At 30.6% G+C, this 72,089-nt stretch overlaps 1 protein-coding gene, 2 long non-coding RNA genes and 4 other non-coding genes across 15 annotated transcripts; 4 read left to right on the plus strand and 3 right to left on the minus strand.

Moving 5' to 3' along the window:
* Nucleotides 1-5,071: 5,071 nt before the first annotated feature.
* Nucleotides 5,072-13,069, plus strand: LOC114167090 (pentatricopeptide repeat-containing protein At2g03880, mitochondrial). 9 transcript variants are annotated; one of them, XM_028052445.1, is made up of 7 exons: nucleotides 5,106-5,723; nucleotides 5,967-6,015; nucleotides 6,127-6,154; nucleotides 6,281-7,134; nucleotides 7,289-7,540; nucleotides 7,777-7,934; nucleotides 8,420-13,069. In XM_028052445.1, the coding sequence occupies exon 7, from the start codon at nucleotides 8,456-8,458 to the stop codon at nucleotides 10,895-10,897; it is 2,442 nt and encodes an 813-aa protein (XP_027908246.1). In that variant the 5' UTR covers nucleotides 5,106-5,723; nucleotides 5,967-6,015; nucleotides 6,127-6,154; nucleotides 6,281-7,134; nucleotides 7,289-7,540; nucleotides 7,777-7,934; nucleotides 8,420-8,455; the 3' UTR covers nucleotides 10,898-13,069. The 9 variants fall into 9 exon arrangements, 8 of the variants coding, with proteins under 8 accessions (XP_027908309.1, XP_027908246.1, XP_027907870.1 ...); XM_028052069.1 differs by lacking the exon at nucleotides 5,967-6,015 and having other exon boundaries at nucleotides 7,289-7,341; nucleotides 7,485-7,540; XM_028052145.1 differs by lacking the exon at nucleotides 5,967-6,015 and having other exon boundaries at nucleotides 6,281-6,379; nucleotides 6,832-7,134.
* Nucleotides 13,070-35,413: 22,344 nt separating this feature from the next.
* On the plus strand, nucleotides 35,414-36,499 carry LOC114162801. The gene is made up of 2 exons (XR_003599302.1): nucleotides 35,414-35,742; nucleotides 35,926-36,499. It is a non-coding gene; the product is annotated as an uncharacterized LOC114162801 (long non-coding RNA).
* Nucleotides 35,652-35,754, plus strand: LOC114165476. The gene has a single exon (XR_003599716.1). It is a non-coding gene; the product is annotated as a U6 spliceosomal RNA (small nuclear RNA).
* On the plus strand, nucleotides 36,259-36,484 carry LOC114165425. The gene has a single exon (XR_003599706.1). It is a non-coding gene; the product is annotated as a small nucleolar RNA U3 (small nucleolar RNA).
* Nucleotides 36,500-46,822: 10,323 nt separating the features above from the next.
* Nucleotides 46,823-47,908, minus strand: LOC114162665. The gene is made up of 2 exons (XR_003599275.1): nucleotides 47,580-47,908; nucleotides 46,823-47,396 (listed from the first exon to the last, which is right to left on the minus strand). It is a non-coding gene; the product is annotated as an uncharacterized LOC114162665 (long non-coding RNA).
* On the minus strand, nucleotides 46,838-47,063 carry LOC114165430. The gene has a single exon (XR_003599707.1). It is a non-coding gene; the product is annotated as a small nucleolar RNA U3 (small nucleolar RNA).
* On the minus strand, nucleotides 47,568-47,670 carry LOC114165483. Its single transcript, XR_003599717.1, has one exon. It is a non-coding gene; the product is annotated as a U6 spliceosomal RNA (small nuclear RNA).
* Nucleotides 47,909-72,089: the final 24,181 nt, after the last annotated feature.

Consider the following 72,089-nt stretch of genomic DNA (forward strand, 5'->3'; position numbering starts at 1 on the left):
ATCTGTAATGCTAAAAATCCAAAAAAAATTTATGAAACGGATGTCGACATCCACGTTTCAAGCGACTAAAATGGATGTCGACATCCTGGCCAGAAAAAATAAAGGGTTGTTATGGAACTCGACTTTCACGGTTGATTAAAACAGTTTGAAACACATGAATCTATTCTATTGCACAGACAAAGTAAGCATTCATGTAATTATCTAAAAAATTATATATTATACAATAACTTAACTGAATTTGAAGCATAAAAATGGCAATGGCAAAGGGATGTGGTCAAAATGATTCATTTGGGAGTGCAGGAGGTGGAATGAGAAAAATTACTTTTCTTCTCTTTCTTCTTTTACTTTTTACTTAGGACAAAGGAGAAATTTAAATAATTTTTAGGTACTAGAGAAAAATTTGGAGGTGCAGGGAGAAGCCCCTCATTAATTCACTAACACAACCCATGGCCCACCACCTCACACCATACATTCACTAATCCTCACTCACACCCCATGGCCCAACACAATCTTCACATCTCACGGTCCAATCACCAACCCCATGTACCACTCCCTCACCCACCAAACCCCACACACACTAAACCTTAAACTGGGGGCTTCTCTCTACACTTCCAAAGAGTTTTACTGTACCCCCAAAAAATTTAAATTTCCTATAATACCCCTTTGAATCATTTGATCATTCAACGGTAAAAGTTAAAAACAAATTTGGGTCACATACCATATTTCAAAATACGGTAAAATCGTTAACCGGCTTTCGAAATTCGGTGAGCAGCGTCAAATGAATTTGGAATTGTGTACTGACATTTGAAGTCTGGTTAAGTGATTTAACGAAATTCATAATTTGTTTTCTTTATATATCGACATTCGAAGCTCGATTATGGAATTGTGTACCGGTATTCGAAACTCGGTTAAGTCCTTTAACGGAAATTCAAATCCGTTTTTTTAAAATCGGCATTCGTAATCCGACTGGTAATTTTAATTTTCTTATTTTTTTTATTAGATTTGTTTATAAAATTTAATTTTAATTATTTTATAATTTATGTATTAATTATTTAACTTTAGATTATTTATATTTTATATAAGTAGATTAAATAAAATTTTATTATTTTAACTTTTGTAGTTATTTTTACTTTGTTAATTTTTAATTAATAATGATAATTTTTTGTTTAAAATATTTGTCTTTATAGATTAATTTTATTTAATTATTTTCAAGTTATTTTTATTTATTTATTATTTGTTTGATTTTATTTGTAAGATTTAATGAAAAGATTTAATTTAATTTTTTTATATTTACATATTAATTATTAAATTTTAGATTTTTAAATTATAAATAATTACATAAAATAAAATAATATATCGGGATAGAAGTCCGGTTAATAAATCATTTTTTTATTTAATGTTTATTTTTAAATACCGGCATTCGAATTCTGTTATTAGTTTTTTTATTTGTTTTGCATATAAGATTCATTCGAATTCTGCTATTAGTTTTTTATTTGTTTTGCATATAAGATTTAATTTCAATTTAATTAATATTATTAAGTTATTTTTTAATTGTTTAATTGTTTTTATAATATATTTTATTAATATTTATTGTTCAATTTATTGTTTAATTTGAACTTATATTTATTTATTTATATTACATTACAATATAAAGAATTATATGATACACAGTAAAAATACAAAATAATTATAAATGAATAAATTTTTTAAATTTTTTTAAAAAATTGAAAAATAAAAAATTGCATTAAATATAAAGAACTATATGATACACAATAAAAAAAATTAAAAAATAAATAAAACAAAAAATATTAATAAAACAATAAACATTAAATAAATAAATAAATAATTATTAAAAAACTATTTAACATTAAATTAAAAAAATAATTACATTTTCAACCAATTAATAAAATTAAAAATACAAATATAAAACAAATGTGTTAAATAAATAAAATCTTATTCCTAAAACTAAAACACAACTAACAAAATATTCAAAATAATTACAAAGCATTTCAAAATAAATAAAAAATTCTGAAAAAAAAAAATAGTTAAAGCAAAATACAAACCGAATTTTAAATTTCGGTTTGTATGAAATGAAATATGTGGTTACCATCATCAGAATCCGGTTTGTAATAAAAATAAAAATCAAAATTAAGAATTAAAGACTTAACAAAATATTTAATTTTTAAAAGTTTGAAAGCAAAAATATATATAAATTAAATAAATATATAATGAATCACAAAAAATATAAATAACTTAAAAATTTAATACTTAAGAATATTTATTATGACATTAGAAATGTTGAAACCCGTTTGAAGATGAAATGGATATCCTAATCAATTTTCTGAAAATCTGGGTGTCGAAATCCGTTTGATTCGTGAAGCGGATTTTCAAATCTGTTTTTGGACACAACTGGATGTTGAAAGCTGATGTATGTTTTTTGAGTCTTTCTTTTTTGCTTTTCCATGCATCATATCAACATCTCTTGAAACCCAAATTCACAACCATGCATTCAAAACACACTTGAGAGCGAAAGTCGTTCTGAAAACAACAAACAATGACTTTTCAATGGGGTGCAACACAAGAACAAAATACAATTCTCAGTCCACCTAACGCAGTAATTATTTTAATTACTTTTACCTGCTTAAGTTAGAGGGGCAAAATGGACTGCATAATTAAATTTTTGGAGGTGCAGTAGAAGTCTTTGGAGGTGTAGGGAGAAGCCCCCCCTTAAACATGCACACCTACACACCCTTACGGCCTACTAACACACACATCCTCACAAACCCTCACGGCCCACTAACACACACACCCTCACAAACCCTCATACCATCACTCCATAGACTTAACACACTCCACACTCACTTAACACACACCACTCTCTTACCTTTCATCGGGGGCTTCTCCCTGCACCCCAAAGCATTTCTCTTGTACCCTCAAAACTTTTTTTATTTCCAATTTTTCCCAAGTTAAAAGTTAAATCAAGAAAGAGAAAAAGCAATAAAAAAATTATGACATGCACTGCACCCCTACAAAGCCAGCGAATCTAGGCACGCCTTTGCACCCCCAAAGATTATTTGATTCTTTGACCTAAAAAACACATTTAAAAGGTTCTCTTTTTTCCGCTTCCTCCTCCCTTCTTCTTTGCCTCCTTCTTTGCCTTCATTTGTTCATTTGTGGAGAAGATCATCGAGCAACAGGAACCACCAACCCAAGAGGAGTCCGTGACGACACTGAGAGCCACCCTTCCCTGCAGTTAATTCACACACGTCTTCTTCCAGTTAAGTTTTCTCAAATTTGTAATGTTTTTTCGTGTTTACGGTGATTTATGAACCTATATATATATATATATATATATATATATATATATATATATATATATATATATATATATATATAATCATTCCATGTGTGCCAAAAGTGGCTCTTGAAATTTTTGTGTGTTATGAAACGAAATACAGAAGTCGTTTCATGTTTTCTAGAAATGGATTACAAAAACTGTTTCTTGCATTGTTTATGTGAAACAGATTTCATGTTTTCTGTGAACGGATTCTGAAAGTAGTTCCGTATTTATTGCTTTTTTTTTATATGAAACAGATTACCTAATCCATTTCTACACTTTCAGAAACAGAATTTGAACTCTGTTTTGTAAATTTCTATTGTTATTTCTGAAACATATTTTGCGTTTATATGCAACGGATTACGTTAAATAAGTTTGAATTTATTTCTTCACTCAATTTTGATGTGGTTAGATACTGTTTATATTAATAGATTGGTTTCAAATAGTTTGGAGAATTTTTAACCGAAAAATAATTAATATTTAATTTTTTAAATGCACTCTTAATCAGCTGTAGATTGTTCTTCACAAATGTTATGGATTAAGAATCAAATAGTAGAGTATAACTTCTACTAGAGTAATATTCTTGCTCTATGTTATAATAATATTGTAATTAGTCTTTCTATAAATCTAATATTGTATTATAGAGTTAAGCATATTAAAATTAACTAATTAGAGATCATATTCAACTAGGTATTGTTGATTTAAAATTTATATCCAAACGATTAATCGACTTATATATTTACAATTTTTTTATGAAAAAATAAATTAATTGTTTGAAGACGTTATTGATATGACTCATGAGGAAATATGATTAATTTTAAGTGTGCAAAGCAATTACAAGATTTGTTATTTACATTGGTCATACAATTTGTTTTGAATGTGTTAAAGTGAAGTAAGTTGAACGTCTTCTAGTCTTTAAAAAATCTAAAAGTTATCTTCCATTCAAATATTCTGTCTTAATTAATGTATCTCACTTTTAATAAAAATATTAGGATTCAAAATAAAAGCATGAAACGGATGCTAAAATCCGTTTGAAAAAAAAATATGAAATTTTATGAAACGGAATCCAAAATTCGTTTCATAAAATTTTATGTTTTTTCTTTTCAAATGGATTTTGAAATCCATTTCGCTTTTTCTTGAAACGTATCACAAAATCCGTTTCACAGAATAAAAAGAAAAAAATGCAAAACTAATATTAACATTCCAACCATTCAAATCAAATTGGAAGAGGCTAACCTGCAGAGAAGATAAAAGGAGAGAATGGAGGACCTTCAAGCACAGGGAACTCACAGGGAACACCTTCAAGCACAGAAAAGAATAGAGGACAATGACAATGAGAGAATAAAGAAGAGAGCTTTCAAAAATAAAATTAATGAAAGTGAACACACAAACCTCGGACCAAGGACCATCATGAGAGAATGAAGCAGAGAAAATTAAATCTCGGACCAGGGACCACCACGAGAGAATGAAGCAGAGAAAATTAAAATGAAGACAGTGGATCACAGTGAGAATGGAGAAGAAACAAATAACAAACAGGAAGAAACAGACAAAATGAAGGTATGAAATAATTTGGAAGTGCAAAGATAAGTTGACGCAATAAATTTTATTTACTGCTCTTCCACCAATTTTACCTATAAATTAATTAAGGGTACCATGATAAATTTGTGAGATACTGCAGAAGGCTTTGAGGCGCAGGGAGAAAGCGCCCTTTCATCCACTGCACCCACGGCCCACACCTCACACTTAACACACCCCTCTCTCACCTCACACCTTCACTGATCCTCATCTAACCCTCACGGCCCAATCACCAACATCCACTCACGTGCGCTGTAACACACTCCACGCACAGATCACACCTCACTCTCGCACACACCTCACTAAAACACACCCAAATCCCACCTCACTGCACCCAAATCCACTAATTCTCACACTCACACCCTCTCACCACTAACCCACACGAGCCCTCATCTCACGACACCCTCACCTCACGCCCCCACACACCGCACGAACAAACGCACCGCACACCACTTCCCTCACTTCACTCTCGCACGCAACCCTAACCCACCCTACTCACACACTCGTGTCTCGCTTCCACGCACACTTCATCAACAGAAACCCAACGGTTCACTTACATTCATGCACCTCCCAAATTTCTTTGAATGAATCAGTTATCCCTCGTCAACACAACACTATAAAAAACAGGCCCTCAACAAAAAAGAAAGAGGAGAATACTCTTGCCTTTTCCATTTCTCTCTCGCGCACCAACGGAGCAGAAATCGGAGGTTATCCTGGCTTGCATTCACAGCGGTGGAGCTTCGCTGTGAACTCTGAAGACGAGTCTACTGTTTCGGTTCTACGACGGTGATCGCCCTTGTGTTTTGAGGAGGTTCGGTCCCAGATTCTCCATTTTTCCTCTGTTCTTTTACAAATTTTAAAATCCAGGGTATTTTGAGTGCTGAATTTGAATTTATTGAAGAGAAATGGTTTAGGCCTTTTGTGGCTCGGATGTGTTTGAAATTTAACGAATGCGTGCTTGGCTAAATTGATGAAGTCACTGATTTATTTATGATTGAGATGCTTGTACTCATAATTATTCGGTGCTGAATTACTGGATTATCATTTTTTTTAGTGATACGGTTTGGGGATTTTTTATGGGAGTACGTGCTAATACACTGTATGTATGTATTTAGAGATCTTGAACTTTGATTACGTTTATCATTTCATTCTCGGAATATTGGGATTTTTGGGTGTGACTAATATTTTGGTGAAATTGTTTGATTTGTTATCAGATGGAGGAGAAACTTGAGGATTGACGAGGTAAAATTTTTTGTTTTGGTTAATTTGGGCTTTAAGTTGTAGTATTAATTTTATTGTATCAGTACATTTCTTTCTGCATTTAAGCTTCATAATGCAATGAGTTGTACTTCGTTTTTCTGTTGGCAGTGAAGAGGCCGTGATGAGTTAAAATACCAAAACTTTTACCTTTGAGGAGGTGGCTAAGCACAACCACAAGAAGATGGTTGGATTATAATCAAAGGAAAGGTTAGTTTTTTGTGATATGAATTTAGTTTATGTTATCATTTCATTCTACATCTGTTTTCCTTAGTCGATTTTTTATTTTTCCTTGGATGATTCTGGTGTTAATAATCTATGGATGAATGTGGAGGACTTTATCTTACTTTATTTGACTGATCTTAGGAGAGGGATAGGGGAACGTCCTAAGGTTCCTCTGGCATGCTTTGGGGTTCTGTATATTAAAACAAACTGCCTATGAGTTTGAACAAAAGTCATTGATTCGATCCCTCATGTATCAAATTTAAAAAAGTTGTGTAGGACATTTAGGTTTTAGAATTTTGACGTAAAAGTAATCAAAATTCTTTCATCAGTTTAATTCCTAAGCATGATATGTACACTAGTAATTTATGCTTTCCTACAACAATGAACTGGGATTCTCAAATGATAATAGCATGAACTGATTGACTATATTAATTTAGCGTACTCATCATGGGAAACCCCAAAATCCCAACACAATATAAATGGGTTAAGTGTTTATACTAGCTCATCAGGCACCATTCTCTTCGAAGAAACTCTATACCAATCCACTGTTGACGGGGAGAAGATCGTAGACATCCTTCTTCAACAACACATTGTTCCCGGTATTAAGGTCGATAAGGTAACCCTCTGCCACTTTTGTCGAGAAGCTTCAACTGTTCAACATCGATTTCAGAGTGCAAAATTGCTTCGGCTGCCTTGCTAGGGTTTTGGCCTCGCTCTGTTTGAGCATGGCTGCCATCGGGGTAAGAGCTGTGTTGGGATGAAAGTTTAGGCTATTTATCTTAACTCATTCGACCTCTTAGTTTAGTTCTGCCTAAACATTTTATAAATCTCATTCTCAACAGCAACACACACATATTCAAGGTTACTAAAAAATTTTCATTCTAAATTTTACAGGGATTGATGGCGTGGGAACTTGGACTTATTTTCCATCATCAGAAACTAGGGAGGTATGCCTCAATTTAATGTGAAGGCTAAATTACACTCACCTGATTGTTATTTTAAAAATGCACTTTTTAGGTAATGAAATGAATTTGAAGCTAAAAGGTATCTTCTTGGAAAAACTATTTTTGTTCTTTTTTCTTGAATGAAGGATGTTTTGTATGTGGTGCTTGCATATCCCAGTAGCAGACCAAACACCCTTTCCAGGTACTTCTTTCCCCTATACCTAGTTATACTATTTCATGTTAATATTATACTCTTTCTCACCAACCATTAATTTATTTTATCGTTTTGCCTCTACTTTCTTAAAATGTTTAGGAGCATGTTTATTGTAGTGAAAAATAGGTTCACATATTATTTCCTTACATTTTTTGAAAATTTATGCAATCTTTCAATGATATATAAAAGCATAATTTATTATTTGTTATATTTCCCTCTTGCAGACTTTGTGAAAATAATTGAGATAACACTTAGGTTGGAATATCAATGTCACGAAATGGGCCCATATATCTTCTTGGAGAATCTTTAGGAGAATGCCTTGCGCTAGCTGTTGCAGCACTTAACCTTGATATTGATTTTGTATTAATTTTGGCAAACCCAGGTAACTTTTAGTAGTATTGTTTTTTTGACTTGAGTATATTGAAATTAGCTTGTCCTAATTTGATGTTGTGATTTGTTATCATCATACTTATCATATAAGTACATAATATTTTTTATTGGAATAAAGTTACCAATAGACAACAATTTTATATTTTTCCTTTTGTTGATATTCATGAAATACTAGATTTATGTTCTTTTAAAAGTTTATATATTTGTAAGACAATTCTTGTAAACATATATATAAGAAAACCTCCATTTATCTTTAAAATTTTTAAAAGACTCAGTCTTGTAATTTCAGAAATAAGATTTCGCTAGATTCCTAATGTTCCATGTTTGACCTATCTTTGACTAAAATAAATCGCATGCATTCATGTGTGTATGCATGCACGAAAATAAATAAAAGACGAGTCCTGTTTTTGTAAAATCTAAATGATATTGAAAAGGCAGACTTAAAATATATCTTCTTCTGTTTCTGGTGATCTCTAGCTGTTGAAGGAAACTGATGAAAGAAGAGTGCAAAAAATGGTTATGCTCAAGTTGGACTCAAAATTTGTGGCCTTTTCTTACAACCCATGTCACCGATTTAGGAGTATGTCGTTTCTTCGCTCAATCCACACCAGCATTACCGATTCCTATCAATCTATACTTCATTCCAATCAGCTTCTAAATGGGTTGTCAAAATCTGGTCGAATTGACGATGCCCGAAAAGTGTTTGATAAAATGACTAAAAGGGATGAGTATACATGGAACACCATGATATCTGGTTATGTTAATGTGGGAAGATTGGTTGAAGCAAGAGAACTCTTGAATGGGTTTTCAAGCAGAAGTTCTATCACTTGGTCCTCCCTCATATCGGGATATTGTAGATTTGGGTGTGAAGCTGAGGCTTTTGGTTTGTTTAGGTCGATGAGGTTGGAGGGACAAAAACCAAGTCAGTACACTTTAGGAAGTATCCTGAGGGTGTGTTCTGCATTGTGTTTGATCCAAAATGGAAAAATGATTCATGGGTATGTGGTAAAGAATGGATTTGAGTCCAATGTGTATGTTGTCACTGGCCTTGTTGACATGTATGCAAAGTGCAGACATGTTTCGGAAGCTGAGATTCTCTTTAAGGGTTTGGCCTTTGACAAGGGAAATCATGTCCTGTGGACTGCCATGGTTACTGGTTATGCTCAAAACGGCGATGGCCTTAAGGCAATTGAGTTTTTTTGTTATATGCATGCAGAAGGGGTTGCATCTAATCAGTTTACATTTCCTAGCATATTGACAGCATGTTCTGCAGTTTCAGCTCATTGTTTTGGGGAACAGGTGCATGGTTGTATTGTGCGGAATGGCTTTGGGTGCAATGTATATGTTCAAAGTGCGTTGGTCGATATGTATGCAAAATGTGGAGATTTAAGTAGTGCAAAAAGGGTATTAGAAAATATGGATGATGATGATGTTGTTTCATGGAACTCTATGATAGTTGGGTGTGTAAGACATGGGTTTGAAGAGGAAGCTCTTCTCTTGTTTAAAAAAATGCATGCAAGAAATATGAAGATTGATGACTATACATTTCCATCTATTCTGAATTGTTGCATAATAGGTAGAATTGATGCAAAATCTGTTCACTGTTTGGTTATCAAAACTGGATTTGGGAACTATAAGCTTGTTAGCAATGCTATTGTTGATATGTATGCCAAAACTGGGGAGTTGAATTGTGCATATGCTGTATTTGAAAAGATGCTCGAGAAAGATGTCATCTCATGGACCTCCCTGGTCACAGGTTATGCACAAAATGGCTCCCATGAGGAATCCCTGAAGATTTTTCGTGACATGAGAATTGCTGGGATAAATCCTGATCAATTTGTTGTCGCAAGTATTTTGAGTGCTTGTGCAGAACTGACTCTTCTAGAATTTGGTAAACAAGTGCATTCCGACTTTATTAAGTCAGGTCTAAGATCATCACTATCAGTGGATAATTCTCTTGTAACCATGTATGCAAAATGTGGCTGCCTGGATGATGCTGATGCAATTTTTGTTTCAATGCATGTCCGGGATGTAATTACTTGGACAGCTCTTATTGTTGGTTATGCACAGAATGGTAAAGGAAGACATTCCTTAAAATTCTATGATGCTATGGTTTCTTGTGGCACGAAACCAGATTTTATCACGTTTATAGGATTATTATTTGCTTGTAGTCATGCAGGTCTTGTGGATGAAGGACGTGCATATTTTGAGCAAATGAAAAGGATTTATGGAATAGATCCTGGCCCTGAACACTATGCCTGCATGATTGATCTTTTTGGACGCTCAGGAAAGCTCGATGAGGCTAAAGAAATACTAAATCAAATGGAAGTGAAACCTGATGCCACTGTATGGAAGGCACTCCTTGCCGCATGTAGAGTGCATGGTAACTTAGAATTGGGAGAGAGGGCAGCTACAAATCTTTTTCAGTTGGAACCCATGAATGCTATGCCTTATGTTATGTTGTCAAACATGTATTCTGCAGCTCGTAAATGGGATGCTGCTGCGAAAATAAGAAGGTTGATGAAATCAAAAGGAATAGTGAAAGAGCCTGGATGCAGTTGGATAGAGATGAACAGCAGAGTGCATACATTCAGTTCTGAAGATAGAGGACATCCAAGGGAAGCTGAGATTTATTCCAAGATTGATGAAATTATAGTAAGAATTAAGGAAGCTGGTTATGTTCCAGATATGAATTTTTCTTTGCATGATATGGATAGGGAGGGAATGGAGGTTGGTCTTGCTTACCACAGTGAAAAATTGGCTGTTGCTTTTGGATTACTCGCTTCTCCACCAGGTGCAGCAATTCGGATATTTAAGAATCTCAGAGTTTGTGGAGATTGTCATTCCGCTATGAAATATATATCAGGAATTTTCGCTCGTCATATCATTCTGAGAGATTCCAATTGTTTTCATCACTTTAGAGAAGGAAAATGTTCCTGTGGGGATTACTGGTAGGATTTCATTTTAATCTTAATACTAGTCCTTCAGTTTAAAGATGAATTGATAATCGACAGTTTCAAGCTTATAGGGCATTGTTACACAAAATTTGCTCTTTTTCTGTTGTACTATCTTGAAGGGTAAGCTCATTATTATTTCAATGTTTGAAGTGAGAACACATACATGAGGAAATAAACCTTGTTCTAGAATATTAAGAACTTAATACATATCGACATTTTCCTCCTAATTTCTTGTCTCTGTATCTTCGGTCATTGATAGTTTGTTTCTTTAAATATTGCATGTGTGAGAAATCAAGCCAATAATTGAGACACATTGCTAAAATTAATTTATTTTTACCTGTTTGTGGCTTGCTACCTAGTTACCTACACCTAAGACCAGGGTATCAATAAGCAAAATATGTTTTAATGAAGGACAATTAATTTCTCTAACTATAAGATATCCTAGATACCAAACATTATTGTGCCCACTCCCCTAATAAAAAATGTTAATCCTTACTGCCTAAACGGAAGAAAATTAAGATTGTTTATAAAAATATTTTGTAACTTCTATGAAAATAGTTTAATGGTTTTTTAACCCAAAGAAAACCTTTGACTTGTGTATCAAATAAATTATATTACCATTTTATCTAACGGAAAAGGTGGCAAAGAACATGCTAATCACCATGAAATTCTAGTATTAGTCCAAAATTTATCCTTTAAAAAATACTAGAAATCCACTAAGAATTTGTTAGAAAAAGAATGCTTAGCAGTTACTAGAACGAAACATAGCATACACAATAAAAGAAGGATATTTTTTTTATGTTATTACAAAGAAACAAATACACAATAAATAGGAGCTGATGAAAAAGAAGATGCCTATTCATCTGACTGATAATTCCACATAGTCCACCTTAAGAACAAGCAGCTTGAACTACATGAAACATGAGCAAAGATTAGTAAGAACTGATTATCTTTTACAGCTGGTGCATTAGATGAATACACAACAATTGATGTTCCCACACCTTACGCTATTTGCAATGGAGAATATCCCTCCCATGGGCGAGCTCAACCTTGATTATGGTGTAGCTGATTAGTGGACAGGGAAGCTCTCTCTCTCTCTCTATCTATCTATCTATCTATATATATATATATATATATATATGTAACTGAATGGTTTGAAAAGGTTAACGCACTTCTAATATGTTCAAGCCGATTTTTGCCCATGGTTAACTGAGGTAAAGCCTAGTTCTATCATTCTACTTTATTGTTTTCACGATTATCTTCCTTTGATTGCATCTTTTGTGTCTGCTACTTTGTTCTGTCTCCGATGCAAACTGTGTGCCGAATGATGGTGAGTTTATGCATAGACCTGTATTGTGATATTTCAAATGTCCTGGTGTACTTTGGATGCTGAAAAATGTTGTAGCAAGGTTGATGATTGAATTCCTGTGTTTAGAATATTTTGTTGCAGTTTAGTTTGCAAACAAGGAAGGATTGATTCTTGTGGTGCTTAAGTTTATTTGATTTGGGAAAACTAATCGTATTTCTAGATTCTTTCTCGGTGAAGGTGCAGCTTGACTTTCCTGGTGTTATTCCCTTTTCTATAGTCATACATGGTAGTAGTAGTTACTAGTTACACAAAGTAAAATAGGTGTCAGGAATTGAATGTGGATAGGGGATATTATATGATTACTATTTAAAACATCATAAATATTGCTTGAGGATGGTTTGATTTATGTGTGGCATGTGTTTCTTAATAACTGTGATCATAATAATTTCAGAGCTAAGTGTGCTTCAAGTTCTTCCATTATGTAGTAATAAAGAACCAGAAGAATCATGTATAAAGATAAAGAAAAGATTCACAAATATATCAGCTTTAGAATTTTGGAATGAAAATAGTTGGAGGCCGAACCAATCTCAGTGCTGAAGAAATATTCAAATTTGAGGTTTCCATTTCACAGATTTATTTTTAGTACCATTTCTCACTTTACATGTTGCCTCAGCTTCAAAGTCTTGCAGCTGCTCTATCTGATATGTAGGCTACTCAGAATATTGTTTGTTGAAAAATAGTGATGAGCAGAAGAAGAATGACATGACTATTAATTTAAATTTCCTCCTTTCTCTCATATGACTAATTATATCATTGCTTCAAATATTTCTTAATTGTTTATTAAGTGTTCCATTAATATCATTACTTGTCCTCTCCATTTCTATAATCATCTTAAAAATTTCTATTGTATATTGTTGTGTGTGGTATATAAAAAATTATCATGTTTAAGTTAAATGAAAATTTAATTATTAATACTATTTTTATAATCTGAAACAATAATTTTAAATGAAATATATAATTTAATTATTTATAAAATTCATGAAAATTAATTAATAATTAATTTTTTTTTAAAATGTTGTAAATTATTTTTGACAATTTTAAACTTGTAATAAATGTTAAATGTTAAATGATAATAAAATATAATATACTTTTGTAACAGTTTTTAATGGTTAGAATATGATAAAAGATTATAAAAATAGAGTAAAATTTTCTATCATAAATTATTTTCGACATAATTTTGACAATTATTTTAACGATTAAAAATTTTATTTTATGGTTTTTAATCTTTACAATTAATAATTTTAACCATTATATCTATTTATTACTATTCTTTTAATGGGACTTAAATCTCGTTTCTACGCCAATCCCTTTCCCACCTTTCAATTCTCTTCCCACCTACATCACATTATTTTCACTCATTCAACGAGCAAAATAAATAAATAAACTATATTAAATCCTTTTGACTCTTTAATACTCTTTCAAAATGTTTTGGTCATAAAATAAAAAGTAATAAAATATTAATCATAATTAAAACATTTTTAAAATATTATTCTATAAAGTTAACATTTATTTATGTATAAGTATTTTTTTAATTGCTTATAAATAAAATGAAAAAAAAAAAGATATAGGAGATTCCTTTTTAACACGCAAGAAACATCTCAGAGACGTGTGAAATGTGTTACTCTAAAAATAAAGAGAGCAAGTGTCATTCTAACTCTTATCTTAAGTGTCTGACATGGCAATTTGATGTTTATCATCATTACATAGGATATGATCCTAGGAATCCATGTTCTGTTATAATATATTATTATATTGAGTATATGTATTTAATATTGGATGGTTCTCAATTCCAAGTTGGAACCAATGTTTATTCTCACAGCATTTCTCAACTGCTTTATGTTCCTTGCAACTTCATCTTCTTCTCGTAACTTTGATGATGCAGAGAATGTTGACATGGAAATAGGTACAAGTTCACCAAAATACACTCAAAATTCAACTGCTGTTACCTATTTTGTAGTTAATTCATTTCTGTCACATGTTTAAGAATTGTAGAACTAGGTTGTGTTTCTGTTCTTTCTCTTTTGTATCACTCAACATTTCATTTTTATTTGTACTGTAAATTTATAGAATGATGAATATTTTTTGTTGAATTGTTCATTCTCTTAGTCTTTTTTCAACTTATATATAACTCTTTCATCATTTTATGATTCCAAGAAAAATACACACTCCTCATTTCAGATGAGTTCGTGCTTTATGATTATCATTGAGATAAAACATTCTAAGCTTTGGATCATAACTTTGCTCAGTGCCAAAGCAATAAACAATAAAAGGGAAACTAATCTAATTTATTAAAGTAAAATAATTACTTTAATAAATTCTTAATATGTATGAGTTATGCTTACAACCATGGAACAAAGTGTTTTATTTTTCTTTTTTATTCCATTAATTTAACATTTTATTCCTTCTGTTTATATTCCCCTCATCTTAAGGGTATTATTGGGGTTTTTAAAAGAGGGACTCAACCTAAAAATATGTTGTAGGAGTAAAGTGTCAAAATTAAAATACAAAAAATATGATTATATGAATTATATTATAATATTTATTTTATATTGTATGAAAGAGTACAAATATAAAATAGTATCATAATTTAAATGAAAAAAATTGAGGATGGTGGAAGACACGGGTTAAGCGTGGAATGTGTGTGGACAGTGGTGGAGCTTTACAGGCAGGGGCATGGCCCCCTTTTTTTTTTTTTAAATTTATGTATTGAATTTTTAATATTTATTAAAAAAATTTAAATTACATGTATACATATTAAAAATTAAATTATTTTTTATTTTTTTAAATTTAGTTATGTTTTAAGTCATTGATAAATTTAAAAATTTTCAATTAAGTTTCTGATAAAATTTTTGTGTTTCATTATGTAATCACTAAATTTAATTCTTTTAATTGAGTGTCTGATATTAACTTTTTTAGTTAATTGGATGATTTATTGAATATTCAATCAATTTTATTTTTTCATTTGAGACTCTACAATTAACTTTCGTGATTAATGAGATGACGTGACTAGGGATGGCAACGGGGCGGGTACGGGTATCATGATCCCATCCCCATCCCCATAATAAAAATTCATCCCCATCCCCAAACCCAACGGGTATACAACTTTTGACCCATCCCCATCCCCACCGGGTAACGAGTATTTTCTTATACCCATACCCATACCTATTTTTTATTGTTCCATATATCAATTAAATATTTTTATAAAAAAAATTTAAAAATCACACCAACGGAATCATGATACTATCAAAATATTCAATATTAAAATAACATACTCTTTTTGATTTTCATGATGTCAAATATTAAGAAAAATATTATAATAGTATAAATCTCAAATTAAAGTATCAAATAACAACTAAATAAAATTCAAATAATTATATAAAAGCTAAAAAATTACACATTACTAAAATTTTTATACTATTAAAAATTTATATTATACCACTTAAACGAAATAGCACAAATAACAAAATTAAATTAATAATAATTCAAATTTAAACATAGATTCTTCATCTTTTGATCTTGAATTAAATTAAGGATTTATGCAATTGAGCACTTAAAATTGAGAATTAAACATTATCATAAAACAAAAAATAAATAATAAATAAAATTATCATAAAGGAGTAAAGATAATTAAATGTGTGACCCAAATTTGAGAATATCCATTTGAACATAACATAACGGAAAAAAATGTATAATTAAGATTATGATAAAAGGAAAAGTACCTTGAAGATCTGCTTAAACCTTAAAGAACAAGCCAAACAATTAAAAGAGAGTAAAAAAGTGTATAACCAAAGTAACAAAAAGAAGAGCTACAAAATAAGAGTCAAACATTTTCATGAAAATAAATAAATAAATAAAGATAATCAAATGTGTAACCTAAAAATTATTTCATAGAATGAAATTGAGGAACACCTATTTGAACATAACCATGTACAGAGAGTAAAAATTATGTAATAAGAAGAAGAAGAAAAATTACCTTCAAAATTAAATCTTGAAAAACAAACCAGACAATTGAGAGAGTAAACAAAGTGTATAACAAAAAACAAAGAGAATGAGAAATATGTTATATATATATATATATTATATTATATTATATTATATATTATATTACTATGTATATATATATATTATATGTGTGGATATCTTATGTTTATATATATATATAATTATTTATATATATTATATTATATTATATATTATATTATTATTACTATGTATATATATTATATGTGTGGATATCTTATGTTTATATATATATATATATATATATATTTTTTTATAGATATATATTTATTTTAAGTATATATTATATTATATTATATAATAATATAAATATAATAATATATATTATATTATTATGTATATATATTATATGTATATGCGTAGATATTTTATGCTTTTATATATATATATATATATATATTTCTTTTAAATTTTTATAAATTTGTAATGTTATAAATTTGTTTATAAAAGATCTCACTAGTTAAATGATTAATTTGTTTTATACGTATATATTATATATATTATATTATATTATTATGTATATATATTATATTATATTATATTATATTATATTATATTACATTACATGTATATGTGTAAATATATATATATATATATATATATATATATATATATATATATAAAAGTATATTTTATTTATATGTATATATACTATATTATATTATATTATATTATATTATATTATATTTTATGTGTAAATATATTATTTATTTATATATATTTTTTAGATTATTTAATAAATTATAAATAGTTTAGTAATTTAAGCGGGGACGGGTATTTGGGCGGGTATATATATATCCCCATCCCCATTCCCATCCCCAGTTGAAAATTTCGGTATTACCCATACCCATACCCATACCCAGTCAAAGCGGGGATTCCCCGTCAAAACGGGAACGGGTTCGGGTGATACCCACGGGCACGAGTTTATTTGCCATCTCTAGACGTGACTGTTGAAGAGTTAACGTTATTATTATCTTACTATATCATAATTATATAAGTTTATAATTATATAATTTTAAATTAGAATATAAAAATTATTAAATTATAAAATATAAAATCATATAGTTGTAAATTTATAAATTATATTATAGAATTACAAAATTTTAAAATAATAAAATGATATGTGATGACAATATAATAATTACGTCACTCAATAAATCACAAAAATTATCACTAATCAATTAAAAATTTTCAAATGTAGCAGAAACTTAAAATATAATCAAAAACATAAATAATCCTTTTTTAGTGAAACATAACATTTAATGTTAATAAATATTAAAATATAAAATCAAATATAATAAAAAATAAAACTATCTATTAAGATACTTTTTTTATACATTGTCTCTTGAGTTTTTTTACATATTATACCCATCTCTCAATTTCACCTATTTTCTTTTTTTTTTAAGGAAAAAAAGGTTAAAGACAAACTCAATATTTTGTTGTTATTTCATATGTTTTCTTCAATTTTTGAAGAAAAAAAAACACTTTTTTATTTCACTTGCTAGTGAAATATTAGTTTAATATAGTTAATATTATTATTTTTATCTCTGTATGTTCACCTTTTATTAATATAGAAGAAAACATAATATACTATGCGTTTTTTTATAACCAATTTTCAATTGTGATTGGATTAGCATAGTTTTCTTTTATTAGGTATATCTTTGAATTTTTCATTAAATTATGATAAAATATTTTTGAATTTCAAATTTACAAAAAGAATAGGTCGGTTGATTGATGAAGAATAAAAGAGTATATAATTATTTTTTAAAAGTAATAAAAGGAAAACTACCTAGGAAGGTGAAAATAAAAACAAATTTAAATTCCATACATAAACTAAAACATTATGCTAATAATTCAATTAGAGGAGTCATTTTCTTAAGGTTCAAAAAATTACACATGGTGGATAAGTTTGATATTAATTTTTTGGAACATTATACAAGAGAATGGGAGAGTGTATTTAAAATGGTGTTCATATTAAAAACAACTTTATAAATTTTAAGTATATTAATTTGGCATTCCCAAACTTTGTGTGGAAGTGGATGCTTCACATACTTTTTAAATTATTAAAAAAATTAGAATATTTATTTATATGTTAATTATATAATTTTTTACAGTATTTTAAATTTTAAAAACATTATTTTTATTTTAAAAAAAATCAATAAATAGATATTTATACTTGTATAAAAGGAGGGTTCATTTTTTTATATTTGGTTTCTAATTTTATCTTTTAATATTTTTTTAAATTAAAATAATTATTTTATTAATTTTATCTTTTAAGTTATTTTTTTTAACTTAAAATTTTTTATTTGAGTTTTTTTTTAAATGGACAAAATCTCTGTTCTTATTCTATATCACTTCAAAACTATTAATTTTCATGCTAGAGAAATTAGAATCAAATATGTATCTTATATTAGTTTATATAGAAGTTGTTTGGGGAATACTTGATATATGAACAATAATTTGGAAAATATTGCTAGTTTAATATTTGGTATTTTACTAGAAAATAGATATAGTACTTGTTAGATATACAATGAAGTTTTACTTGGAATATTTCTAAAGATTTTGATGACGACTGATTCAAAATCGAAGAATGTAAAATATTTGTTTCAGGCCTCCAAAAATAAAAGACCAAAAAAAAGAATTACTTTAGTATTAGTATTCTTCTATAAAATTTGTTATAAGAGTATGTGTGTAATAATTTTTATTAGTAAAAAAATAATATTTAATGATTTAAAACATTTTTCAATAAATTATAATTTTGTTTAGGAAAAAGAAAATAGTTAATTATCTTTATTCTCTTATGATCAATTTTGATTTGTATTATCTTGTTTTATCTTCTATGACTTCTCATATATTGATTTCACTCATTGCCTCTTCTCGCTTCCTTTTATTCTAAAGTTCTTCTTTATTAGAGTTTTGACAAATTTTATTCTTTGAATCTCATATTGCGTATGTGTATTAATAATTTTATCCTCATTTATGATTATTATTTTTTCTTTCTATTTATGTTGATGTTGCTTTTGTTCTATTTGTTGAACTTGTATTAGGATTAGAACTGTGTTTCTTTCTTCGGTTTAGTTTTTCGATACTTTTCTTTCCAATTTATGAGTTTCGAGAGTTTTTCTGTATATATTTTGGTGAGGCATTGATGTTTTTGCTTGGATTGAATTGCAAAACCAATGGCAAACTTGACCAATATTTTTGGAGGAGTCAAAATAATACATTCAAAATTTTTATATTTAATTACTGTCACTAATACAATAAAAGCGAGTGTAATTGTAGCTATAAGAGAAATCACACATATATAAAGTGTGTGTGTGTGTATATATATATATATATATATATATATATATATATATATATATATATATATATATATATATATATATATATATATACATACATTTAATCACATGGAAGGTCCCCGTTTTCGTTACAAAATTTCAGTTGGGTCCTCAACTTCTAAATTATCTTAATTGGGTCCTATTTTTTGAAAATTTGTTCCAATTAGGTCCTTTCTGTTAGGGCATCATTGACGACGTTAATTATGTGTCACGTGTCAGCTCGTAGTTTTTTTTATTTTTTTTTAATTTTTAAAATCTTTTTTAATTTTTTTTTACCTTTTTCTCTTAAAAAAATAGTTGACACGTGTTTGCTTTATTTCTTTTTTAATTTAAAAAAAACTACCACGCGTCAAATTATAATTTTGCCATGTGTCAATTGTTTATGTGAAAAATCTTGATTTTGTCCCTGTATTTGTTATTTTATCTCAATTTAGTCATAATTTCTTTTTAAACTAGATTAATTTCATCTTTTCAAAATTGAGACTAAATTTAACTTTCATATAAATATTATAATTATTTTTTTATTATAATAGATATTTATAAAATTGAGACTAAATTTAACTTTCATATAAATATTTATAAAATTTATAAAGTTGTTTTATAAATATTTGCATTGAAATTTATTTAAAAATATTGTTTTAATAATATATAAAACAACTTTATAAATTCAAATGTAAAATTTTAAAATAGTTTTATATAAGTTACAAAATTCAAATGTTTGTAATTGTTATAAAATTGTTGGAAAATTTTACATTTAAATTTATAAATTAGTCTAGAAATTATTAAAACAAAATTTTAAATAAAGTTCAATGCAAAATTTAAATTTAAATAAACTTAACTTAATTAAAAATATCTATTATAACAAAAAAATAATTATAATATTTATATAAAAATTAAACTTTGTCTCAATTTAGAAGGGATGAAATTACTCTAGTTTAAAAAGAAATTAAGACTAAATTGAGACAAAATAAGAAATACAGGGACCAAATTGAGATTTTTCACATAAACAATTGACACGTGGCAAAATTTTAATTTGACACGTGACAGCTTAGTTTTTTTTTTAAAAAAGAATTAAAAAAAATCTACAAGCTGACACGTGGCAAAACCCTATTTTGACACATGTCAGCTATTTTTTAAGAAAAAAAAGTAAAAAAATTAAAAAAAGATTTAAAAAAAAAATCACGAGCTGATAACGAAAATAACCAAATTGAAACAAATTTTTAAAAAAATAGGACCTAATTGAGAAAAGTTAGAAGTTGAGGACCTAATTGAGATTTTGTAATGAAAAGAGGAACTTCCATGTGATTAAACATTTCTTTTACAATGTAAATAATTATATTGTCAATAAGAAATTCATGTTTCATTTTAGGGTTAAATATACATTTGGTCCCTATTTTTGTTGTTTTTATTCAATTTGGTCCCTATTTTCGTTTTGTGGTCAATTAGATCCTCATTTTCGTCAAATTGTGGTCATTTTCACTAACGGTGTTTAAATAATTAACGTTTTTGAACAGTACATGCCATGTGTCAGCTCCTAGTTTTTTAATTTTTTTTTAATTTTTTTTAATTTTTTTTTAATTTTTTTAATTTTTTTTAATTGACGAAAATGATTGGACATGAAAGATTGAGTTTTAAACAAATACTCATGTCGAGGGGCACCGAGATCAGCATTGCAAACATGGAGAAAGGACTCACCTATATGTATATACTGCCTTGGACCACCCTTGGAAGGCCAAAAAAGACAATTGGGCGCCAGGGTCACTCGCTGGGCGATCTGGTTGCTCGCTGGGCGAAAATGACAGACCAGAACTGCAATATTCGAGTAGCTGAGCGAAAATATGGCTCGTCCAGCAAGTTACATGTCTGAGAACGTCAATTTTAGGCCTCGCTGGGCGAGAATGAAGCCGTTGGACAAGATTATCAACCCCAGCGAATATGATTATTTAATCATGTTTCTACGAGAGTATTAGGGAATTCCTCATTTTGTACGAAGAGAAACACCTTGGGTACTTGGGAGAGGCTCTTGGAGGCTATTAGGGGTGTTGGAAAACTCTCCCTTCTCCTTCTTGGGTTTCCTTCTTCATTCATGGAGTTTTTACCCCTTTTGGGTTGGAGAGGATGATGGGCTACGAAATTGAAGGCAGAGATGCGAATCGGAGGCGCAATTGAACCATTGAGCAATATTCAAGAACCTTGGAAGAGAGATTGTTTCTACTTTATGGTTCCAATTTCTTCCCTATTCTTCAATTTTGTAAAACCCTAGGTTCTCCACCATGGAGAGCAATTTCTATTTGTTGAGATTAGATGTAAAACATTAAATTCTTGTGAAAAATTGTGTTGTTAATTTATATGCTTTTCCAATTCATATTAGTATTTGATTTCCATGCTTAATGCTTGATGTGGATTGTTCCCATGCTTGATTTGTGATTCTTGAGGTGTTGGGAAACATCTTTAGAATCTAGATTTGAAATTAAATACCTAATGGATACTTGTATCTAGAAATAGAACTTGGTTCATTAGTAATCTTAGATTCTTGAAATTAATGCATGATTTCACTTGTTGAGGATTCAAGGAATTGAAATTTGATGAGTAATCATAGGCTCAAAGGCTCTAGGAATAGGATTTGAGTATTCTTGTGAATTGATTTTAACATGAATATGGAATTGGGATAATTTAGAATGCATGAGAATGAAATGGTTGAAGTCTAATCTTGACAAATTGTATATACACTATGTTAATTTCTTGTTGCACACCAACTGTTTTATAAAATACAGAAAGAGTTTCCATTGTGTTTGTGTGAACTTTGTGTCTAATTGAGTCGTGAATTGCAAGAGTTGTCATGCGTTGCACAAGTCCCTTAGGAGAGAATGATAAAATACTTATTACTTGCTATGTGCGACTGGTGTACTTGCCGTGTTGGTTTTTTACTAACAAAGTTAAAGGAATCAAACATGTTACTTGTAAAAGGTTAAACAAAAAAACTTAATCTCCCACACATGTGGACAAGAATCATAATCAAGTAAATAAAAAAAAAAACACATTCAACCCAGTCACAAAACAATTTTGGTAGAGAAACGCATATAATTTTGTTTTGTTATGTGCAGTAGGGGCATTTTCTCTCTAAGGACAATGTTCTGCATGTTTCAACCCAGTATATTTCTCCTTCTTTCCTTATTTATTTTTTTATCTATTATTGTTTTAAGAATTGTTGGGTTTGATTAATATTCGTTGATTTATATATATGTCTTAGTGTTTTATTGCTCCAATAATTATTATTATATTATTCATATTTTTATTATTATTAGTATTATTTATTTAATAATTAGTCATTATAAAATGTATACAAAAATGTATACAAGAGTTGTACTTGTGTAACATGAATGAAGCAAGTCAACAACAAAATTATATACAACACCCCAAAAAAAGCATCATGCAAGTGGTGGAATACCACCGCACCAAAGTTTGGAAACATTACAAAAGGCCTAAAACTAACTTAAAAAAAAATGTAAGATTTAGCTATAATTAGCAAATGATGGAAAACTAAGCATGTGTAGGATTATTTATGATATTTTTAACTGAACGATTGACTAAATTAAAAAGGAAAATACAATTAAAATAAGCAAGAGAAATTAACGAGAAGAGGATGATTTGTCACTTTGAATGAGATATTTAAAAATAAGGAACAAAAATTCTAATGAAGAACAAATAGAATTCTTACTTCAAGAAAATTATTTAAAAATAATCTACACTAAACCTTATATACCATGAATCTTGTACTCATGGATAAAAAAAAATACTAAAGCCTATTTTGTAAGCCTCTTAAAAAAACTACAAAAGGTCTTTATTTGAAACAAAAATGAAACATGTAGAATGTTCAATACAAACAAACAGAACAAATACAATTACAAAGCCTAATAAATGTTCAACACCAAATTATACAAAAAAAAAAAAAAATAAGCTCCATTCAAATTATGTGATTCTTAAGAAGGACTCTCACATTTCATTTTACACCTCAATCATTTATATGAAATTTCAATACTCACCTTATAGGTTATTTAATTTAACCTTAATTTTTTTGTGTTTGTTCTACTTATTTAAAATAGTTAAAAATTATTAATTAAATAATTTTAGTAAACATACTTTATTCTAATAATACGGTATATTTTTTTTAATTAAATAATTTATAGTTATTTATATTAATAGAATGAGTAACTGGAAAATTTAACAGAATTAAATTAGAATAAAGACTTTATTATTATATAATATAGTGTTGTGATTTTAATTTGAAGATTTTAGTTAATTTAATAGAATTATGTGTCACGTGTTAGTTCATAATTTTTTTTATTTTAAATTTTTATTTTAATTTTTTTTACTTTTTTATCTTAAAAAAATAGTTGACACGTGTCAGCTTATAGTTTTTTTTAATTTAAAAGAAATTGCCAGGTGTTAAATTATAATTTTGCCACGTGTCAATTATTTATGAAAAAAATCTTGATTTTATCCTTATATTTGTTATTTTATTTCAATTTAGTCATAATTTCTTTTTAAACTAGATTAATTTCATCTTTTCCAAATTGAGACTAAATTTATCTTTATATGAATATTATAATTTTTTTTATTATAATAGATATTTATAAAATTGAGACTAAATTTAACTTTCATATAAATATTTATAAAATTTATAAAGTTGTTTTATAAATATTTGCATTGAACTTTATTTTAAAAAAATTGTTTTAATAATATATAAAACAAATTTATAAATTCAAATGTAAAATTTTAAAATAGTTTTATATAAGTTACAAAATTCAAATGTTTGTAATTCTTATAAAATTGTTGGGAAAATTTTACATTTAAATTTATAAATTAGTCTAGAAATTATTAAAACAAAATTTTAAAAAAGGTCAATGCAAAATTTAAATTTAAATAAACTTAATTTAATTAAAATTATCTATTATAACAAAAAAATAAATAATAATATTTATATAAAAATTAAATTTTGTCTCAATTTGGAAGGGATGAAATTACTCTAGTTTAAAAAGAAATTAAGACTAAATTGAGACAAAATAACAAATACAAGATCAAATCGAGATTTTTCACATAAACAATTGACACGTGGCAAAATTATAATTTGACATTAACTTCTATTATGTGTGACGTGGAAAAGTACAGCTCAAGTGGTTGAGAGTACTGTGTTTGTGTGAGAGGACTTGGATTTGAGTCCTATGTATGCCAATAATGTGTATTTTTGTTGTTAATGTTTTAATAATATGTTGGGCCACAGTCCGTATGAGATAATGCTTGAATTGTATATGTTAGCAAGAAACATAAGTTGGCTTGGTGGTTTAGCTTTGGTTTGGCATAAGGAAGGTCATGGGTTCAAACCTTTGTGGACTCAAATTTAACTTTCTTTTTGCTAAAAAGTTAGTGTGGTTTGAATATGAAAGGGGTAGAGTGTTTTCTAAGAATCTTAGGAGTGCGAAAAATTCAGAGTGGATAGTGAGGTCTGAAGCGACCAAGTAATCAATGAGGTTTTGGTACTGTTTTATTGAACTTTGGCCAAAAAGCATGAAAATAATAGGGTTGTGCATTATCTATTCCGTGTTCAATTACGCATGTACAATCTGCTCGTGGCCATCGCTCGGGCAGAGAGTTTTGGGGTTTGGGCGAGGGCTCATCTCACTTAGGCGAGTGAGACTCGCCTAAGCGAGAAATCGTATGCAATTGTGTGTTTTGATTGAACAACTCGCGCAGGCGAGGGTGATTGTGTTTTGAGCGGGAGTATGTCTCGCCCAGGCGAGACCCTCTCTTAAGTGAGGTCGCGAGGGAAGGTCTGTGGTTTTGAGGGACTCGTCACTTAGACGAGGCACTTTTATTCTGGGCGAACGAGAGTCTCGCCCAAGCGAGCATGAGCTCGCCTAATGGTTAAACAAAGACTCTTGAATTAAGCAAGCAAGGGTGAAGAGGTACGTTTAAGGAAGATGTACCTACCGTGTTTATAAGACGAGATGAAACTTGTGAGAGGTGTTCTACATGGCTTTTAAAATATCTTCTTGGTGGGCTTGCTGGTGTTCCATGGGTTGTGGTCCGGAACATATCCTTGAGTTGTGGCTTAGGATAGGGGTTAAGTACGTGGAATTCTATGGGTTGTGGCCCATAATGACTTCCCTCGAGTTGTGGCTTGGGATAGCTGATGAACACGAGGAACTTTGAGTTGTGGCTCGGGTTGGCGAGTGTGCCGGTGTGAGTGTGTTGGTTGTGGCTAGTACGGATGGGTCCAATAGATTGCCCTCCTCAGTGGTTGCTGACGAGTTTGGTAGTCCTAGGACGTTACGGACTATCTTCGTATTTGAGAACTCCACTTGGCGTTACGGTGTGGGATCCGTAGCATGGTTTCCGCACGTGCTCTATCGGTTGTGGCCGATAGGTGTGGCAGCAAGGCACCTTGAGATACTTACTATAAGATGTAGAACACTGCTAACATGGTTGTGGCCATGTGAAAGAAATGGAACGAGGTTCCCTGATGTACTTAATATACATGGTGGTGGCCATGTGTAGGGAAGGTAACGAGTCTTCCACTAGGTGCTTCGGTGTACATGGTGGTGGCCATGTGATGGGAATTGAGTAAGGTTCTGTGGGAAAAGTAAGGATACTCTGTATGGTTGTGTCCATGCAGTATAAAGAAAGCGTTGTGCTATTGTTGCATTATTTGTATTAGTTATACATGTATATTTGTGTTTGGTATATTTTTGTGTATTTTAACTGTTAGCTCACCCTATCTGTTTGTGTTTGGCGATGATCATATACGTGGTATACGTGAGCAGGTGATGATGCAGGTGGAGCTGGTGAGGCTTAGTTGTGAAGAGGGGATGTTTTTGGGAATTTTTATGTTCATGTTTTTATCACTCTATTTTAATGTATGATGTAAAGGCTCATGGCCTACTGGACTAAACCCATTGTCTTGTATTTATGAACTTGTTGGTAATTTAATGAAGTTTTACATTTCCCGTGTTTTGGGAAACGAGGCATTATTATTACCTGAGATTCTAAATAAATGATGCTGATGTATTATTTCTATTTTATTTTATTAAATTCGTAATATCCGGACGTGATGTTACATCATTTTAGTTTTTTTTTTTAAAAAAAAAAGAATTAAAAAAACCCTATTTTGACACGTGTCAGCTATTTTTTAAGAAAAAAAAAGTAAAAAAAATTAAAAACGATTTAAAAAAAAAACACGAGCTGACACGTGACACACAGTTAACATCGTCAATGATGCCCTAATGAAGATGACCAAATTGAAACAAATTTTTAAAAATTAGGACCTAATTGAGATAATTTAGAAGTTGAGGACCTAATTGAGATTTTGTAACGAAAAGAGGATCTTCCATGTGATTAAACCTTTTTTTTACAATGTAAATAATTATATTGTAGATAAGAAATTCATGTTTCATTTTAGGGTTAAATATACATTTGGTCCCTATTTTTGTTGTTTTTATTCAATTTGGTCCCTATTTTTGTTTTGTGTTCAATTAGATCCTCATTTTCATCAAATTGTGGTCAATTTGGTCATTTTCACTAACGATGTTTAAATAGTTAACGTTTTTGAACAGTACATGCCACGTGTCAGCTCTTGGTTTTTTAATTTTTTGTTTAATTTTTTTAATTTTTTTAATTTAAAAAAAAATTATCCACGTGTCAAGTCACAATTGTGTCACATGTTAATGTTAGTGGCACGTGTCAGTTTGTGGTTGTATTATTTCTTTTTGTTCTATTTAGTCCCGATATTCATTATTTTTGTTCAATTTAGTCCCTATTTTCGTTATTTTTGTTTAATTTAGTACCAAATTTTTTTAAAATAGAACCATTTAATTTTTAAAATTGACATTATTATTAGTTATTTTTTAAATTCAATTATAAATTATAATATTTAATTATAAATTGAATATAATTCTTAGATTCAATTGTTAAATAGAATATAACTATTAAAAGTTTAAAAATATATATTAACACATTTAAATTTAAAATATTTAATATTTTTATTGCATTTTAGATATTAAAATCTAAAATATTTTATATTTAAATGTTCATTTTACAGATATTAGTTTACTTTTATAAAATATTTTGAATATTTAAAATATTTTTATATATCAATTTTAAAGCATTTTAGAATATAAATATTAGAAAAAAATTAATAATTATATTCTTTAATATTTTAAATAATTATATTCTATTTAGCAATTAAATATAAGAATTTTATTCAATTTATAATTAAATTTAATAATTTATAATTGAATTTAAAAAATAATAAATTCAAATGTCAATTTTAGAAAAAATATTAATATAATTTGTATAAATGATATTAAATTTATTGTCAATTTGAAAGGGACAAAATTGATTTATTTTAACAAAAATTGGGACTAAATTGAACAAAAATAACGAATATAAGGGCGAATTTGAACAAAAAAAATAATACTACCACAAACTGACACGTGGCACGATTATGACTTGACATGTGGACAATTTTTTTGAAATTAAAAAAAATCAAAAAATTTTAAAAAATTTTAAAAAAATTAAAAAGTTTAAAAAAATTTAAAAAAAAAATCAAAAAAACTATGAGCTGATACGTGACATGTACTGTTAAAAAATGTTAACTATTTAAACACCGTTAGTAGTGAAAAGGACCAAATTGATCACAATTTGACGAAAATGAGGACTTAATTGAATACAAAATGACAATAAGAACCAAATTGAATAAAAATAACAAAAGTAGGAATATCAAATATATATTTAAGCCTTCATTTTACTATGCAATATACTTTTTTTTTTAAATTGAAGACTCAAAAATAATTTATCATAATCTAATAAAAATTTAAGAGTCGTAATTACTAAAAGAAAAATATATGATAATCAACTAACAACGAAAAATCGATTATAAAAAAAAAACATAGTACAATACTTTTTTCTTCTATATTTATAAAAAATGAATATAAAAAGTGATGATATTTCTTCGTGTGAGAAAAGAGACTATCACCATTTAATTTAATCCTAAGTCCTAAAATATTCACACTATCACTCTTTCCCCTTTTTTTCATCCTTGTATATTAATTCCAAGTTTGTTATTTTTTTTTGTTTCTTGCTTTCGTATACCTACAGCGGATATAAAGAACTGCAAAGAGTCATTATTAACTTTTTTCTTCTTCTTTATTTCAACACCTGTTCTGCTTCTAGGTATCTTTCTCATTCCATTTTAGTCCTCTTTAACTCTATTGCGATGTATTAGTTTTAAATTATGATCTTCGGTGAAGAACACAAAACATTATTTACTAAAGAAAGTTTAGTAATGTTTGGATTAGTTCAATTGTCTACCATGTAATACCTATTTTGGATACTTTGTCTTAATTATCTTTTAGATTTTGTAATTTGGAATGAGTTGTAGTGAGTTGCTTTTAAGGGTATGTTAATAATTAAGTTTTCTATTAATTGTTTTAATTATCTTTATCATTTTCCTAAAATAAATCCTATAATTATTTTATAATAGAAATTTACTCAACCACAATCCAATATCTTAAACGTATTATCAATTTTCAATTTATCAATATTTTGTAAGCTCCCATTCTAACAACTATTTCTCTCAAATTATTTAGATTACTTACTACAACCTTAATGGATAACTTTTTCTTCAAAGTATTAGATCCTAACTGATCCCCGACTCCAAATTCCATGTTAACTTACTTTTCCAAACTTAATCACAGCTTTATAATTTTGGTCCTAAATTCAAATAAACATGATGAGATGACATGGCAGAACATAAACAAATGGATGCATAATATGCCATGCATGACTTTATTACCAATTCAAAATTAATAGAAAAAAAAAGTTTAGGGTTAAAGAGATGTGCATATCCACCTTTATGCCTTAAGAGAGGTTTGGCGCCTAATGGATCTAAGGTAAAATACATGCGCTCACCAGGATGGTTTCCTAATACCTAAATATCAAGGTCACTAGAGTTATGACCCACTTCACAATATTTTCCATGACAGTTGGTAAACAACAAGAGGTATGTGTATAAATGAAGCGAACAAACTCTGGTTGGGGTTCTCACAATGACCTCTTGGGAAGTACATTCATCGTGGCACTACTACACAATCCCCTCTAATTCTAAAGCTACTCAAACTCGGGTATAGGACCCACTCATGTCATGCACACAGTGTGTGAAGGTAGGATGATGCATACCCAAATCTCTACCTACAAACAAATAGAAAAATCTAGACATATATATATATATATATATATATATATATATATATATATAACAATGTCGTCTACCTAGGATTCAATATTCGGGCATACAAATAAGAAATATAAACACATATTTCAATAATCCAAAATGAAAAAATTATATATACAAATTAATAATAATAATAATAATAATAATAATGAATAAAAATAAATAAAGATAAATAAATAAGAGAAAAAAAGAGAACAAATTTTTTTGAAACAACACATCAATTTCCATATTTAATTAAATGGCCTAACTTTCTAAAGTCCCCAATATATATATCCAAAATTTATTAAGACCATGAGAAAGTAAAATAAAAATAAAAGACATAAGTAAAATGCTTAGAATTAAATTTATTTAGCTGGTGAGTTAAAGAAATCAAACATGTTACTTGTAAAAGGTTAAACAAAAAAACTTAATCTACCACACATGTGGACAAGAATCATAATAAAGTAAATTAAATAAAAAAAAAACATTCAACCCAGTCACAAAACAATTTTGGTAGAGAAGCGCATGTGATTTTGTTTTGATATATGCAGTAGGGGCATTTTCACTCTAAAGACAATGTTCTGCATTTTTCAACCCAGGATACTTCTCATTCTTTCCTTATTTATTTTTTAATCTATTATTGTTTTAAGAATTGTTGGGTTTGATTAATATTCGTTAATTTATATATATATATGTCTTAGTGTTTTATTTTTCCAATAATTATTATTATATTATTCATATTTTTATTATTAGTAGTATTATTTATTTAATTATTTCTTTAATAATTAGTCATTATAAAATCTATACAAAAATGTTAGTCAAATAAAATAAAATAAATAAACGATTAAATAATAAATGATTTGAAGAAATAAAATTATACAAAGATATAAAAACAATCATAAAGAAAGATATTTTATATCTTTTCTCCATACTCTGATCACCCTTCTTTTTCCTTGTCTATGTTGTAAGATATTTCAATGCCTCTGCAGACTGACAGATCTTCTATATCGCGGGTGTTTTACATGAATTTTCATGTTTCCTAGTCTGATATAATCCAATTATTTTTCAAGCACCAGTGCATATCGCTTCCCACACACTCAATACACGACGCCATATTTATTCCATCTACTGTAACTCACCTGAAACATATTGAAGCCAGGCTACATCACACACTCTCCAACATCAAACAAAGATTGTCCAAGCACAACTTCCACTGGTTATCATATACTCTAACAACCAATTTGATATATTCATTGTTATTTAATGCCTCATTAAAGACACTCACCTATGCATAGTCAAAGAAATTCAAACGAAAGTTGTGAATGGTCTCATCTGAAGTCAAGTATCTTTCCTATATAGTCGAGGAATCTTGAAGACTTTAGCTCAAAGCATAAGCAATAGAAAAATTAACAACGATGCACGTCATATAAATGTGATATTAAATCAAGGGTGTTTTTGTAGAAACACGTCTCCCCCCCCCCCCACCACAAATATCTTCACATGAAAGGAGATGGCATGAAAGTTGAATCATGCATATGAAGTCTTGCACCCCCCGCCCTCCATCCAAATCAATACAAACGAATAGAAAAAAACCTTCTTAAGTTCGTGCTTGGTATTCTCTCGAAATAGTAAATCTATCTAAAAGAACACAATCTGAAACTATTTGTGCAAGATTGATGTACCTTACAATCTCTTCATGTAAGCTTTGTCAAAAATAGAATGCATCACTTTCATGAAAGATTGATGCACCTTATAATAAACTGCCTCACGATGAATTTTACTGTGCACTGATTCAATATATGATTAAATAAAATCATTTCTCATCTCTTATATCACACGAAGTCATACACGTACTCATATTGACTGAAATCATCAATTCAATCCAAAATCAAGAGTTGTACTTGTGTAACATGAATGAAGCAAGTCAACAACAAAATTATATACAACACCCCAAAAAAAGCATCATGCAAGTGGTGGAATACCACCACACCAAAGTTTGGAAACATTACAAAAGGCCTAAAACTAACTTTAAAAAAAATGTAAGATTTAGCTATAATTAGCAAATGATGGAAAACTAAGCATGTGTAGGATTATTTATGATATTTTTAATTGAACGATTGGCTAAATTAAAAAGGAAAATACAATTAAAATAAGCAAGAGAAATTAACGAGAAGAGGATGATTTGCCACTTTGAATGAGATATTTAAAAATAAGGAACAAAAATTCTAATGAAGAACAAATAGAATTCTCACTTCAAGAAAATTATTTAAAAATAATCTACACTAAACCTTATATACCATGAATCTTGTACTCATGGGTAAAAAAAAAGATACTAAAGCCTATTTTGTAAGCCTCTTAAAAAAAACTACAAAAGGTCTTTATTTGCAAGAAAAATGAAACATGTAGAATGTTCAATACAAACAAACAGAACAAATACAATTACAAAGCCTAATAAATGTCCAACACCAAATTACAAAAAAAAAAAAATACAATAAGCTCCATTCAAATTATGTGATTCTTAAGAAGGACTCTCACATTTCATTTTACACCTCAATCATTTATATGAAATTTCAATACTCACCTTATAGGTCGTTTAATTTAACCTTAATTTTTTGTATTTTTCTACCACAGTCGTGTTTGTTCTACTTATTTAAAATAGTTAAAATTTATTAATTAAATAATTTATAGTTATTTATATTAATAGAATGAGTAACTGGAAAATTTAACAAAATTAAATTAGAATAAAGACTTTATTATTATATAATATAGTGTTGTGATTTTAATTTTAAGATTTTAGTTAATTTAATTGAATATAGTCAGAGATGTTAAAAAAAAATCCATATTCACGGATATGTGCGGGTAAAGTCCATAAAAAAATGAGTACAAGACGAATATTTATATAGCGGATAGAGTACGAGGGAACTACTATGTGATAACCCATTATTCCAATCTTTTTCCCCTCATTCCAGCAAACTGAACACTTCACTCTCCACTTCACCATCATCCCCTACACAACCACCTTCAATCCTAACCAAATTTCTTCTTGCTCCTGAAACAGATTCTGGAGAAGTGACCACGAAAAATCCTCAAGTTGCCTCCATCCTTAGCCTTCCTTCCTTCAGGTAAGTTCCCAATTTCGTTTTGAGGTCCAATTCCAGATTTCAACTCGAAATCTTGTTCCTGTTCTGAGTTTAATCGAGTGTTGCTCACTCATCCATGTCTGAATGATGAATTTGCTAGGTTAAACTAAAGAATTCTGCCCCTCCTCTCTAAGTTGCTTTCACCCAAAGCTTTCTCCATTAATTAGGTAAGGGAAGCTGACTTTTCACCAAATTTCGTATGAAATATGTTAATGAGTGATTGAATTGCTTGATTATGTGTTAAATTCGTATTTGAAACTGTTTGTGTGTGAAATTGATTGTTGGATGATTATGAGCGAGTCTGCATGTGAAGAACAAATGAGATTTCCTGGTAGTTTTGCCCAGGCGAGCAGCTCTCGCCTGAGCGAAAATACCAGAAGATCACCTATGTCACTGCGCGAAGTCTCGCCTACGCGAGCTGAGGTCGCCTAAGCGAGATAACGTCTCGTCTAGGCGAGCCAATTTAGCCTGAGCGAGAGTTCGCCCAGGATTTCATTTTGCCACTGTAAGAGGTCTCGCCCAGGCGAGAGTAACTCGCCTAAGCGAGACAAATTCTCTAGCTTAGGCGAGACTCTCTAGCCTAAGCGAGATTCCTTACAGAAATTGGCTCCTTCATTATTTTTGACTAATTGATACGGTATTAATTGCATTAATCTGATAATGACCAGTCTTGTATGTAATCCTTATGCATGATAGTCAGTGTGATGGAATTGAGTGTGAAATTGGTATGAATGAGAATATGTTGGAGTTAGGATTTCAAGGGAAATTCTAAGGAAAATGGTTTTAGTAAATGTAAGGACATGAAGACTCATATTGGTGGCATCACGAGTGGTTGGGTGAACACCCCTTGTGCCTAAAACTCTGCAGAGTTTAGGAACCGTCACGAGTGCAAGCCATCAAGAGCTCCAATGTCACTTACATAATCCCTTCTTGTAAGCTTACCCTTCTTGTATGTTGTGTGTTCCTTGTGTCTTCTATTTATGCAATGATCGTCCCTATATAATGGCGTGAGCAGATATAGGTGCAGGTGAGGATACACCACTCCTGGACAGGAGGTGAGTGGGTTCCAGGACGTTCCCAGTAGTAGTTATCATCTGTTTTCCTCATACATGCTAGGGTGTTTTGTATCCTTTTGTTTTGCATAGGCCATATGTATGGACAGTATATGTATGGTTATTTTGAGGATGACTGTATTGTACTTCATATTTTGGCCTGTTCCTATCAACCGCTTTTGAATTATTAAAAATTTAATGTTTTGTTTAATAGTATAACATCTATGAAAACGGGATGTTACATACTATCCATATCCTAACCGCCCCGTTGACATTTCTAATTACTTATATTAATAGAATAGAATGAATAATTAAAAAGTTTAACAGAATAAATTCATATGATAAGCAAATTTATGAGCACGACTAACCAAATTTAACAAGATTAAGAAGTCTAAAAAAATTTAGATAAAATAATCTTAAAGAAAAGGAGCATATTTTAAGTACATTTAGATATACTATAAGATGTGAAACCGACTAATCATACACCCAATATTTGTTACAGATTATATTATATCTTTGGGCGTTATAAAAAAAAAAAAACATCTGCGAAAATTACACTATATAGATAAATATAAGAGCAAAAAATTCCTTTTTCTTTCTCCACAAACACGAGAGACAAAAATATTTGTTGTTTCATAGTCAAACAGAACATATCAAACAAGTTAAGATTACAACAAACATACAAAAAGATTTTACACAAAGAGACTAAAAAAAAACGTGCAGTAAGCTGAGTTCCCACGTCATCCACTATATACAAAACCTGAATGTAACATTATGATTATGTTTCAAAGTGTACGAGATTTTAAAAACAGCCCTTCAAATAAAATTCAAGTTTATAACGTAGATCAAAACGAAATTAAGTTTTATTTAAGTACAAATAAAATTTGAGTTTGAAACATAAAAGAAAAAATGTTCTTAAAATTTATGATGATCAGTGCAAAACCATGATTTTCATCTTTCCATGGGAAAATTTTCTTAGATGAGGAGCTAACCATATCCATGAGTGAAAGTAATCATAATACGAAAGTAAAAAACGGATGAGGTCGAAATTAATTACTAAATAGAAGTGAAATTAAATGAATAATTATAATTTATAAAGTGTATGGAATGGGAGAAGGAAAGTTGCATCAATTTTTAATGCTTTGAATGATTGATTAAATCAATCACGAAACAGTCCTTTATAACTGCCATAATATAAAAACGAAAGATGATAAATGGTGATAAAGTACATAAAAGCAAAAGCAGAGATGCAGAGAGAAAAAAATAAAAAAGGATAGCAGAAGTAAAATAGAAAAGTGTAAAATGAAAAGTAGGGTGCAGTCTGAGAGCAGAGTAATAATGATAAGGCTAAGAGGGAAACTAAATCTTTTACACCTTCTTCTTTTTCTTCTTCTGTATTTCCGGTAGATCATGTGACACTGCATACTCTACTTTCCTTCCACCTACTCCCCGTAACAGATCCACTCTAGTTTCCTTTCACTTACTTTCCGTTAGAGTCCCACACCGTATAGTTTCACTAAATGTTTAGTGTTTATAAAGAAGCGATCTGCAACCCTGCTCGTCCCTTCGGGGACATCCGATAAAATTGGAACGATACAGAGAAGATTAGCATGGCCCCTGCGCAAGGATGACACGCACAAATCGAGAAATGGTCCAAATTTTTTTTTCTTTTTCTCCCTTCAGCTTAGTTTCTTTCGAGTTCCGTATTGTTGGTAATGCATAATAATCAGAAGTTCTCTCACAATCTAGCTTTTAAAGTATTTGTTTAACGGGGTAAATGTTGAGATTTGGTGTCTTGTTATTCATAAACTGGTGGTTTTAAATGCTTTTACAGGATGATTCTAGTATTCATTCAGAGACACTGTTTCACACATGGTCCCAACAACCACGATGAGTTCCAGAGACAACACCATGTTTGGCACTTGATGCAAAATCTTTCTTGGCCAAACCTTGCAACATCTTTCCTTTGAACTTTTCATAATCAAAATAAATAAACTCATCAAAAGGGCATCCCCATTTGCCACCACAAACATTATTTTCAGATTGCAAGCAATAACAAACTAGCTAGACAGAAAGTGTTCACAATGACAACAGCTAACATAGTCCCACATCGACAGATTTATGGAAAGAAGGTATGTTTATAAAGCCAACCCTCACAGACTTGGTCACGACCTTACTTGAACAGGATCTGTTCTATAGGCTCGTACCTCTGTATCCTTAAGTTCTAAGGAGACAGGAACTGAAGTCTGGTGGATGAACCATGACCCTGTGATCAGAGCGTGATTAACGGTGTAGATGGTCTTTGTCACTCCGGACTGGACTCACCTTCAACTGTAGAGGATCGTTCTCAGTCGTTCACGACCTGGGATGGTCGCAGGGTTGTCTGACAGACTCCCTCATTCAAATTTTTACTTTTCCAGTATGCTATCTATCATTCATTAAACTTACCCTAAATTTAAGGGTTGTGCTATTAAATTTTACCCTTTTGTTTAATTTTTGGGTACCCGACTTCTTTCATTTCATAATGCCAATCTTTCTCCTCCACCTTTTTATTCTTTTTCTTTTTGGTTTTCTCAATTAATACTACGTGAAAGGACAAAATGTCAAAACTAAACTTCAGCACCTCATCAACACATGAATGAAATTGGGGTTGCCTTCCTTTAATTAAAAAGGACATACAGTTTGATTAACATATATTTCATAAGATTCGGTGAGTTAATCTTTTTGTACATTTTTTATTTCATAAGATACAGTTGTACTTTTGTCAAGAATCATCTAACATATACATTATTTCTACAAAATTTGTTCCCAATAAATAAAAAATAAGAAAATGATTCTTCTCAATGTGATTTGTAGTACATTGAAATTAACATCATTTGCAATGTTAGTATCCTCCCATATAACACAATTCATACGATCATCAGAGGTGGTAACCATAACCACAAAAAAACAAGGGTGATCTAACTTAAAAAAATCATAACTAACACATTTTAAATATATATATAGTAACAAAATACCTCAACACACCTCACCTAAACCTTTTCATTAATTCATCCAATATCACATAAACAATAACAAAAATTATTGTCTCATCTGACGATAAAAGATCCACATGTAATCTCAGCCAAAAAGGTTCAATCATCAATATAAACATAACCCTCGCACGTAGCTTACCATCCAAACCAACTCACCTCTAGAGCTAAACCAATCCTTCCTTCCTACTCCCAAGGAGTCTTCAAACAGAGTCTACTTCCCCTTCTCCTTTTCGAGTCTTACGATGAAGTACACGGGTGTAACTTTCCATCACACTCATTAAGAGCTTCCTAAAAAAAGTTCACATTCGGTATAGCCATGTCGAGTTCACCATCGTTCATTTCTCTCCCAGAGATCATATTCGGAGTCCTCAAGGTCAGTTTCTAGAGCCCCCTCACATGTTCTCCTCAGGGTTAGCTCCCAAAGCCCCCTCACCTTTTGTTGAGATACACACTTCTCATTCCTACCATCACAACACATATGCATGCATTCCATTCACAATAACACAAATTCCGTTTCATAATATTATTTATCAACCATTCACATAAATTGCAAGTGATCCTTTATAATAAAGCGTAAAATTTTATAATGCCAACACATAATAACGCAATGAATCCACAAGGCCAGCTGCTACCATCATCAAATCTTAATCCATCTTTCTTTCTTTTCTTTTTTTTCTCTACTATCAAACCACAAACAATTCACCAAAACAACAATTTCATGTTGTTATGTTTGCGAGAAAAAAAAAACTACCACACCAAATAAAAATAACCAAAATGATTACAACTTATACTATACACCATGCACTAGTCCAAAGTTTTTCAAGAATCACATATATTACCCAGAACTCTCAAATGAACGTTGGCAATCACCCACTTACAAATATAATCATATCTAAAATATGACGTGAAGATATTATTTGACTTTTGTTAATAACTTTTTAATTTCTCTAAAGCTTAATATTTAATTTTACCTATCAAATTGTCAAATTTCACTCAATTCAAAATTTCATTTAAATGTTAAAATAATACCAAACAAATATTTTAGGTGAGAATTGAATTGAATTCATAACTTCCCTTACTAATAAGTTATAACCAACTGAGTTACCACTTCTTTTAGTAATAACCAGTGGCGAAGCTCTTTAAGAGCAGGCGGCGACCCCCCGAAATTTTTCAATTTTTTAATAAAATTTTCCATTTTTTTAAAATTCTATATTTAAAATTTTTAAAATTATGTATATTATTAAATTTTTTAAATTTTGTCTATTTTTTTAAATTAGGTAATAGTATATTAAAAAACTAATAAAAATTAAGTTAGGTATTTTTTTATTTTTTAAAGTATAATATTTAATGTTAACAAATAGTAAAAATATAAAATCAAATATAATAAAGAAAAAAAATTATTAAGATAATTCTTATTTTCTTTCTTGTCTTTTGAGTTTTTCGTATATTGTACTCCTATCTTACTTTTACCTAATTTTTTTTTGTTATTGAAGAAAAAAAAAGTTAAAAAGAAACTCATTATTTTTATCCTCATTTTTTAATCTTTTCTTCCATTTTTAAAGAAAAGAGAAAGTAACTCTCTCTTGTCTCACTTGGTAGTGAAATACCTGTTTAATATTTAGCACTATTTTTTTATCTTATGACATTTTGTATATTATTTATTTTTTATGAATATAAAAGAGTAAGTAATGTATTATGTGATTTTTTATAGAAAATTTTTAAGTGGACTCGATTATCATAATTTTGTATAGTAGTTATGTCTCTTAATGTTTGATTAGATTATGATAAATTATTTTTAATATTAAATTTGTTTTTTAAATAGGTATATTGATGAAAAACAAAAGAATAAATTCATTTTTTAAAATTTATAAAAGAAAAGTAAAGATCAAAACAAGACAATATTGTTACTCATCGCATAACAATGAAATGAAATGCTTGTGATGACTTTTGAATCGATATGTGCACATTAGTAAAAGGCAAAATGAATATTTTGTAGATAATATGGTTATTTATATTGAAAAAAAAAATAGCTGAAAAATGTAGTTATGATTGAATCATTTGATAAGTTCTAGAATATAAAAAAATGATGGACAATGTTTAGATATGTGCAATTTTGTTTATAGTTATAACTATACTAAATTATATATTCATTTTTATTGAATTAATATTAAATATATAAATTTTAAATATATTATTTTGGCTCCCCCAGAAATTTTGGTCAAGATCCGCCACTGGTAATAACATAATCATAATAACTTAAGTATGCACCTAACACGTCATGTATTTATTTTATCCAAATAAAATATTTTTCCTAGGTCTTATATTTGTGAATGTATGAAAAAAATTGAAAGAAATGAAATCTAGTCTTGACAATTGTATATATTCTATGTTAAATTTCTATTGCGCACCAACTACCAACTATCTGATCAAAATACAAAAAAGTTTGTTTGTGTTTTTGTGAGCTTTATTGTCTAATTGAATTGTGAATTGCGAGTAGAGGTAGGCAAAATTAATTGAACTGCACTGTAATTGAAATGAACTGAAAAATAGTTTGGAAGAATTGAACTGGACAATTTTTTGTTCTATCAAGCTACATTGTACTAAACTATACTGAACTGCAATATGAACTGAACTGAACTATTATATATCTTAACTTATTTCTTATGAGTAATTTGATTAATGTGATAGATAAAAAATTAAGATTACCATGTTGTCCTTGATGTTAAAAGTAAGGAAAATAATATGAAATGATTTTTGGATGAGTTAAAATTACTTTTTTATAAAATTGTTATTCAATAATTTTGAGAAAACAATAATAATTTAAATAATACCTCTAATTTTCATAAAGAAAAAAATTAAATATTTAGATATTAATGACTATTGTGAAGAAAGAAAGTTTTTTTTTCTATCACATAATTAATGAAGTCAAATAAAAAATCCAAACACATTACGGATTCATTCATAAAAAAGACGAAACATTATTTATGAAACATCAAAGTGAAGTCCTTTCATTCATATAAGCAAGTAACTAATTTTAACGATATTGTGTCAATGTGCCCATCATTCATCTTGTATGTGATGGGTGTGAACAAAGGAAGTTAGAGCACTTTCTAAATAAGTTTCCATCCCCGATGTTCATTGTTGATAACAACTAATAAATTTATACGGTCATATATTGAAATGAAGTGTGTGTGTGTGTGTGTGTATGTCTACGAATTAGGTTGTTTGTGTCAATAGGAATGGTATTTCTTCATTCAATAGCTACAAATTGACCGTCAACAAGGATAGACATTTGTCGGTTAAGATCATTTGCTTCCTCCAATAAGTCTCTTATTGTCAAATCCATCTAAGTTAAACACACATAAACGAATTAAATAAGAATTAGATAGGAAAAATTAAAGTAAATGACAATAATATTACGGTACAATTAAAGTCAGTAACATAGTACACAATTACATTTCCCCATAAACCAGAATAAAGCAAACAAAGTAATCAATTACAAACAAATTAATGTGCACTTTTTTGTGGAGGACAATTTCCTCTGCGACATAACGAGGATCTTGCTACAAACTCCTGCACACTAATGCCTTCACTGATGGGGAAAACAACAACAAACAATATACCAGAGAATGCAACGGATATAATTTCCCCTAACTTGCAAGAATCTATGAGGAGCAATAATCAAAGAGCAGCAATAATAAATCACCAAAAGCACAAATAAAGGCACAAAGATTTTTAACGTGGAAAACCCCTCAAATCAAGGGTAAAAACCACGAGTCGTCCAGACCAAAGAAATAGCTCCACTATGATCAACAAGAGTACAAAAGAGTCTCAATCAATAGCACAAATTAGTGCCAACACCCAACCAAATAACAAAGCAACAAAGCTTTCAAATAGAGAAGAACAAGAGGGGAAAACCTCTACAAATCACTGCTGCAGTGCAAAATTAATATCTCCCAACTCAGACCTCATATCAAAGATCCGACCGGTCAGAATGAAGAGCAATGAGTTCCGAACCTGCTGTAAAAATTTCAGCCCGATCCAACGGTGAACGAATCCGCAGCGCCGAATTTACTGTGACAGCTCTGTGAAAAACGTGAACAGAATTTTCCCTCTACCTCTCCCTCTATGTGTTAGGGCTTTCAGTGTATTCTGACTCTATTGTTCTGCCTCTCTCTTTATTTTATAGCCTCCTCTCCACTAGGTTTAAGTGAGACATGGGCTTCTCAAATTTTGGGTCTTTTCTCCACATAGGAAGGGAGCCCAATACCCAACAAATCTCCCCCTCACAACTATGTGGAGATAACCGCCATCATTACCGTATAGACTCTTCCTTAGTCTACACACGTAATCTTCCTTGCCTTTAACAAGAAAACCATCAGGTTGCTTCATGTATATCTCTTCCTCCAAATTACCATGAAGAAAAGTTGTCTTCACATCCATCTGCTCAACCTCCAAATCAAGAGTAGCAGCTAAACTTAGCACAGTTCTGATGGATGACATTTTCACCACAGGTGAGAAAATCTCATTGAAATCAACACCCTTTTTCTGTCTGTTAGACCTCTTGAGTTGGACTTGAGGTGATTCAGGTATATCACCAAGATCGTCATCATCATCATGTTCCTCTTGAGCATCATCAATTGGAACCTCTACTCCACTTCCAAACTGTTGATCATCAACATCACCATGTTGCTCATTGTCTTGAGCTTCTGTTTCAACATTCTCCAAATTGTGAGCGGGCAACCTCATCGGATTACCATTAGTGAGATTACTATCTTTTTCGGGTGTGGTCTTCTCCACCTTATCAATGTCTTCAATGGTCTGGTCTTCCATGAATTGTACATCACGACTTCTAACAAGCTTCTTCTCAACAGGATCATAAAACCTGTAGCCAAATTCATCCTCACCATAGCCAATAAAGATACATTGCCTTGTCTTTTTATCTAGCTTTGATCTTTCATCCTTAGGAACATGAACAAATGCCCTGCAACCAAAGACACGCAAATGATCATATCTAACATTCGTACCAAACCAAATTTTGTCTGGCACCTCAGTATTCAAAGCAACTGCGGGACTGAGATTAATAACATGCACAGCTGCAAGCAATGCCTCTCCCCAAAAGTGTTTAGGCAACTTTGCTTCCGAAAGCATACATGTAACCCTTTCAACCAATGTCCTGTTCATCCTCTCCGCTAGACCATTCAACTGAGGAGTTTTAGGAGGAGTCTTCTCGTGTCTAATACCATGCTGCCTGCAATAAACATCAAAAGATCCACGGTACTCACCACCATTATCACTACGGATGCATTTCAGCTTCTTGCCTGATTGCCTCTCAACCATAGCATGAAATTCCTTGAACTTTTCAAGTACTTGACCTTTCCGCTGAAGAGCATAGACCCATAGCTTCCTGGAACAATCATCAATAAAAGTAACAAAGTAAAGTGCACCACTAAATGACTTTACCTTTAATGGGCCACAAACGTCAGAATGTACCAATTCAAGCAATTCTGACTTCCTTGAGGGTGGATGCTTCTTAAAAGATACTCTGGTTTGTTTACCAGCCATGCAATGAGAACATTTCTCCAATTCTGCATTTCTCAATCCCATAAGCACATCCTTTTTAGCTAAGCAGTTAAGCCCTTTCTCACTTATATGACCAAGCCTCCGGTGCCACAAAGATGCCTCCATATACATAGCATTCACACTGTCTTTAGCAACCAAAGCTTTAGTCCAGTACAATTTAGATTGTTTCTCCCCTCTGGCCATAACCAAGTTACCTTTAATGAGCTTCCATTTACTAGAACCAAAGTGATTGTCATAACCACAATCATCAAGCAACTGCACAGAGATTAAATTAAAATGGACATCTGGAGCATGTTTGACTCCTTTAAGCAACAACTGCACTCCCATGTTGGTTTGCAGGCAAACATCACCAACACCAATCACTTTAGACTCACCATCATTACCCATCTTCAACACTCCAAAATCACCAGAAGTGTAAGATGTGAAGAACTCCTTCCTAGGTGTAACATGCAGTGTAGCACCACTATCAATAATCCACATGCTCTCATCAGATACAAGATTAACGGACTCAAAGTCACGAAGAAGAACAAGATCTCCATCTGTAGCAGTAGTGACACGATCATCATCATCATGATCATTCTCTCTCTGTTTGCCCTTCTTGTCTTTGTTCTCCTTTTTCCACTTAAAACAATATTTCTGAATGTGCCCAGTTTTATGACAAAAATGACACTCTAAATTTTTGTATCTTGACTTGGACTTGCTCCTACTCTTCTCTCTACCACCTTTATGTTCCTTTTTCTGACTTCTCCCCCTAACTTTTGTAACAAGCATCTCAGACTGAGATGAAGAACCATGTGCCTTCCTTCTCATCTCTTCATTAAGAGCACCGCTTTTTGCCATCTGAAAAGAAACAACACCATTCGAGGCAGAGTTCGTAATTGAAACTCGAAATACCTCCCAAGACTCTGGTAGAGTATTAAGCAACCATAATCCCATAACTTCGTCATCAAACTTTATGCCCATTCCTGACAATTGATCTAGGAGCCCTTGAAACTCATTTAAGTGATCAGAAATAGAAGAATTCTCCATGTACCTCAAATTCATCAAGCAATTTAACAAATACAATTTATTATTGCCCGACTTAGAAGCATACAAAGACTCAATCTTCTCCCACAAAGCTCTGGCATGTGTCTCATTAGCAATATGATTATAAACATTATCTTCAACATATTGCCGAATAAAACCACATACCTGTTGGTGCTCAAAGTCCCATTCTTCTTCAGACATAGAATCTGGCTTCTGTGTAGCAAAGACCGGAAGATGCAATTTCTTGACAAATAATAAATCTTTCATCTTGCCCTTCCACAAATGATAATTTGTACCATTCAAAGCAACCATCTTTGCATTTGCCTCCATCATTCAAGCAAGTAAATATGGCCCATATCTAAACATTGTCCATCATTTTTTTATATTCTAGAACTTATCAAATGATTCAATCATAACTACATTTTTCAGCTATTTTTTTTTTCAATATAAATAACCATATTATCTACAAAATATTCATTTTGCCTTTTACTAATGTGCACATATCGATTCAAAAGTCATCACAAGCATTTCATTTCATTGTTATGCGATGAGTAACAATATTGTCTTGTTTTGATCTTTACTTTTCTTTTATAAATTTTAAAAAATGAATTTATTCTTTTGTTTTTCATCAATATACCTATTTAAAAAACAAATTTAATATTAAAAATAATTTATCATAATCTAATCAAACATTAAGAGACATAACTACTATACAAAATTATGATAATCGAGTCCACTTAAAAATTTTCTATAAAAAATCACATAATACATTACTTACTCTTTTATATTCATAAAAAATAAATAATATACAAAATGTCATAAGATAAAAAAATAGTGCTAAATATTAAACAGGTATTTCACTACCAAGTGAGACAAGAGAGAGTTACTTTCTCTTTTCTTTAAAAATGGAAGAAAAGATTAAAAAATGAGGATAAAAATAATGAGTTTCTTTTTAACTTTTTTTTTTCTTCAATAACAAAAAAAAATTAGGTAAAAGTAAGATAGGAGTACAATATACGAAAAACTCAAAAGACAAGAAAGAAAATAAGAATTATCTTAATAATTTTTTTTCTTTATTATATTTGATTTTATATTTTTACTATTTGTTAACATTAAATATTATACTTTAAAAAATAAAAAAATACCTAACTTAATTTTTATTAGTTTTTTAATATACTATTACCTAATTTAAAAAAATAGACAAAATTTAAAAAATTTAATAATATACATAATTTTAAAAATTTTAAATATAGAATTTTAAAAAAATGGAAAATTTTATTAAAAAATTGAAAAATTTCGGGGGGTCGCCGCCTGCTCTTAAAGAGCTTCGCCACTGGTTATTACTAAAAGAAGTGGTAACTCAGTTGGTTATAACTTATTAGTAAGGGAAGTTATGAATTCAATTCAATTCTCACCTAAAATATTTGTTTGGTATTATTTTAACATTTAAATGAAATTTTGAATTGAGTGAAATTTGACAATTTGATAGGTAAAATTAAATATTAAGCTTTAGAGAAATTAAAAAGTTATTAACAAAAGTCAAATAATATCTTCACGTCATATTTTAGATATGATTATATTTGTAAGTGGGTGATTGCCAACGTTCATTTGAGAGTTCTGGGTAATATATGTGATTCTTGAAAAACTTTGGACTAGTGCATGGTGTATAGTATAAGTTGTAATCATTTTGGTTATTTTTATTTGGTGTGGTAGTTTTTTTTTTCTCGCAAACATAACAACATGAAATTGTTGTTTTGGTGAATTGTTTGTGGTTTGATAGTAGAGAAAAAAAAGAAAAGAAAGAAAGATGGATTAAGATTTGATGATGGTAGCAGCTGGCCTTGTGGATTCATTGCGTTATTATGTGTTGGCATTATAAAATTTTACGCTTTATTATAAAGGATCACTTGCAATTTATGTGAATGGTTGATAAATAATATTATGAAACGGAATTTGTGTTATTGTGAATGGAATGCATGCATATGTGTTGTGATGGTAGGAATGAGAAGTGTGTATCTCAACAAAAGGTGAGGGGGCTTTGGGAGCTAACCCTGAGGAGAACATGTGAGGGGGCTCTAGAAACTGACCTTGAGGACTCCGAATATGATCTCTGGGAGAGAAATGAACGATGGTGAACTCGACATGGCTATACCGAATGTGAACTTTTTTTAGGAAGCTCTTAATGAGTGTGATGGAAAGTTACACCCGTGTACTTCATCGTAAGACTCGAAAAGGAGAAGGGGAAGTAGACTCTGTTTGAAGACTCCTTGGGAGTAGGAAGGAAGGATTGGTTTAGCTCTAGAGGTGAGTTGGTTTGGATGGTAAGCTACGTGCGAGGGTTATGTTTATATTGATGATTGAACCTTTTTGGCTGAGATTACATGTGGATCTTTTATCGTCAGATGAGACAATAATTTTTGTTATTGTTTATGTGATATTGGATGAATTAATGAAAAGGTTTAGGTGAGGTGTGTTGAGGTATTTTGTTACTATATATATATTTAAAATGTGTTAGTTATGATTTTTTTAAGTTAGATCACCCTTGTTTTTTTGTGGTTATGGTTACCACCTCTGATGATCGTATGAATTGTGTTATATGGGAGGATACTAACATTGCAAATGATGTTAATTTCAATGTACTACAAATCACATTGAGAAGAATCATTTTCTTATTTTTTATTTATTGGGAACAAATTTTGTAGAAATAATGTATATGTTAGATGATTCTTGACAAAAGTACAACTGTATCTTATGAAATAAAAAATGTACAAAAAGATTAACTCACCGAATCTTATGAAATATATGTTAATCAAACTGTATGTCCTTTTTAATTAAAGGAAGGCAACCCCAATTTCATTCATGTGTTGATGAGGTGCTGAAGTTTAGTTTTGACATTTTGTCCTTTCACGTAGTATTAATTGAGAAAACCAAAAAGAAAAAGAATAAAAAGGTGGAGGAGAAAGATTGGCATTATGAAATGAAAGAAGTCGGGTACCCAAAAATTAAACAAAAGGGTAAAATTTAATAGCACAACCCTTAAATTTAGGGTAAGTTTAATGAATGATAGATAGCATACTGGAAAAGTAAAAATTTGAATGAGGGAGTCTGTCAGACAACCCTGCGACCATCCCAGGTCGTGAACGACTGAGAACGATCCTCTACAGTTGAAGGTGAGTCCAGTCCGGAGTGACAAAGACCATCTACACCGTTAATCACGCTCTGATCACAGGGTCATGGTTCATCCACCAGACTTCAGTTCCTGTCTCCTTAGAACTTAAGGATACAGAGGTACGAGCCTATAGAACAGATCCTGTTCAAGTAAGGTCGTGACCAAGTCTGTGAGGGTTGGCTTTATAAACATACCTTCTTTCCATAAATCTGTCGATGTGGGACTATGTTAGCTGTTGTCATTGTGAACACTTTCTGTCTAGCTAGTTTGTTATTGCTTGCAATCTGAAAATAATGTTTGTGGTGGCAAATGGGGATGCCCTTTTGATGAGTTTATTTATTTTGATTATGAAAAGTTCAAAGGAAAGATGTTGCAAGGTTTGGCCAAGAAAGATTTTGCATCAAGTGCCAAACATGGTGTTGTCTCTGGAACTCATCGTGGTTGTTGGGACCATGTGTGAAACAGTGTCTCTGAATGAATACTAGAATCATCCTGTAAAAGCATTTAAAACCACCAGTTTATGAATAACAAGACACCAAATCTCAACATTTACCCCGTTAAACAAATACTTTAAAAGCTAGATTGTGAGAGAACTTCTGATTATTATGCATTACCAACAATACGGAACTCGAAAGAAACTAAGCTGAAGGGAGAAAAAGAAAAAAAAATTTGGACCATTTCTCGATTTGTGCGTGTCATCCTTGCGCAGGGGCCATGCTAATCTTCTCTGTATCGTTCCAATTTTATCGGATGTCCCCGAAGGGACGAGCAGGGTTGCAGATCGCTTCTTTATAAACACTAAACATTTAGTGAAACTATACGGTGTGGGACTCTAACGGAAAGTAAGTGAAAGGAAACTAGAGTGGATCTGTTACGGGGAGTAGGTGGAAGGAAAGTAGAGTATGCAGTGTCACATGATCTACCGGAAATACAGAAGAAGAAAAAGAAGAAGGTGTAAAAGATTTAGTTTCCCTCTTAGCCTTATCATTATTACTCTGCTCTCAGACTGCACCCTACTTTTCATTTTACACTTTTCTATTTTACTTCTGCTATCCTTTTTTATTTTTTTTCTCTCTGCATCTCTGCTTTTGCTTTTATGTACTTTATCACCATTTATCATCTTTCGTTTTTATATTATGGCAGTTATAAAGGACTGTTTCGTGATTGATTTAATCAATCATTCAAAGCATTAAAAATTGATGCAACTTTCCTTCTCCCATTCCATACACTTTATAAATTATAATTATTCATTTAATTTCACTTCTATTTAGTAATTAATTTCGACCTCATCCGTTTTTTACTTTCGTATTATGATTACTTTCACTCATGGATATGGTTAGCTCCTCATCTAAGAAAATTTTCCCATGGAAAGATGAAAATCATGGTTTTGCACTGATCATCATAAATTTTAAGAACATTTTTTCTTTTATGTTTCAAACTCAAATTTTATTTGTACTTAAATAAAACTTAATTTCGTTTTGATCTACGTTATAAACTTGAATTTTATTTGAAGGGCTGTTTTTAAAATCTCGTACACTTTGAAACATAATCATAATGTTACATTCAGGTTTTGTATATAGTGGATGACGTGGGAACTCAGCTTACTGCACGTTTTTTTTTAGTCTCTTTGTGTAAAATCTTTTTGTATGTTTGTTGTAATCTTAACTTGTTTGATATGTTCTGTTTGACTATGAAACAACAAATATTTTTGTCTCTCGTGTTTGTGGAGAAAGAAAAAGGAATTTTTTGCTCTTATATTTATCTATATAGTGTAATTTTCGCAGATGTTTTTTTTTTTTTATAACGCCCAAAGATATAATATAATCTGTAACAAATATTGGGTGTATGATTAGTCGGTTTCACATCTTATAGTATATCTAAATGTACTTAAAATATGCTCCTTTTCTTTAAGATTATTTTATCTAAATTTTTTTAGACTTCTTAATCTTGTTAAATTTGGTTAGTCGTGCTCATAAATTTGCTTATCATATGAATTTATTCTGTTAAACTTTTTAATTATTCATTCTATTCTATTAATATAAGTAATTAGAAATGTCAACGGGGCGGTTAGGATATCACATAATAGTTCCCTCGTACTCTATCCGCTATATAAATATTCGTCTTGTACTCATTTTCTTATAGACTTTACCCGCATATATCCGTGAATATGGATTTTTTTTTAACATCTCTGACTATATTCAATTAAATTAACTAAAATCTTAAAATTAAAATCACAACACTATATTATATAATAATAAAGTCTTTATTCTAATTTAATTCTGTTAAATTTTTCAGTTACTCATTCTATTAATATAAATAACTATAAATTATTTAATTAATAATTTTTAACTATTTTAAATAAGTAGAACAAACACGACTGTGGTAGAAAAATACAAAAAATTAAGGTTAAATTAAACGACCTATAAGGTGAGTATTGAAATTTCATATAAATGATTGAGGTGTAAAATGAAATGTGAGAGTCCTTCTTAAGAATCACATAATTTGAATGGAGTTTATTGTTTTTTTTTTTTTTGTAATTTGGTGTTGGACATTTATTAGGCTTTGTAATTGTATTTGTTCTGTTTGTTTGTATTGAACATTCTACATGTTTCATTTTTCTTGCAAATAAAGACCTTTTGTAGTTTTTTTTAAGAGGCTTACAAAATAGGCTTTAGTATCTTTTTTTTTACCCATGAGTACAAGATTCATGGTATATAAGGTTTAGTGTAGATTATTTTTAAATAATTTTCTTGAAGTGAGAATTCTATTTGTTCTTCATTAGAATTTTTGTTCCTTATTTTTAAATATCTCATTCAAAGTGGCAAATCATCCTCTTCTCGTTAATTTCTCTTGCTTATTTTAATTGTATTTTCCTTTTTAATTTAGCCAATCGTTTAGTTAAAAATATCATAAATAATCCTACACATGCTTAGTTTTCCATCATTTGCTAATTATAGCTAAATCTTACATTTTTTTTAAAGTTAGTTTTAGGCCTTTTGTAATGTTTCCAAACTTTGGTGTGGTGGTATTCCACCACTTGCATGATGCTTTTTTTGGGGTGTTGTATATAATTTTGTTGTTGACTTGCTTCATTCATGTTACACAAGTACAACTCTTGATTTTGGATTGAATTAATGATTTCAGTCAATATGAGTACGTGTATGACTTCGTGTGATATAAGAGATGAGAAATGATTTTATTTAATCATATATTGAATCAGTGCACAGTAAAATTCATCGTGAGGCAGTTTATTATAAGGTGCATCAATCTTTCATGAAAGTGATGCATTCTATTTTTGACAAAGCTTACATGAAGAGATTGTAAGGTACATCAATCTTGCACAAATAGTTTCAGATTGTGTTCTTTTAGATAGATTTACTATTTCGAGAGAATACCAGGCACGAACTTAAGAAGGTTTTTTTCTATTCGTTTGTATTGATTTGGATGGAGGGCGGGGGGTGCAAGACTTCATATGCATGATTCAACTTTCATGCCATCTCCCTTCATGTGAAGATATTTGTGGTGTGGGGGGGGGAAGACGTGTTTCTACAAAAACACCCTTGATTTAATATCACATTTATATGACGTGCATCGTTGTTAATTTTTCTATTGCTTATGCTTTGAGCTAAAGTCTTCAAGATTCCTCGACTATATAGGAAAGATACTTGACTTCAGATGAGACCATTCACAACTTTCGTTTGAATTTCTTTGACTATGCATAGGTGAGTGTCTTTAATGAGGCATTAAATAACAATGAATATATCAAATTGGTTGTTAGAGTATATGATAACCAGTGGAAGTTGTGCTTGGACAATCTTTGTTTGATGTTGGAGAGTGTGTGATGTAGCCTGGCTTCAATATGTTTCAGGTGAGTTACAGTAGATGGAATAAATATGGCGTCGTGTATTGAGTGTGTGGGAAGCGATATGCACTGGTGCTTGAAAAATAATTGGATTATATCAGACTAGGAAACATGAAAATTCATGTAAAACACCCGCGATATAGAAGATCTGTCAGTCTGCAGAGGCATTGAAATATCTTACAACATAGACAAGGAAAAAGAAGGGTGATCAGAGTATGGAAAAAAGATATAAAATATCTTTCTTTATGATTGTTTTTATATCTTTTTATAATTTTATTTCTTCAAATCATTTATTATTTAATCGTTTATTTATTTTATTTTATTTGACTAACATTTTTGTATAGATTTTATAATGACTAATTATTAAAGAAATAATTAAATAAATAATACTACTAATAATAAAAATATGAATAATATAATAATAATTATTGGAAAAATAAAACACTAAGACATATATATATATATATATATATATATATATATAAATTAACGAATATTAATCAAACCCAACAATTCTTAAAACAATAATAGATTAAAAAATAAATAAGGAAAGAATGAGAAGTATCCTGGGTTGAAAAATGCAGAACATTGTCTTTAGAGTGAAAACGCCCCTACTGCATATATCAAAACAAAATCACATGCGCTTCTCTACCAAAATTGTTTTGTGACTGGGTTGAATGTTTTTTTTTTATTTAATTTACTTTATTATGATTCTTGTCCACATGTGTGGTAGATTAAGTTTTTTTGTTTAACCTTTTACAAGTAACATGTTTGATTTCTTTAACTCACCAGCTAAATAAATTTAATTCTAAGCATTTTACTTATGTCTTTTATTTTTATTTTACTTTCTCATGGTCTTAATAAATTTTGGATATATATATTGGGGACTTTAGAAAGTTAGGCCATTTAATTAAATATGTGAAATTGATGTGTTGTTTCAAAAAAAATTTGTTCTCTTTTTTTAGAAAGTTAGGCCATTTAATTGCATAGTAAAATGAAGGCTTAAATATATATTTGATATTCCTATTTTTGTTATTTTTATTCAATTTGGTTCTTATTGTCATTTTGTATTCAATTAAGTCATCATTTTCGTCAAATTGTGATCAATTTGGTCCTTTTCACTACTAATGGTGTTTAAATAGTTAACATTTTTTAACAGTACATGTCACGTGTCAGTTCATAGTTTTTTTGATTTTTTTTTAAATTTTTTTAAACTTTTTAATTTTTTTAAACTTTTTTAAAATTTTTGATTTTTTTTAATTTCAAAAAAATTGTCCACGTGTCAAGTCATAATCGTGCCACGTGTCAGTTTGTGGTAGTATTATTTTTTTTGTTCAAATTCGCCCTTATATTCGTTATTTTTGTTCAATTTAGTCCCAATTTTTGTTAAAATAAATCAATTTCGTCCCTTTCAAATTGACAATAAATTTAATATCTTTTATACAAATTATATTAATATTTTTTCTAAAATTGACATTTGAATTTATTATTTTTTAAATTCAATTATAAATTATTAAATTTAATTATAAATTGAATAAAATTCTTATATTTAATTGCTAAATAGAATATAATTATTTAAAATATTAAAGAATATAATTATTAATTTTTTTCTAATATTTATATTCTAAAATGCTTTAAAATTGATATATAAAAATATTTTAAATATTCAAAATATTTTAGAAAAGTAAACTAATATATGTAAAATGAACATTTAAATATAAAATATTTTAGATTTTAATATCTAAAATGCAATAAAAATATTAAATATTTTAAATTTAAATGTGTTAATATATATTTTTAAACTTTTAATAGTTATATTCTATTTAACAATTGAATCTAAGAATTATATTCAATTTATAATTAAATATTATAATTTATAATTGAATTTAAAAAATAACTAATAATAATGTCAATTTTAAAAATTAAATGGTTCTATTTTAAAAAAATTTGGTACTAAATTAAACAAAAATAACGAAATAGGGACTAAATTGAACAAAAATAATGAATATCGGGACTAAATAGAACAAAAAGAAATAATACAACTACAAACTGACACGTGCCACTAACATTAACATGTGGCACAATTGTGACTTGACACGTGGATAATTTTTTTAAATTAAAAAAATTAAAAAAAATTAAACAAAAAATTAAAAAACCAGGAGCTGACACGTGGCATGTACTGTTCAAAAACGTTAACTATTTAAACACCGTTAGTGAAAATGACCAAATTGACCACAATTTGATGAAAATGAGGATCTAATTGAACACAAAACAAAAATAGGGACCAAATTGAATAAAAACAACAAAAATAGGGACCAAATGTATATTTAACCCTAAAATGAAACATGAATTTCTTATCTACAATATAATTATTTACACTGTAAAAAAAGGTTTAATCACATGGAAGATCCTCTTTTCGTTACAAAATCTCAATTAGGTCCTCAACTTCTAAATTATCTCAATTAGGTCCTATTTTTTAAAAATTTGTTTCAATTTGGTCATCTTCATTAGGGCATCATTGACGATGTTAACTGTGTGTCACGTGTCAGCTCGTGTTTTTTTTAAATCGTTTTTAATTTTTTTTACTTTTTTTTTCTTAAAAAATAGCTGACACGTGTCAAAATAGGGTTTTTTTAATTCTTTTTTTTTAAAAAAAAAAAGCTAAAATGATGTAACATCACGTCCGGATATTACGAATTTAATAAAATAAAATAGAAATAATACATCAGCATCATTTATTTAGAATCTTAGGTAATAATAATGTCTCGTTTCCCAAAACACGGGAAATGTAAAACTTCATTAAATTACCAACAAGTTCATAAATACAAGACAATGGGTTCAGTCCAGTAGGCCATGAGCCTTTACATCATACATTAAAATAGAGTGATAAAAACATGAACATAAAAATTCCCAAAAACATCCCCTCTTCGCAACTAAGCCTCACCAGCTCCACCTGCATCATCACCTGCTCACGTATACCGCATATATGATCATCGCCAAACACAAACAGATAGGGTGAGCTAACAGTTAAAATACACAAAAATATACCAAACACAAATATACATGTATAACTAATACAAATAATGCAACAATAGCACAACGCTTTCTTTATACTGCATGGACACAACCATACAGAGTATCCTTACTTTTCCCACAGAACCTTACTCAATTCCCATCACATGGTCACCACCATGTACACCGAAGCACCTAGTGGAAGACTCGTTACCTTCCCTACACATGGCCACCACCATGTATATTAAGTACATCAGGGAACCTCGTTCCATTTCTTTCACATGGCCACAACCATGTTAGCAGTGTTCTACATCTTCTAGTAAGTATCTCAAGGTGCCTTGCTGCCACACCTATCGACCACAACCGATAGAGCACGTGCGGAAACCATGCTACGGATCCCACACCGTAACGCCAGGTGGAGTTCTCAAATACGAACATAGTCCGTAACGTCCTAGGACTACCAAACTCATCAGCAACCACTGAGGAGGGCAATCCATTGGACCCATCCGTACTAGCCACAACCAACACACTCACACCGGCACACTCGCCAACGCGAGCCACAACTCAAAGTTCCTCGTGTTCATCAGCTATCCCAAGCCACAACTCGAGGGAAGTCATTCTGGGCCACAACCCATAGAATTCCACGTACTTAACCCCTATCCTGAGCCACAACTCAAGGATATGTTCCGGACCACAACCCATGGAACACCAACAAGCCCACCAAGAAGATATTTTAAAAGCCATGTAGAACACCTCTCACAAGTTTCATCTCGTCTTATAAACACGGTAGGTACATCTTCCTTAAACGTACCTCTTCACCCTTGCTTGCTTAATTCAAGAGTCTTTGTTTAACCATTAGGCGAGCTCATGCTCGCTTGGGCGAGACTCTCGTTCGCCCAGAATAAAAGTGCCTCGTCTAAGTGACGAGTCCCTCAAAACCACAGACCTTCCCTCGCGACCTCGCTTAAGAGAGGGTCTCGCTTGGGCGAGACGTACTCCCGCTCAAAACACAATCACCCTCGCCTGCGCGAGTTGTTCAATCAAAACACACAATTGCATACGATTTCTCGCTTAGGCGAGTCTCACTCGCCTAAGCGAGATGAGCCCTCGCCCAAACTCCAAAACTCTCTGCCCGAGCGATGGCCACGAGCAGATTGAGGATTCGCGTCCCTACATATCTCGCATAAGCGAGCCTGACTCGCCTGAGTGAGACTTGTAGGTTTTGATGCTGATTCACGCACACAACAACAACTATTATTTTCATGCTTTTTGGCCAAAGTTCAATAAAACAGTACCAAAACCTCATTGATCATACTTGGTCGCTTTAGACCTCACTATCCACTCTCAATTTTTCGCACTCCTAAGATTCTCAGAAAACACTCTACCCCTTTCATATTCAAACCACACTAACTTTTTAGCAAAAAGAAAGTTAAATTTGAGTCCACAAAGGTTTGAACCCATGACCTTCCCCATGTCAAACCAAAGCTAAACCACCAAGTCAACTTATGTTTCTTGCTAACATATACAATTCAAGCATTATCTCATACGGACTGTGGCCCAACATATTATTAAAACATTAACAACAAAAATACACATTATTGGCATACATAAGACTCAAATCCAAGTCCTCTCACACAAACACAGTACTCTCAACCACTTGAGCTGTACTTTTCCACATCACACATAATAGAAGTTAATGTCAAATTATAATTTTGCCACGTGTCAATTGTTTATGTGAAAAATCTCGATTTGATCTTGTATTTGTTATTTTGTCTCAATTTAGTCTTAATTTCTTTTTAAACTAGAGTAATTTCATCCCTTCCAAATTGAGACAAAATTTAATTTTTATATAAATATTATTATTATTTTTTGTTATAATAGATAATTTTAATTAAATTAAGTTTATTTAAATTTAAATTTTGCATTGACCTTTTTTAAAATTTTGTTTTAATAATTTCTAGACTAATTTATAAATTTAAATGTAAAATTTTCCCAACAATTTTATAAGAATTACAAACATTTGAATTTTGTAACTTATATAAAACTATTTTAAAATTTTACATTTGAATTTATAAATTTGTTTTATATATTATTAAAACAATTTTTTTTAAATAAAGTTCAATGCAAATATTTATAAAACAACTTTATAAATTTTATAAATATTTATATGAAAGTTAAATTTAGTCTCAATTTTATAAATATCTATTATAATAAAAAAAATTATAATATTCATATAAAGATAAATTTAGTCTCAATTTGGAAAAGATGAAATTAATCTAGTTTAAAAAGAAATTATGACTAAATTGAAATAAAATAACAAATACAAGGACAAAATCAAGATTTTTTTCATAAATAATTGACACGTGACAAAATTATAATTTAACACCTGGCAATTTTTTTTAAATTAAAAAAAACTATAAGCTGACACGTGTCAACTATTTTTTTAAGATAAAAAAGTAAAAAAAAATTAAAATAAAAAAAATAAAAAAAATTATGAACTAACACGTGACACATAATTAACGTCGAACGAAAAAAACCTAATTGGAACAAATTTTAAAAAAATAGGATCCAATTGAAATAATTTATTGAATAAAGATAATTAACTATTTTCTTTTTCCTAAACAAAATTATAATTTATTAAAAAAGGTTTTAACTCATTAAATATTATTTTTTTACTAATAAAAATTATTACACCCGTACTTTTATAACTAATTTTATAGAAGAATACTAATACTAAAGTAATTCTTTTTTGGTCTTTTATTTTTGGAAGCCTGAAGCAAATAATTTACATTCTTCGATTTTGAATCAGTCATCATCAAAATCTTTAGAAATATTCCAAGTAAAACTTCATTTTATATCTAACAAGTACTATATCTATTTTCTAGTAAAATACCAAATATTAAACTAGCAATATTTTCCAAATTATTGTTCATATATAAAGTATTCCTTTGCTTCTCCAAACAACTTCTATATAAACTAATATAAGATACATAGTTGATTCTAATTTCTCTAGCATGAAAATTAATAGTTTTGAAGTGTTATAGAATAAGAACAGAGATTTGTCCATTGAATTAACTATTCTTAACACTTCATAGGATGCCTTTATATCTTTCAAAACTTCGCTTCTTCATATTTATATGAACCTGAAAATTATATACCTTGAAATCCTTCTACGAAATGATATGTCTCATTTATCATCCCAACCTTTTTTCACTTTTATGTTCTTAGCATGTTTTCTTATATCACCTTATGAAGAAATTTTATTTTTGTTTTAAGCACATAAAAACATGTTCTTTGAACTTGAAAAACAACATGGTTTGAACTTTAGAAACAAGATAATGCTCAAAATATTATATTTAATATCGTTAGTTAAAAATATTAAATCAAATATTCTTTTTTTTTAGAAAAATAATAGTTAATGGTAATAAATAATAAAATATAAAACCATACATAATAAATAATAAAAAGATTTATCAAGATATTTTTATTATTTTTTTTTCATTATAGTTTGAGTTTCTCACAAATTATTCTCAGCTTTCATTTTTATTTGTTTTCGTTTTCTTTTGTATCTGAAAAGAAAAAAATATTTTATTTTTGCTCTTATTTCTCCTTTGTTCTCTTCCATTCTCAAGGAAGTAAAGAAGAAGGAGGTAATTCTTTCGTCTCACTTAATGGTGAAATATTAGTTTAATAATTTATTTAGTGAATCTCTTTTATATTGTTTTTTTATTTTATGAACATAGAAGAAAAAGTATTGTACTATGTGTTTTTTATAATCAGATTTTAATTGTGGTTCCATTATATGTCTATTTTCTTTTATTTCTCAAGAGAAAAAGATTTATTATTTTTGCTCTCATATCTTAGTTGTTCTCTTCTATTCTTGAAGAATTAAAGAAGAAAATAATTATCTTTTGTCTCACTTGATAGTGAAATATTAGTTTAATAATTTATTAAATGAGTCTATTGTATATTAATTTTTTATTTTATGAACATAGAATAAAATGGATTGTACTATGTGTTTTTTATAATTGGATTTTAAGTGTGGTTTGATTATCATCGATTTTTCTTTTAGATTTTAAGTGTGGTTTGATTCCCCGTTAATGATGTAGCTTATTGTTATACTAAGTTATATATATTCATTTTTACAGTATTAATGTCAATAATTAAATGTATAAATTTTGGATGTATTATTTTGGTTCTCCCAACAATGTTGGTCAAGATCCGCCACTGTGTATACTTAGGAACAAAGAATCCAACTAGCTATTTGTATAAGACTTTATATATGTTTATGTTTAACTATTTGTTAAAATTAATAAAATAATTATTTTAATTTAAAAAACATTAAAAGATAAAATTAGAGAGAAAATATAAAAAAATGAACCCTCCTTTTATACAAGTATAAATATCTATTTATTGATTTTTTTACATAAAAATAATGTTTTTAAAATTTAAAGTACCGTAAAATATTATATAATTAACATATAAATAAATATTCTAATTTTTTTAATAATTTAAAAAGTATGTGAAGCATCCACTTCCACACACAATGACAGATCTTGATCAATAATTTTAGAGAAGTCAAATTAATATACTCAAAATTTATAAAGTTGTTTTTTTTATATGAATATCATTTTAAATACACTCTCCCATTCTCCTGTATAATGTTCCAAAAAGTTAATATAAAACGACCACCTATAATTTTTTAATCTTAAGAAAATGACTCCTCTAATTGGACTATTTGTATGATGTTTTAGTTTATGTATAGAATTTAAATTTGTTTTTATTTTCACCTTCCTAGATAGTTTTCCTTTTATTACTTTTAAAAAAATAAATAGATACTCTTTTATTCTTTATCAATCAACCAACATATTCTTTTTGTAAGTTTGAAATTCAAAAATAGTTTATCATAATTTAATAAAAAATTCAAAGATATACCTAATAAAAGAGAACTATGATAATCCAGTTACAATTGAAAATTGGTTATTAAAAAATACATAGTACATTATTTTATTTTCTATATTAATAAAAAGTGAACATACAAAGACTCATGAGATAAAAATAATAATGTTAACTATAAACTAATATTTCACTAGCAAGTGAAACAAAAAAGAGTTTTTTTTTTCTTCAAAAATTGAAGAGAACATATGAAATGAAAACAAAAATATTGAGTTTGTCTTTAACCTTTTTTTTTCTTAAATAAAAAGAAAATAGGTGAAATTGAGAGATGTGTATAATATATGAAAAACTCAAGAGACAATGTAAAAAAAAGTATCTTAATAGATACTTTTATTTTTTTATTATATTTGATTTTATATTTTAATATTTATTAACATTAAATGTTGTGTTTCACTAAAAAAATGTTTAATTATGTTTTTAATTATATTTTAAGTCCCTACTAAATTTGGAAACTTTTAATTGAATCGTGATAAATTGTTGTGATTTATTGAGTGACATAATTATTATATTGTCATGTCCCTTGATCCACATGTCATCTTATTATTTTAAAATTTTGTAATTCTATAATATAATTTATAATTTTACAACAGTATGATTTTATATTTTATAATTTAATAATTTTTATATTTTAATTTAAAATTATATAATTATGATATGGTAAGATAATAATAATGTTAACCCCTTAACAGTCACATCTCCTCATTAATAACCAAAGTTAACTATAGAGTCTCAAAAGAAAAAATAGAATTGATCGAGTGCTCAATAGATCATCCCATTAACTAAAGAAAGTTAATATTGGACACTCAATTACAAAAATTAAATTTAATGAAATTAAATTTAGTGAGTACTTAATGGAGCACAAAAATTTTATCAAGAACTCAACTAAAAAATTTCCAAATTTATCAATGACTTAAAACATATTTAAACATAAAAAAAAATAAAAATACGTAATTTAATTTTCATTAATTTTTAATATATATACATGTATTTTAAATTTTTGAATAAATATTAAAAATTCAATATATAAATTTAAAAAAAATTACCTTGGAGTGTAATAATTCAACAAAAATTACCTCCCAAGTTGAAGGATCCAGAAAACTTTGTGGTTCCGTGTGAGATTGGAAATATAATGGTGAGTAAGGCATTGTGTGATCTTAGAGCAAACATCAATCTGATGCCTTTATCCATTTTTAAAAGGTTGGGTATTGGAGAAGTGAAGCCTACTATGATAACTCTCCAATTGGCAGACCGTTCAGTGACTTATCCATATGGAATAGTGGAGGACGTCTTAGTAAAGGTTGATAAATTTATCTTTCCAGCTGATTTTGTGGTCTTTGACATGAAAGAAGATACTAAAGTTCCAATTATATTGGGAAGACCATTCTTAGCCACGGGAAGAGCATTGATAGATGTACAACAAGGCAAGTTAATGTTAAGAGTGATTGATGATAAAGTCACATTTTCCACAACTGAAGCAATGAAACACAAGGTGGAAAAGGAGGATTGTTTTCGAGCTGAAACTATTGAGTCTCTGGTGTTTAAAGAAATGGATAATCATGGGAGGAAGAGTCCATTAGAGCTCACTTTGTTGTCAGGTATGCAAGCGGAGGAGTTACTTGCAGAAGTGAGTGATGAAGAGGTGGTTCAATGTGCACATCAATTAGAAGTTCTTAACCCTTTATTCAATTCTACCAGAAAAGTAGAAGATCTCAACAGGAGTGAAGGTGGAGTAAACGAGACATCCAAGGTAGAATTAAAACCACTTCCTTCTCACCTTAAATACAGTTTCTTAGATGAGACAATGCTCAATACTGTCATTATAAGCAATGAACTTATCATTGTTGAGGAAGAAGAGCTTGTAAAGGTGTTGAGGAAGTACAAATCTGCTATAGGTTGGCAAATTGATGATTTACAAGGTATTAGTCCTACGGTGTGCATGCACAAAATTTATTTGGAAAAGAACTTCAAACCTATCCCTCAACGACAAAGAAGGCTCAATCCCATAATGAAGGACGTGGTGAGGAAAGAAGTGATCAGGCTATTAGACGCATACATTATTTATCCAATTTCTAATAGTGAGTGGGTGAGCCCGGTTCATGTGGTGTCTAAGAAAGCTGGGATGACATTTGTGAAAAATTAAAAGAATGAACTCATTCCCACAAGAAAGGTGACAGGGTGGTGCATGTGCATTGACTACAGAAAAATTAATCAAGCCACAAGGAATGACCATTTTCCCCTCCCGTTTATAGATCAAATGCTTGAGAAATTGGTTGGACATGAATACTGCTATTTTCTAGATGGTTATTCTGGTTACAACCAAATAGTCGTAGCTCCTGAAGATGAAGAGAAGACAACGTTTACATGGCCTTATGGAGTCTTTGGATACAGGAGGATGCCCTTCGGTCTCTACAATGCACCTGCAACATTTCAAAGGTGTATGCATTCCATTTTCTCTGATTTGGTTGAAAATTGCATTAAAAAATTTTCATGGATGATTTTTCTGTATTTGGCTCTTCATTTGATTCTTGCCTATCTAATTTGACCTTGGTTTGAAAAGATGTCAAGAAACTAATTTAGTGCTAAATTGGGAAAAATGTCAATTTATGGTAAATGAGGATATTGTTCTTGGTCATCAAATTTCTACTATAGGCATTGAGATTGATAAAGCAAAGGTGGAAATAATTGAACAATTACCTCCTCCATTGAATGTAAAAGGGGTAAGGAGTTTTTTAGGACATGAAGGTTTTTATAGACGGTTCATTAAAGATTTTTCTAAAATTGCAAAGCCTATGACAAACCTTCTTGAAAAAGAAGCCCCTTTTGTGTTTGATGATGCATGTTTGAAAGCGTTCATAACTTTAAAGAAACAACATGTCTCTGCTCCTATAATTACAACACCTATCTGGTCTTTACCATTTCAACTTATGTGTGATGCTAGTGATTATGTTGTGGGTGTTGTATTAAGATAGAGAAAAGACAAAGTGTTTCATGTTATTTATTATGCCAGTCGTGTATTGATTGAGGCTCAAAAGAATTATGCCACGATTGAGAAAGAATTACTTGCTATAGTGTTTGCTTTTGATAAATTTAGATCCTATCTTGTGGGATCTAAAGTTATTGTTTACACTAATCATGCTGCTTTGAGGTATTTGTTTGCTAAGCAGGATGCCAAGCCACGATTAATCCGTTGGATTCTTTTGTTACAAGAGTTTGACTTGGAAATTTGAGATAAGCAAGGGAAGCATAATTTAATAGCTAACCACCTTTCAAGACTGAAGATTGGTGAGGATGATGCTCGAGAAATACAACCTATTTCAGAGGAGTTTCCATATGAGAAGTTACTAGTCATTACTTCTTTGCCATGGTTTGCAGACTTTGCCAATTTCAAAGCGGCTGGTATAATTTCTTATGACTTGACTTTTCAGCAGAGAAAGAAGTTCTTGCATGATGTTAAAAGTTATTTCTGGGATGATCCTCTGTTGTTTAGAAGATGTGGTGATATATCATTAGGCAATGTGTTCTTGAGAATGAGTTTGAGAGTATCCTTTGGCATTGTCATGGATCTGATTATGGGGGGCATTTAGTGTTGAGAGAATAACTTCTAAAGTTTTACAAAGTGGCTTCTATTGGCCTACTCTCTTTAAAGATGCTCGTGGTTTTATTGAGAAGTGTGACAAATGTCAAAGGGTAGGAAATATTTCAAAGAGAAATGAGATGCCTCTAAACAACATTCTGGAAGTGGAAATTTTTTATGTGTGGGGTATTGATTTTATGGGGCCATTTTCGTCTTCTTTTTCAAACCAATACATTTTGGTTACAGAGGATTAAGTGTCAAAGTGGGTGAAGGCTAGGGCATTACCATCGAATGATACTAAAGTGGTAATTTCTTTCATTAAGAAACACATATTTTCTAGATTTGGGGTGCCTAGAGCAATCATTAGTGATGAAGGTTCACATTTCCATAACAAGAAATTTGCAGCACTTTTGGGGAAATATGTTTTTAACCACAAGATCGCCACCCCTTACCATCCACAAACCAGTGGGCAAGTGGAAATTTCCAATAGGGAGTTGAAGAGAATTTTAGAGAAAGTTGTGAGCTCATTCAAGAAAGATTGGTCTAGGAAACTAGATGATGTACTTTGGGCTTACCATATAGCTTTTAAAACTCCTATTGGAATGTCTCCATATCATCTGGTGTATGGGAAATCATGTCATTTACTTGTGGAATTAGAGTACTAAGCATTTTGGGCTATTAAATTCTTGAATTTCGATTTGAAGAGTGTAGGTGAGAAGCGATTATTGCAATTGGATGAGTTGGATGAATTTAGACTTCAAGCCTATGAGAATGCTAGCATTTAAAAGGAAAGAACAAAAAAATGGCATGATAAAACAATTGTGCATAAAGAGCTTGCACCAGGACAACATGTGTTATTATACAATACTAGGCTCAAATTGTTTCCTGGTAAGTTAAAGTCAAGGTGGTCTGGCCCGTTTGTTGTGAGACAAGTATTTCCCTTTGGTACAATTGAAATTTCGGACCTCAATTCAAAAAGAAGTTTTAGAGTAAATGGTCAAAGATTGAAGGTGTATGTCAGTGATGTTTTTGAGAAGAATGTAACCACTACTGCATTAACATCACCACAACTAGGTATTGAATGAGTATTCTTCTGTTTAGAAACAAACGAAAAAAAAGGGACAGGAGAAGGGGATTACAGCCTGTGAGAGGGGTGATTAATGCGTCGTTCTAACCTCCTCCTTTCGATCAGGAAACCACCCTGCTCTGCTAAAGCGTTTACGCTTGTCACTGTGAGTTCATCTCCGTCTTCGTCACCTGGATCCACTCCAGAAGAATCTCGAGCCTCTCTAGAATCTCGCGCCTCACCAGAACTTCGAGTATCTCCAGAATCTCGAACCTCTCCCGAACCTCGACCATCTCTTGCACCAAGTCGTGCGACTTCTGCATATTCTCAAACGGTGAGAAGGTCTGCCAGCACAAGAAAACGGAGGCATTCTTCTTCTACGAACAATGACCATGGAATTATCTTCCAAAATGAAGAACAAAATATGAGGTATGCTTCTCTTATCAAGCGACTGATTATCCCTACTCGGTATATTGATGAAAATTCTTTGAATACATTGGGGATGTTAAACGACATGATTGCAATGCTGAAAAAAATTGGTTGGACCACTTTTACCAATTTGAAAAACCCTGCTTATGAGAGGATTACTCTTGAATTCCTCAGTTCTATGAGCGCATAAATTTTGCATGGAAGGAATTGCGAATAGGGGTTGATTAAGTTCTGATTGCATAACACTAATTATACTCTTGATTGGCTTAGTTGAATGCTATTTTTGGGTTTCCTAGCGGTGGTGAGAGGAGGTATCCTCGTATTTTTAATGAACATGCCTTTTGGTGCCATTTATCTACTGCTAGTCAGTTTGTTTCATCAGATTCCAAAGAATCCTATATTCATCACCCTTGTTTTTGTTATGCTCATCGCTTGTTAGCTCACACATTGTTTGCACGGGGTGATAGCACTGCTGCTGTAAGGAAATCTGAGTTGTTATTTATGTGGAGTATGGTCAATGATTTTCACTTAGACTCAGGTGCATGGTTGGCTTGTCAACTCACAAAGGTTGGAAAAGCCTCTTCAGGAAACATCACAATTGGTGGGCTGATCACGACTATTGCTCTCCATTTCAACATTCCCTTGGAGGATGATAAGCCAATTTTGGGGACATCTCGTATTGATCTTGATATGTTTGTCAACAATGACATGTTGGTTAATCGAGATGGTCAATATTGTTTGGTAATGAATTCTATAGAAGGCATGGCACCTCAACCTCTCCCTAGTCTTGCCTTTACTACAATGTATGGTAGAGACATCTGGACGTTCTCGGCGTCTAATGCACACCATTCCTCTCCTCCTCCACTTTTTCCACCCTCTCGGGTGCCATCAAGCACTGTAGAGTCTCATGTTGAGGCATTTACTCGTATCCATCAGTCCCTTGCTGAGCTCCACTTGCAACAACAACGCCATTACAATGAGTTCCAGCAATTCAGGGATAGTCAACTTCTCCATCAGCAACATGTGGAGCAATTGCTCCATGACACTATGGCTTTGCTCCGTCCCCACCATTAATATTTTTGTGAGTCTCTCCCTTCCTTTCTTAGTTGTTTTGCTTATGTTGAGGACAACTTAAACATCTAAGCTTGGGAGGGTCAATTGCATGTTAGTTGTTGCATTTCTTTTTGTTGTTGCATTTGCATACCATACATATCAATCTAACTCAAGTCTAAGTTGATTCAATTATAATTTGGGAAGCACATTATATAATTGTTGGAGAACTCACACACTACACAAGAGGAGGTCTTGACACTTGACATGTAAGGAAGATAACTTTTGAGTGATAGATTTAAAGAGGTTCTTTTTAGGTTTCTAAGGTGACACTCACTGCATTTGGTTACTGGAGAAATGTCTGCCAATTTCACAACATAAAAAAAAAGAAAAAAAGGAGAGTATAATTAATAAATAATAATAAGTGAAATGGACATCCCTTTGAGACTGTTAGTTACTGGGAAAAGAGACACTCCTTTGAGATTGGGTGTGGTAAGTGCAAAGCATTTGAGTGGAGGATCCATGCTTAGTTAGCATGTAAGTGTTGTCTAGGCTAGAAACCTAAGAAGATATCCTGTTGCAGAGAACTTTAAAAACACATCAAAGATTCTCCTCCTTAGTGTCTGGTGTCTTTACTCATTGATTGAATTGCACTAAGCGACCTAACATATGTGGAATGTGTGTATCTGAAATATTTTTGGATCAATTTAGATTTGAGATTAGATACCAACTCATCATTATGTTTGCATTTGTTATGTTGTTTCATTACATTTTCTTGGCTTGAGGATACACAAAAGTCTAAGCTTGGGAGAATTTGATGAGTATATAATCTATTGTATTGTTAATTTGTGATGTTCATGGTATGTGCTGGTTTGGTTGTGTTACACCCCTATGCTCTTTTTGCTAATGTCCAAAGGGGGAGAAAGCTATTTTTTTCTGTATTGCAGAACACATAATGCTGCTATGTTACAGGACATATTTTGGCCACCACAAAAAAGGGGGAGATTGTTGAAAGGGGGAGCTACTTCAACTCATATGTAGATGGTTTTGATGATGTCCAAGTCCATACATCATGTGAATTACTAGTTTAAAATTAGTCCTGTTTTGTTAGATTGTGCATTAGGGTGTTAGAGCAAAAATATCATATGTAAAACAAGCTTGTATTGAGTTGTATTAACCATCAAACTCTTGCTTGTGCATTCATGAATTGATTAGCTATTTAACTAATGGATTAACTGAGGGTACTGCACTAAGGCAGTTAAAACACACTCGCGATAATCCATTAGGTAAATTCCTAATCCATTAATGACTGCAGTGAACTCTGTATAAAACCAGTTTCTGAAATCAATTTTAAGAGTGGAGAAAAATTACAAATTTCCTGAGAGACTTTCTGAGAAACTGCCTTCTAAAATTTACAGAGTTCCTAAGCATTATTGAGAGATCATTGAAGTAAAGATTCAAAAAGGTTGATGGTGGATTCAATCTTGATGGGCCAAGCTTGGATTTAGGAGCCAAGTATCAAATCTGCACTACTACTAGGTGTACTCGTTTCTTGATTCTTTCTTGTTGTATTTCTGTTCATATTTGAATTCACTGTGTAAAGTGAAGGGCTAGATGCAATTGTGTGGATGCATTGCATCTAGGGATAGTTCTTGATTTGTAGATCAAACTCCTAATCTTTAGGGTCTTGAATTATATAGATGTTCTTGTAATTCTTGGATCTCTTTTGAGTTAGTGGAATCCTCCTAAGTGGGTTTACTTAGGAGAAGACTGGACGAAGATTCATTTTGAATCGAACCAGTATAAATTGTTGTGGTCTTGGTTTCTTTCTTCTTTTACATCATTCTTAATTGCTTTACACAGTCCATTAACACAGAACTGTAAAATTGGGTAATTGGGTCATAAGGGTTAAAGAAACCTTCAAGATTCAATTTAACTAAGTGAAAGACTCAATAACCAGTTCAGATCCCCTTCTTGGTTAAGATTATTAGACAAATCTGTTTTAACAATTAGCACCAGAGCTGGTTAATCGCACGATAATCGATTAGAAAGATCCTGATATGTCTAATACATCTCAAACTTTGCTAAAGGGGCATCCATCAACAAGCCACCTCTGTTTGCTGGTGAAAACTACCCTTTTTAGAAAATTGGAATGAAATTTTTTCTTGAATCAATGGACAAAGGGGTTTGGGATGCTGTAGTTAATGGACCTTTTCAACCCATTAAAGTTGTGGAAGGCATAACTATTCTTAAAGAGTTCTCACAGTGGACTCTTGATGAAAATAACAGGGCATACTATGATGTTAGAGCCAAAAATATTATGTCATCTGGACTAACTTTGGATGAATTTTACAGGGTATTTGTGTGTGAATCAGCCAAAGAGATGTGGGATGTTTTGGAGGTCACTCATGAGGGCACAGATGAGGTAAAAAGAGCAAGGAAGAATACTCTCATTCAGGAGTATGAAATGTTCAGAATGAAGGCTGGAGAAAGCATATGTGATGTACAGAAGAGATTTACACACATAGTAAATCACCTCTTAGCTCTTGGCAATATCTTTGACAAAGAAGAACTAAATATCAAAATCATGAAGAGCTTAAACAGGACATGGCATCCCAGAGTCACTGCAATTTCAGAATCCAAAGACCTCACTAGCATGAACATAGCTACACTCTTTGCGAAGCTAAGAGAACACGAACTAGAGCTTGGAAGACTCAAGGAAGAAGAGGATGGAGAAAAGAGGCACACAATAGCCTTGAAGAGTGCTATAAAATCTACAGAAAAATTGAAGAAAGCATAAACTGCAAATGACTCTAATGATGATTACAACTATGACAGCGAAGCCTTGAGACTAATGGTAAAGGGGTTATCAAAATTTTTGAAATACAAGAACAAAACTAACAGTAATTCTGCAGAAATTAAAAGATCCTCTAGGAAGCAAGAAAAATATGTACCTAACCTGCTATGAGTGTGGAAAATGGGACACATCAAACCTGAATGCCCTGTCCTCAAGCTGAAGCAAAAACTAGAAGAGAAAGGTGAGGCAGACAAGCACAAGAAGAAAAGGAAAGCTTACAATAGTGACTCCAGCTCATCCAGTGAATTTGATGGAAGCATTGAGGAAGAAACTAACCTCTGTCTTATGACTGGAACAAGCTCTTCTAAGAGCAGTGTGAGTAGTTTCAACTCCAATGATGATGAAAATAACTACTATGAATTACTTGATGCTTTTAATGAATTGCATAAGGAAACCACAAAATTGCAAAAGTCAAATAATAAGCGTAGAGGAGAAATTAAATGGCTTGAAGGTAAAGTAAAACAACTAGAAGAGGAAAATGAAAATCTGATAACAAGTCTTGAAAAACTAGAAAAATCAAAGAAACCCTCTAGGTCCAAAGATGGCACAAGATCTCCCCAATGTGAAAAATGCCTAGGACAAATAGAAAAGATAGATTACCTAATGAAAACTCTCTCAAAATTCACTTTGGGAAGATCAAACCTTGATGCAGTGTTAGGATTTCAAAGGAGTGTGCTTAATAAAGAGGGAATAGGTTATAGTGGCAAATCTAATCCATTAGGCACCAGAAATTTTCTAAATATGAGTAAACCAACATCTGTCATTTGCTCCTACTGTTCTGAACTTGGTCATGCATCAAATTCCTGCTATTTCAAAAATTGTGGGGTTCCTAAAGGAGAGTCCAAGTGGGTACCTAAAGGAACACCTCAAACCACTAACATGAAAGGACCCAAGTTCAATTGGGTACTTGCATCTTCTCTTTAATCTTTGTTTCAGTTGTGTCTTGATGCAAGGAAAACAATGTAGCTTTTATATAATTGATGCTCAAGACACATGAAAGGAGATGTGAAGAACTTCTACATAGTATCTTACAAAGCCAATTAATGGTCATGTTACAAGAGGTGATAATAATAAAGGTAAAATTTTAGGCATTGCCAAGGTGAAAAGTTCCTCTTCTATTGGATCAAGTAAAATGTGCATTTTTCATATTTCTCCATAAATTAATCCATTAGGTAATTCTCTAATCGATTATTGTTTTCCTGTTATGGCTCATTTGCTTCTGAACACTACATAATTCATTAGATTAGTCATCTACTAGTACTGAAATTCTTAATTGCCTGTATGCACTCTGATATTCCTGTTGTTGGACTTGTTTATACATCCTAATGATCTTGGTTTCTATTTGCTCTTGGTTGATACTTCTGTTTGTTGCTTTTATCTGCTGCATGTATATACTTCCATAAATTTCTACACTACTGATTTAAACTGATATTGCAATACTTAATTGCTGATTTGATTTATGGTTGTATGCACTCTGATGTTAACATGTGCTCCTGATTTCACCTGCTACGTTGTTAGTACTGTCATATTTTGTATTGTTAATTTGTGATGTTCATGGTATGTGCTGGTTTGGTTGTGTTACACCCCTATGCTCTTTTTGCTAATGTCCAAAGGGGGAGAAAGCTATTTTTTTCTGTATTGCAGAACACATAATGCTGCTATGTTACATGACATATTTTGGCCACCACAAAAAAGGGGGAGATTGTTGAAAGGGGGAGCTACTTCAACTCATATGTAGATGGTTTTGATGATGTCCAAGTCCATACATCATGTGAATTACTAGTTTAAAATTAGTCCTGTTTTGTTAGATTGTGCATTAGGGTGTTAGAGCAAAAATATCATATGTAAAACAAGCTTGTATTGAGTTGTATTAACCATCAAACTCTTGCTTGTGCATTCATGAATTGATTAGCTATTTAACTAATGGATTAACTGAGGGTACTGCACTAAGGCAGTTAAAACACACTCGCGATAATCCATTAGGTAAATTCCTAATCCATTAATGACTGCAGTGAACTCTGTATAAAACCAGTTTCTGAAATCAATTTTAAGAGTGGAGAAAAATTACAAATTTCCTGAGAGACTTTCTGAGAAACTGCCTTCTAAAATTTACAGAGTTCCTAAGCATTATTGAGAGATCATTGAAGTAAAGATTCAAAAAGGTTGATGGTGGATTCAATCTTGATGGGCCAAGCTTGGATTTAGGAGCCAAGTATCAAATCTGCACTACTACTAGGTGTACTCGTTTCTTGATTCTTTCTTGTTGTATTTCTGTTCATATTTGAATTCACTGTGTAAAGTGAAGGGCTAGATGCAATTGTGTGGATGCATTGCATCTAGGGATAGTTCTTGATTTGTAGATCAAACTCCTAATCTTTAGGGTCTTGAATTATATAGATGTTCTTGTAATTCTTGGATCTCTTTTGAGTTAGTGGAATCCTCCTAAGTGGGTTTACTTAGGAGAAGATTGGACGTAGATTCATTTTGAATCGAACCAGTATAAACTGTTGTGTTATTGGTTTCTCTCTTCTTTTACATCATTCTTAATTGCTTTACACAGTCCATTAACATGGAACTGCAAAATTGGGTAATTGGGTCATAAGGGTTAAAGAAACCTTCAAGATTCAATTTAACTAAGTGAAAGACACAATAACCAGTTCAGATCCCCTTCTTGGTTAAGATTATTAGACAGATTTGTTTTAACATGTTTTTCCACGACCTGTGGAGTTTGTTTCAGAAGATCATACGTAAAACAGAGTGCATAGGTGGCCTGTGGATTTTTCCACAACCTATGGTTTTTTAGCGAGAAACTTAAAGATTACGTGGACTGACAAAGATTTAAAAGGAAAAGAAAATATAAAGAGGAAAGATAGGGGGAAACGTTTAGAGGAGAGAGAAAATCATCTCAGCAAAGGAGAGAACATGGAGGAAAATATAAAAGAGAGGCCTTCACGAAAAAAAATTCTTCTTTTTCCTCTGTATTTTCGTCTATTGTTTTGGCTACCGTTGAGAGTTTTTCTTTTCATTATGCAGAACTAATTTATTTTTGTTGGAGGATTGATGTAAGACTTTGGATTATAGGTTCTACTCTTTACATTTGATGTTTTGTTAATGTTCTTCATCTTAGTGCTCTGTTTATGGTTTTATCGTTTATTTATGAGCAATTTCACAATTGAGAAATTGAGGATTGTTTGTGATTATAAACAAGACATGTTAGATTATGTCACAATTGGGAAATTTAGCATATCTAATTAGTTTGCAATAGAGATGATTATTGATTTTTCATGATTTTATTGAATTTTTGTAAACTGACCTAAGGAATTGGGGGTTCAAATTCAATAAATAGATTTTACCTACTAAGGGATTAGGGGTAAAACAGCTCTCAATAAACTCAAGTGGATGATTACATTACTTGCATCGATTGAAAAGAAGTAGAATTCTATAGGAAAAAGTACGAAATCAATCCTCTAATGATTCTTCTATTGATTAAAGTTTTTGTTATAAATTTCATGCTTGCAATTATATTGATTCGCATTTGCACAAAATTACGTAAATTAGGAATCTAGTATTCAACAAGTCAATCCCAAAGAACGATATTTTATTACTACGTTAATGATTGGTTCACCTGCCAAACATTCATCACTTTTCCTTCTCTCACACTGAAGCTTGAACTCGTCATGGCAACGTATGTATATGTTCTAATTATCATTTCTTTTATGAAACTATCTCTTGTAATGCGATTTTGTTATGTCAAAAGAAATGGTTGGTTGTGTAATATACGAAATCTGGGATGGACTTTGTTGTCGTTAATATTAGATGAAAGTTGCATATGTGTGTTGGCATAAAAGGTGTCAAAGAAACATAAACATCATATGTATAAGTAAATCTCTATATTTGGAAGCTTCTTTTGGTACTTTTAGTATTAATTAAAATTTTTTATACTTTTTCCTTAATTTCTTTTATCAGAATGCGTGTGTTGATTTTAATGGCTAATATAATATGTTGCTTATATTGGATGTTTCAAAATGACGCACAAGATACACAATAAACATGAATATTGGAATAAAGAATTTTGAGATAGCTATTTGTCGCAACCTAAATCGCGACGGGAAGACGAACTAAAATAAATTTATTTAGAAAAATAGAGATTTGAAGTCGCCACCATAGTTTATTCTGGAAAACTATGGAAAACCATAAAAAACATAAAGTCTGCGAGAACCAAATTTAGGGTCCGGGAGTCGGTTACGCATAGGGAAGGTATTAGCACCCTACCGCGCCTGCCCAAAGACGGTACCTTTAATTAAATTTGCAAAAGAGATGTGTTTATTTTAAATATTTATTTTTTCCCAAAATTAAGAACATAAATGTATTTTTGAGTG

The sequence above is a fragment of the Vigna unguiculata genome, chromosome 1, assembly GCF_004118075.2.
Source record: "Vigna unguiculata cultivar IT97K-499-35 chromosome 1, ASM411807v1, whole genome shotgun sequence".
Lineage (NCBI taxonomy): Eukaryota > Viridiplantae > Streptophyta > Magnoliopsida > Fabales > Fabaceae > Vigna > Vigna unguiculata.

Coding starts and splice junctions, on each gene's coding strand:
- LOC114167090 (XM_028052508.1), top strand. CDS start 8,456: ATGGTTATGCTCAAGTTGGACTCAAAATTTGTGGCCTTTTCTTACAAC.